Source organism: Lissotriton helveticus, chromosome 1_1, assembly GCF_964261635.1.
Source record: "Lissotriton helveticus chromosome 1_1, aLisHel1.1, whole genome shotgun sequence".
NCBI lineage: Eukaryota > Metazoa > Chordata > Amphibia > Caudata > Salamandridae > Lissotriton > Lissotriton helveticus.
In genome coordinates, this window is record NC_136057.1 from 950,493,019 (window position 1) to 950,565,107 (window position 72,089).

Here is a 72,089-nt window from a genome sequence, read left to right on the forward strand (position 1 = left end):
ATATACAAAATATTTTGTTACAAAAAACGGCTACCAACAACTTGAAAATCAAGTAACGCGGTGTGATCAGTAATACAATAAGTGAGTGATATGTACAAGTTGGTTAAAATATATACATGTTTGTAAGAGGCCAGGGTAAACACCAACACAATGACCCTGCTGCTCATATCAATTTCAATATTTTGCGAGCGGGCCTTGAACTGGACCAGGATATTGTCAACGTTTAAACCCTATATGTGCGATATTATAACATCAAGCGGGTCTTCGTCAGGACTGGAGTGGCGGAGTGGCAGCCAAACAATAACCGGCTAGGAGCCTTGTTAGGCTCAAGTCAGTGAAGATGGCCTATCTAGTTACATTTGAGGGAGATCTTTTGTTGAGCCAGATGTGATTTAAAAAATCGGGTGAAATTCTTCACGGATGCCTTAGGAATCGGTAGCTGAAGCAAGTTACAGATTACGAGCACACTGGCAGTAGAACCTCCAGCCACGTTACCACATCAAGTCGGTCAAGGAAGAGGATGGGTCAGGACACAGGGGAGTCGGCCGGGAGGTAAGTGATTACTTTTTTACCCGATTTACCATCCCCCCACCCCTTCGCCCCACCCGCCCCACTGCTGCTTCTAGGCAGCTTCCGCGAATGATCAGTCGAATCGGGTAAAAATATTGTAATCATTTACATTTTTATCGGCATTGACAGTCTTTTAGTCTAGCTTGCACAGTAGCTTTGCAATATTTTGGCCTATAAGTTACTCACATTGAATATATAAGACACATACAGGCATATGCATCAAAGTAAATACCAGTCGCAAATGGGCAGATTCTCATAATCTGCCCCTTTGCGACCGGTATTTTTGCATTTGGGATGCATCATCCCAAATGCAAAAATCGCAATTTAAGGAATCACTAAATTGAGATTCCCTAAATTGCGATTGCATTTAAGAAATCCCAAATTGAGATTCCTTAAATGCAATGCATGAAAGTAAAAAAAATAGCAAATTCGCTAATAGGAGTAGCAAATTACCATGAAGTTGAACTTCATGGTAATTTGCTAAAACCTTGAAAAAAGTACTTTTGTGCATTTTTCAAAGTTTCATGTTGCGCACACACATGACCTTATGGCATGTGTGTGTGCAACATATGTGCAGAGATCAAATTCAGGGGTGCAACAGGGTGTCATTTTGACATCCTTGCACCCTTGAAATTGCATGAGCAATTTGCGAGTACCTGCTGGTACTCGCAAATTGCTCATGCAATCTCCAATTCATTCCTATGGGCCTGTAGGCCCATAGGAATGATTGATACAGCATTCCTTAATTGCGACTAGCAATTTGCGTGTAGCAATTAAGGAATGTTTAGAAATCGCTATTTTAATAGCGATTCCTACATGCATAGGCTTTTGCTATTCCTAAATAGTGTTTCTTTAAAAATCGCTATTTTGGAATAGAAAAGGCTAAGTTGTTGCATCTGCCAGTTAGTTTTATTATTGCATAATTTCAATCTTATGCTGCTAAAATGTGGAATTAAATAAAATAATTCATGTGCATGCTTAAGAATTAGTGCCTTGCAGTGAAAAACCAGGAAAACAAAGGGTTTCCAAATGTAGTCATAGGGTCGGATCACAAAATATTTTCGAATGGACGCATTTCATGTCTCTGATGGCAATTTCAGGCAGTGCTTTTACCAGCATATTATCAAAACAGGATTGGGAGGTGGTAATATGTGACAAGAACGTTTGAACATGTTTATTGTGTGGCATCTTGTTGTGATGGTGTTGATTTCTAATGACGTTTGTGCTGCTGTGCTTTTGTGTTGCATTATTTCAGTGTGAATTTTATGTGTGTTTTGGTCTGTTTTGACTACTTTCTGATGATGTCCCATAAAAGTTCTTTATCTGGGTTTAGGTACTTACAATCATATTTTTCAAAGCTGCAGCAAAGTCGGTTCAGACCATAATGATAAGCAATAATTTATAAATACTGTGGCTACATTTGTAATGCACTAGCTGCTGGTGCCAAACGTTTTATCAGACGAACGCAGCTAGGACTGTCGAACGATTCCGCCTCATGCCTCTTTCAACCACCACCGACACTACCTGTCCCATTATCCTTTATTTTACTATGTATGGCAAGCTCTTTTTCACCCCTGCTTCCCCATTGGTCACTGTTTCTCTATCATTGGCTTCATTTTTCTTCTCGTGTTTCTGCCTTTCTCTCTCTGGTTCTGGGTCAAAGTCTGATGGTGATAAGTTTGTAGGCCCCCAACTGCAATTACCGGCTCGAATTAACACTGGTTGATTGAGAAAATACTCTAACTTTGCTGCAATACAGTATCACAGTCACCATAACGTTGGGAAACTATACTTAAATTGACTGTTAGTAAGTGCAGCACATCCATACATGAACATAAACAACACAACAGCACAATGTACATTGACAGATTTGGCAGGTAATGGGTCTTGTTGTGCATAAGTGTGCCATCTCCCACAGATGCACAGTGTTCATTGTGAACCTCAATGAGAGTAATTTGACCACCATGGCCGGAAGTGACGTTCAGGACCCTGTTAGGGTCGTGGAAACACTGGGCTGCCCCGTGTGCCATCTTGTGGCACTAAGGGGGCCGGCCTTTTATGTGTGTCCCCTGCGGGGGCGTGTCGGTCGGCCCACAAAGCACAAGGCACGGGATTATTTTCAGCAGTTTATCTGGCACGACTGCAGCAAACGTGTATTCCTTCATTGAAGTGCGAGAAAGGTGCTACACAGAAGTGAAAATGAGACCAGCTATACAGCATACACCACTCTACAGTAAAACATACATTCTGTGCCGATGTTTCTAGTTTACTGTGAAATTGCTATTACCAGTGCAGTAGGTATAGTACTAGCATGTTGAGAATACCTTAATGCAGTAATATGGGTTGGCACAATTATGGATTGATAGTATGGAATGTATTTTGCAGGAAAGCAACGGTTGTTAGGAATATTTTTGTGTTCTCTGGCGGGAGTACCACCCAATACTGGGTGATCTGCAACTAGGAACGGTCACTCTTTCTTCTCCCGTGTGTTCCCCTGGAACATGGGAGGAGGTGCAGATGTATATGTTAGACGTGAAGACGTGCACACGAGGGTCACCTAACATGAGCATGGGCGTGCTGCATTCAAAAACCACATTGTTGATCAGCAGCAAAGTTAAAGTGTGTTTGATCTGCATTACCTTGTCTGATGACTGCCATCTTTAATGAAGGAGCATTGGTGAATTATTTGCCTGTTATTTCAGACAAGATGCTCACTCGTTTCTAACACCGTTTATGACAGTAAAGCAAACATGCTACTCAATCAATTCAGTTTACTTACTAATGGTAAGAATTTAAGCTGGCGAGTCCAGGTCTCTGCTCCAAGGCAATGCGCGTGCTCCTAACTTCTCTAGTGCCCAGTGTTGGTACTGACGCTGAGCATGAACGGAAGACTGAGCAAGGGACAGAAATGGACAATCACTGCATTGTTTCAAAATAAAGCCATACATTGATTGGCTACATTCTGTGCCTCCCACCCCTGCGCTGCATCGTGTGACTAGAGGTCGGCCTACATACCGCATTTCCTGAGCCAATTCAGATGCTTCTCCAATCATATTCATAATAGTACACAGTATAAGAGCAGCACTAGGATTGGCTTGAACAAGTGATCCAAGAGCTCTTTTGGACACCGAGGGGTTGAGACTGTGATTCCTCTGGCTCCTAACATTGCACAGGTAGGAAAGGATTCAAGTGCGCATGTCGGGCTTGTCACAGGAAGACACCCAGCCAGTGACATGGCCACTTCACAACCAGAAAACCTTCTATCAATCAATTAAGCCCCACCCCTGCATGCAGAAAGCCACCCAGCTTGTGACTTAAAAGCAGCAAATAAATGTGATATACAATGTATATAAAATGGGTTGCCCTGTGTTGAAAAATACAGTGGATCACTGCCCCAAAGCTCAAATAAAGGAGCTGCTCCTGTGTAGATGATGACATTGAGCTGATTTCCCTACAGTTATGTCCTCCTATCGGGCAGTCCCAACATGTGTTTGATATCTACTTTCAAATCATGAGTTCTAGAACATTCAGAGTTGGTTTTTGCTTATATTTTGCTTAGTTGCTGAGGGGCAGATATGCGTGGTGCGAAATGTTGAACTTGATATTTTGGAATCTGACATTATGAGAGATTCTGTGATTGTAAGTTACTTCCATTTTTTTTGGGTCGGTGCCCTCCATACATCGATCTCCCATTTCTCTCTCAGTCGATCCAGTGTGCCTGTGGTCTGCAATTGAATTGATCTCATGATCCACGGGATGAGTCTCCTACGTACAACTTTGATGTATAATGTTTGGACCAGTGGATAGGTGTATGGGTCAGTGGCGGTTATCCTAATAATCAAGTGAAGTATAGTGGCAAAATGTCTAAGAGTTAAACATTACGCTGTGTGCAAGCCATACAGCTCAACCAAAGTTTTGCAAGGGATTATGGTATCCTCTTGAAATAAGTCACCTGTGAATTGAATTCCAAAGTTCCCCCAAATCTCCAAAGCTCATTTTATGAGACTGTTTCTGAAGTAGGCGATGCTCCTCAAGCACATCCCTGGTGCATATGGAATGGCATGCGGCATGATTTGCAGGGCCCATTTATAACTATTCTTATGTGGCTTTGTGTATGCATTGTGTAATGTTCTGTTCTTTACTTTAGAGATGCCAAGAAATGTGGATGCATTACCAGCTAAAAACAGCACATGCCTTGAAAGTTACTGTGTCAACTTTTTACCACTATAATAGTACTGCATTAGCTCTTTAACATTTAAAAAATGTGTCAGTTCAAAACTGTATCAGAAATTGTCTTAACTTAACACTCCTTGTGCTCACTTTATGTGATATGGTCAAACATTTTAGAATATCTGGGCTCCTAATTTCAATTAGCTGATGTGTGCTTATGTAATCCCCACTCCCAACTTCCCATGGGTGGCAAACCTCCCACCACACAAGGCCATCAGCCTTGCACAGCATGGGGCTTGCCACAGTGCTCAACTTGCAGCCAGGCTCTGCACCCAATCCATCAGGCACAGCCAAACTCCTTGCTGCTCACTGCCTTTGATGGAAGGCCATGTGCAGCACGTGATTGGATGCAGGGCCTGGCCTGTAACTTGGACTGTGCCGAACCCCCACAGGTAGGCAGGCTCCCACAGCACATGGCCTTCCAACATGGCTGTCAGGCCTGGCCTGCCCAAATAGACACCAACCACACTTATTATTTTGTTTAAATTGCTTCTCAATTCTGCAGGAGTAAGTGGGTCATGCTGGCAACCGCAAGAGTCCTGCAGGGTCCAACAACCCCATTTTTTTCTTTTTTTATTAACGGAGGTATCTCTAGGACCCCCCAAAAAAGTCCTTGGGGTCAGGAGGTCATACTCAAATCTTTTTTTTTTCAGGACACAGTGACCAAATCCCTTTGCACTTTAATGGCAGCTGCAACATTTCTCTTTATGTTGGGCTAGCCAATCAGAGTGAGAACGAGGCAGCCGAGGGGGAAAAAAATAAACCTTGGTTAATTTGATTGGTCTGTTATTTGAAGTTTCATATTCGTAAGAGTCCCAACCATCCTTATGAGTATACATTTTTATTCTTAATTTTTCAACTAAATCTATATAGAAAAGACCCCAATAAAGCCAGCACGGTCTCCCTTACCCCCACCTGGCCCAATCTTTGCACCAAGCATGAGGAAAACACCGTATCAGACGCTGCTGAAACCCCATTCTACCTGGCAGCGGATGCAGTCTGCTGCAGCGACTAAAGCCGATTTGGTGCTGTGATCATTACAGAAACCATTTTATAAGTGATCCAGAAAACTTGGCCATGGTCTAACTAATGTATTTTTCAAAGGTTTTCGCCGCTCAGCCAAAGTGAAATCGGGCGCAGATTTTTAAAACCAGCTAGCTCCTCAATCAGCCTCTTTTAAAGGGAAACTAACAATGGTCTCATTCCAGATTTGGGGATAGACTCCTGTGCAGATTATCTGGTTATAGACCCTTTCCAAAAAAGAAGTGATCAATGCAGGAACCCGCTGTAAAAACTCTGGGGTGACAGGGGTTCTCCGGCTGGCCTGATTTCATAAGCAGAGTTTTATTTTGCTTACATGATATGGGAGGAAAGGTGGATAGATGAGCAACAGCCTCCTTTTTTTTTTTTTTAAGTTTCAAAGAGATTTTATTAAGAAGAGATTCGAAGAAATAAGGATACAAATATGACAATATGATGAATAAGCAATCAGTACAAAATAGAAGCAAAAATATCTTACGAGAAAGAAAAAAGGGAAAAAGGGGGGGGAAAAAGGAAGAAAAAGAAAAAGAGGAGAAGGAAAAGAAAGGAAAGAGAAGAAAAAAGAAGTAAGAAAGGAAAAAAGGAGAAGGATATAGAAAAAGGCATTAATGAGGCGTATCAGGAATAGAGAGAATCAGATAACAGGAAATAAGTAATAATAAATAAATAAATAAGCAACAGCCTCCTTAACCGTGGAAGTCTCCGTGTCCTCTCCAAGAGAGAAACTGTCCTCATTGACCTTAAAATCAGAGCATATGTTCAAGATTTTCTCTTTAAAATAATCCGCGACCTAATTTCAAAAGCTTTGAGAGCTCTCTAAAGATGGTTGAGTCGGGGGTATAAAGCTCTTTCATAACTTTAAAAAGTTCATTTGGGCTAATACTAGCAGCACATAGTTTACAGGTGTAATACAAATATTTAGCATGCAAAATGGCGCGTTTATATATTCACCATGAGCTGTTTGTGTTCAATTTTGACTTTTGCAATGGAAAATGCCTTGCCCTTTATTATAGCACCACCCACAGGTGGGTAAAACATGTTAACCATTTATCAGGGGCTTGCTTCTAGAGTTTCTTCTGGGGGATCTTTGTCCTGTCCCACATTCCTGAATTTGAACATTTGTTTTCAAGGGGCTTTCCCACTTTTGGATGAGGATCCATCCCATGCAAATGAGGGAATTCTGCCCAAGAATGTCACCAAGAGAGCACATTCTATTTACCAGAAGTAAAAGAAGAGAGCCCTCTTCAATACAAGTGTAAGCTTACTGCCCTAAAACCAACACGATTCAGATATTCACGTACTTGTGTCACAAGTGGTATCTGGAAGGCACTTTTGTTTCATTTATTGCATTAGCCTCCACTAATGGAAAAGCCTATTTGCAAAATAGGCCTTCTAAAAAACGAATGACAGTTTAGACAGTTCACAGTCCCATAACTTAGTTAGCTACCGTTTTTCACTAAATATAGCAATATAAATTCACGTATTTAGGAAAATGCCTTGCATGTCCCATTTTTTAAAATTCCATAACTATCTTCAAATGATTTCAATGTGTAAGATGTATCAGTGGCTGGAATTCTTTGGAATCGACTCTAATTCAGCACTGTGCTTGTTCAGCAATAGGTTCTTTGACAATCAAGTTAGATTAAGCGTTCAAATGTCAACTTAAATTATTTGTAAGTACTCTTCTCTCAAGAGAGGAAAGTTATCTGCTATAAATATGTCTGAAACGAAGGACTGCGGCTATCAATTACTCCCTGAGTACAAGTGGGAGCGGAGTCCCGCCTGCTAATATTCCCTCCCGGGGCAGAAGGTTAACTAGTTAAATTGAGAGCTGATCCCAGAACAGACATTAACGTCTTAATGCATTTAGTGGCTCTGGGTCTTTCTGCCTGCAACCTCATGGGACCCTGCTTGGCTGGGCCCCTAATCACCAGGGCACTTGGCATGCTTCGAGGTCCTTTTATTAATTGAAACTTGGAGTCCATGCTCTGAAAAATGTTTACCCCACCATTCTGAAAAGGAACCAGAAGCAATAAAAATAAAACATTTAGTTTACAGTGTGTTTATAGGACAACCCGATTTAGCTGGTATAGATTAAATATATTTTTTTCTATGCAATGTAAAAAAAGCTTTTATAAATCTGTTTGCCCTTGAATGGGCACCTATATGAATGAGTTAAAACCTAGTGGCATTGCAATATAATGGTTTGTGTCCTAGATGGGACAGGGATGCAAAAGCAGTCAATTAATTTGGTCACCAATGGAGAAGGCCCACAGTGCAGAGGTCGTGGTGAGGGCAAAGATCTTGGCTGTAGAAGTTGCTTGAGGTTGGAGCTTCTTGGATCCCAGAGATCTCTGCAGGAGAGAGTCAACAAGCCTTTGCAATGGCAAGTCGACGCAGTGCACAGTGGTTCTGCTCCAGGGGTTCCGACAAGGGATACCTGTCCAAACTCAATATGAAGACAGTGCGGGCCTCGAGGGAGTTAGAGAACCACCACCTGTTTTGCTTAGTCTTTAGGAGATCTTGGGAACTCAGGATCAGCAAACTGGTCAGCTGCATTGTGGAGCTTGCAGATGCAGGGGAGAAATTCCTACCTTTGTCTTGGTTGTCCACAGGCCTGGTTATGGCCCTTTATGGAGCACGGGCACAGGCATTGCAGAAGACCAGCAGGACGATGAGACCAGGACCAGCAGGAATCTTCCCCACTGCAGTCTTGGTTCCCAAACCGAAGTCCAGAGTGATCTGACGGTAGAAGTTGAAGTGGTATGTGATCTGAATCTTGTCGCACAACAAATCCAGGGACCCAAGCCCTTAAGTACCCTTAGGGAAGGGTTCAGATGATTCAGGGGTTCTTCCCAGAGGAGGAACTGGACAGTGGAGAGGATACTCCCATGTCCTTTGTCCAGTTTTGTGCCAGAGCGGGAGCCAATGGCTCCCAGAACTGTTTTGAACTGGAGTATGCAAGGAGGGCACCAAATGTACCCTTCAAGCAGTCTCAGTGGCGCTGGCAAGTCCCCACCACCCTGCCACAATACACTAAACCCTGTCTGGGAGGTGGTCACACCTCCCTGTGACAGGATATCCTCTGTTCTTCCTTCCCCTTCTCGAGCCTGGCTCAGCAGCAGGCGGGCAGAAAGTTGTTTCTGGTCGGCAGTAGCCCTAGCCTGCTTTCCGGTTCTGGACGACTGGTACGGGTGCACTGAGGGCCTCCCGCAGGAGGTTTACAGATCATGGAATCATACCAGGTGTGAGGGTATGATTCCAACATGTTTGATACCAAACATGACAGGGTTTGTTACTGCCAGTTTAGAGATGGTCGTCGTGTGATTACTCATGGCTACTCTATATGTTATAATGGCTGATGCACTTACAACCCGGGAGAATTGACTCCGAAGGTTGTAGGAGCACCCTCATACTTAGGATTTAGCGCCCTGCCATCAGGATTGAAAAGCCTGCCTTAGGCGTGACTTATAGGTTTTAAGTGTGGTGACCTCAGATATAGGGAAACCTATATATGTCATAAGTGGGTCTCAGGCTCCCCGTCAGACCCGTGCCCACACCACATCTTCAACAAAACCAGCGCCACCATCACACCACCCCTCCGCAAGGCCATCAACATATCCTTTGAGACCGCGACCTTCCCGGAGAGCTGGAAGGACCCCGAGATCAACGCCTTGCTCAAGAAACCCAAGGCAGACCCGAGGGACCTCTAGAACTTCGGCCCATCTTTCTGCTCCCGTTCCCAGCTAAGGTCATCGAGAAAACCATAAATAAACAGCTGACCCACTACCTTGAGGACAACAACATCCTGGACCTGTCCCAGTCCGGGTTCCGCAGCAACTACACTACCGAAACGACCCTCATCGCCACCACCAATGACATCAGGACCCTGCTGGACAACTGCGCAACCGCGGCCCTCATCCTCCTGGACCTCTCAGCCACTTTTGACACGGTCTGCCACCGGACCCTGCGCACTCGCCTCCACGAAGCAGTAGTCCGTGACAAAGCACTGGACTGGACCACCTCCTTCCTTTCTGACAGAACACAGAACGTCAGCCCCTCTTCTTCTGATCTGAAGCCACCAAGATCATCTGCAGCGTTCACCAAGGATCATCCCTCAGCCCGACATTGTTCAACATCTACATGGCCCCGCTCGCCCGCGGCGCCAATCTACATGACCTCAACATCATCTCCTATGCCGACGACATACAACTGATCCTCTCCCTCACCAAAGACCCTCTCACCACCAAAACCAACCTCCACGAAGAAATGAAAGCCGTCGCTAAATGGATGAAGAACAGCCTTCTGAAGCTGAACTCGAACAAGACCGTGGTCCTCATCCTCGGCTCCACCCCCTCAGCCTGGGACGACTCCTGGTGGCCGACTGCCCTGGGAGGAGCACCGACACCCACCGACCTCGCACGCAACCTGGGATTCATACTCGACTCAACACTCTCCATGACCAAGCAAGTCAACGCCATCTCATCCTCCTGTTTCAACACCCTCCGCATGCTCCGAAAGATCTACTGGTGGATCCCCCCTGACACAAGAAGAATGGTCACCCAGGCCCTCGTCAGCAGCAGGCTGGACTACGGAAACACCCTCTACACAGGAGCCCCGGACAAACTGCTGAAACGACTGCAACGCATACAGTACACCTCCGCACGCCTGACCCTCGACATCCCTCGCTACATCAACATCACGTCCCACCTGAGGGACCTGCATTGGCTTCCTGTCAACAAGAGGATCACCTTCAAGCTCTTCACCCAGTCACACAAACCACTCCACAACACCGGAACAACATACCTCAACAGATGATAAAGAACCGGGTTATTTAAGACCCGGCGGCGCCAGGGGCACGCCCAAAGTCTTCGGGTATCACCTGTCTTAGAATACAGAGACACGGAAACTTCTTGGTGGCGTCAAAGATCGAGTTTATTGGCTGCAGCCAGTAACAGAAGTCCTAGAAGTCAACACGGTATGAGTTCTCAGGAGACTGCTCAATTTTACAAAGCAAGTCATCCCTTTTTATGCCAAAAATCACATTCCAGACAAATACCTTACATTTACAAACTGTCCAATCACATGTATCCACACCAGAGGTATCGCATGACGGTAAAACCCACTTTTCAGTTGCCCAGCCCATGATCAATCATTGGTCAAACCCAACATTCTTCTTCAGACAGGTCGAACGAACCCATAATAAAAAAGGGCACATTCCCATCGTAAATAGACCATAAAGAAAGGAGCAGAAACAGGTGAGAGTAGGATAAGGCATATTTGTGTAAAATAAAGTTTTACGATGTCCTGTGCTTTGATCCTCAATCTTGATCAGCTACTGGGAAAGGAACTGGCCTAACAAGTTTGGCTTCAGACAAGAGAGCCAGTTCGCTCAGGTCATTCAGTAGTCAGCTAAAGTGTACGTGTGCTAAAGACTCATCCGGCCGTAGTCATCGGCCTATGTGAGGGCAACCACAAAATGGCTGCCATACACAAAATGGAACACAAGGGTTCAGAACGAAATCCCTAAATACGTAGTGAATCCATCGGTCTAACATGACGAAAACACTCATACTTGCCGTACTAACTAGTTACGGTCCGCTAATATCAAATTCGTAACGAAACCATGACCTTTATGAAATGGGTTCATAATTCACGGAATCTCAGACCCTCCTTTTGCCCTTACATAGGCAAAAACCTACACTCACGTCAATCTGAGTCCAGGTCTATATTCATCAGATCATCAAGATGTTGCTGGAGAATAATCCTATTACTTAGTACCTCTCTTGGGACAGGTCTCCTTACACACGTGGTAGCACAGAGGCCACATATAGCAGGAGCGCACTGCACACAAAGACAGAACAGGAAAAGAATCGCTAAAGCCATCCCAATGATCATCAGAATCTTCCATCCCCAGGTCGATAACAGTTCCCAGAACAATCCAATCAACGACCAATCTCCTTTATCCACATGTATAGACTCAGAGATCTTATGTAACTTGGAAATGGCCTGCAATACCGTAGGAGCATTGTCTGGAATGAAAACGCAGCAGCTCGATTGAATCAGTTTACATACCCCTCCTCTATCTGCAAGTATGACGTCTAACGCAACTCTGTTCTGGAGAGTCATAAGACGATCCGACTGGAGCTCAGCAGTCAAGTTACTAAGGGCACCGGCAGTTTCAACTACGGTGGACTCAACCACTCTCGTCAGTTGCCGTATGTTCCAGCTGTTAACCATAGGTCCCCAAAACGGCAGAAAACCCTTCAAGAAATCTCCTAATTCTTATCCTGCAGTATCTTCCTCACTGAAGACACCTCTAACAACTCTTGTCTTGTGGTAATCTGCCGCAGCTGTATAGGTAGGAGGCAACAGGAACGAGACAAAACATGTGCCCGAGAAATCAGGGGGCAACCATGTGTACGCTCTATCGTAACAGACAAAATAGGTACCCTTAGCTGCTAGAAACGATGGGTAAGTCTGGGACGCAAAAACATACGTCTCAGTGCAGATACTCTTCCCTAACTGAGCTCTCGGATTCTTGCCATTACCTTGCAGACAAAGATGACCCTGATTGGGTACGATCCAAATCAGAGAGGATCTTTTCGCTCCCTGGTTCTCACTCAGACTAACTCCATATCCAGTCACGTTCCATCCAATATATGCTAGTGTCTCATCTCTCGGGATCGTCTCATAGGAACTAACTCCTCTAATCATATCGACTATACCCTTAACTAGAGCACTATTCTTTGGATTGTCCTTCACAGAACGTAGGGGGTAGACTTCACGAGCATAGATGAACATCGTTCTGTATGCCCACACAGAACCATTATAGCTGAATGACAGGACCAGGTAAGGAATACCTTTATGAGTAGTATGAGGCATAAGACCACACACCCAACAGTTAGTCGTGTTCACTACTAGCTGGTGTTGGTGCAGGAGCTGAACAAAGGAGTTATTAACAAATTCCAATCTTCTAATGGATTCATGTTCAGGCAGAGGATGAAAAGAATGCGAAGAAACAGTAGAAAAGGTATGGGTTGTGTAGTGGGTGCAAACGTCACTTGAAAAGAGAATATAATATATCCCATCAAAAACATCATCAAGCTAAGTAACATAAAAAGACATAGTATTAGGAAACACTTTCTACTCATAATTCGACACATTTTGCTCTTAAAACTAATTTCTTCAACAGGTCTCTCCATCTTGAAAAACTCCATCCTCTAACCGTGCTGTTCTCGGCGGTTGGATCTTCCGTGCTAAGGAATGCGTTTGTCAGTCCAGGGAACGCCCTAGGACCAACCAGAACCTCGACCTTGTGTCTTCGGCTTGCACTCCCAAGTCTTTACACCGCAACCTTACAGCTGAACCCGGATGGTGGTTCGAAAAACAAAAATCGGTCAAAACAGTTTCTCAGATGGGAGAGCTGTATTTAAAAAAATAGCAAAGAAAAGAATCTTTACTTTATTAGTCCCACGATTCTTGGTCGCAAATTATAACGGCCTTTATCAGGCAATGTCTGATCACGAAACAAAAGTTCAGGCTCAGTAGTGTCCAGTCGAACTGACGGTGGCACAGCTTCTTGCAGAAGATCGTCGCTTTCATGCTCAGAACTCGTCCCAATTAAACGTGCATCGCTAAAAGGCAGAAAACGAGGCACAGTGTCAGTTTCTGAATCAGGAATACCCTTCTGGACCCACCGGTCGTACGGCAGAGGCAAAGGAGCCTTTCTTACAATGTACGCCGTGGATCCAGTTTTTCTTTCCTTGCACTCGCACTGCAGATCGCGTAGACAATAGCACCAAATAGGGACCAATTCAGCGGGGCTGATCGTTCTTTGTCCGCTGGAAATTTTTCACTAGGACCCAGGTGCCAGGATCGATGGCGTGTCCTGAATCTTCAGAAGCCTGAGGCAATGTATCATGAACCTGTTGGGGTAACACACGCAATTTAGCCGTCAAATCATACAGATAGTCAAGCAATATAGGGTGTTCAATCTCGCTGAATTTTGTTGGCCTCGGCACTCCCCCAAATGTATGCCGGGCGACCAAAAACGATCTCGTATGGACTATGTCCCACTCGAGAATGTACAGTCATCCCAGTTGACAAAAGTGCTAATGGCAAAGCATCAGGCCATTTAAGACCAGAGCTCGCCTGTATCTTGGCAAGTTTTAACTTAAGAGTGCCATTATAGCACTCCACTAGACCAGCTGATTGGGGGTGATTTGCAGCGTGAAACTTTTGTCGAATTACTAAACCATCACACACTCTCTTCATCACTTGACCCACAAATTCACTCCCATTGTCACTCCAGACCATTTTCGGCAAACCATACCTAGGGAAAAACTCCTTAACAAGGGCTTTAGCTGTGGAGAAGGCAGTATTATCTTTTAGGGGATATGCCTCTACCCATCTCGAAAAGGCACAAACAACCACGAGTACGTATTTCAGGTTGTTGCATCTCTCCATATGGATAAAATCTAATTGCAAAACCTCAAACGGATACGTCGGAGGCGCAAAGTGACCAGCTGGAGTTGGAGTTCCCTTACCAGGATTGTACATCAGACAAACCATACAATTCTTGACCATATTCTCTGCACACTTAGGAATTCCAGCATTTTGCCATACTGGAGCCAACAACTTACAAATCCCTTTCGACTTATATGAGCCATTCCATGCGCCATCGTAACCACTGCAAGCACGTACGCATCGGGTAACAACCATCGCTGATGCTCTGACAACTCAACCCAACAACCATCCGCATCCAATTTACCCGTACTCTCTCTCCATACGCTCAACTCTTTCTCTGTAGCTTCAGCTTGAATAGACTTCACACTTTCTATCGTATCTTCACACATACTTCCATCTGGAACCCATCTCGCCGGACCTGCAACATACATTCGACTCATCACATCCCTCGCCACATCTTTCGCAACTTCATCCGCAAACGCATTACCGCAACCAACGTCATTGGTAACCTTCTTATGTGCACTGCATTTCACAATCGCAACTTGCAACGGCAAGGTAAGTGACTCGAGAAGCTCATTCACTAACTGACCATTCTGAATCTTCGTTCCATGAGACGTGAGGAACCCACGTTCCTTCCACAAGCGTCCAAAACTATGATCCACACCAAACGCATATTGGCTGTCGGTATATACAGTCACTCTCTTCCCTTTCGACAACACACACGCTCTCGTAAGTGCAATCAACTCTGCTGCTTGGGCTGAATTATGTGGGATACGTGCAGTTTCAACAATCGTATGCAAAGTCGTAACAGCATATGCCGCAGTCGTATCACCATTTGGAAGCTTGAAGCACGAACCATCCACCCATAAGGTACCATCACACTTCACAAGAGGAGTGTCCCTAAGGTCTATTCTTCCTTTCGTTTCCTCTTCTCTCCTAAGAAAACAATCATGCTGTTCAGAAACATCTGTCTCTACTGAAATCGGCAACAACGTAGCTGGATTCAACGTATTGCATCTCTTTATGTGCACATGACTCGCTAAAAGTGTCAACTCATAACCTGACAATCGAGCACTAGTTAAGTGCTGTGTCTTCGTCCTGTTTAACAAGGTATCCACTGCATTTGGAACCATCACAATCAGCGTATTATCCATCACCAAGCCAGCAGACTGTCGAATGGAAACAGCTGCTGCCGCTGTGGCTCTCAAACAACTCGGCAACGCTCTAGCTACCGGATCCAAAGTCGACGAGAAATACGCACATGGACGTTGCTTATCGCCGAACTGCTGTGTCAAAACTGACAATGCACATCCCTCGCTCTCGTGCACATACAACGTAAAAGGCTTGCTATAGTCTGGAGTACCCAACACAGGAGCCGAACACAATGCATCACGTAATTCCGAAAAACTTTTCTGACAATCGTCAGACCACGGGAGAGGATTACAAGTTTTCTCATCATCAGCGGCCACTAACAGATCATCCACAAACCTAATAAGAGCAGCACCAGCAGGCAACACAAGAGTATCAAGCTGAGTCTTCAAAGCCTGGCTATAAATAGAAGGACTTTCGCAATAGCCTTGAGGAGCTCTCTTAAACCGGAAGCTTCGGCCTACTAAAGAGAAGCCAAAAATATCTCTACTCTCCTCGGCAATTGGAATGCTGAAGAAAGCATTTTTCAAGTCGATGACTGAAAACCAAGCAGCTGAAGCAGGAATCAAAGTCAACAAAGCAGTAATATCCGGAACAACTGGAAACTGTGGCACAACGATCTTGTTAACCTCTCTAAGATCGATCACAAACCTGTAAACAGGTGGCTGAGAAGAGTCAGTGCATTTCAGGACAGGCAAAACAGGACTGTTACACACATTACCTCTCGTTTCTTCAATCACATCTTTCTCAATCAGATCATAGATGATTGCTAAAAGCGCTCTTTCACCATCGCTAGAAATCCTATATTGGGGAATACGTGGCAATTTAACATTTGCTTTATGCGTTACAACGTAAGGTGGAATCTGCAAAAGACCCACATCATTAGGACCAGTAGCCCAAAGAGTATCAGGGAGAGAACACAATTCCGGTGGAAGCCGATCTATAGACAAATACATCGGAGAGATCACTTTCTTACCCAACGTAAGCTGTACTCCCGAAGGAGAACAATGCAATGTCGCATTCAACCTTTTCAACAAATCCAAGCCCAACAAATTCTCGACACAACCTGTCGTTAAAATGAGGGGTGCTTCCAATTCACAAGGTCCTATAGAAAGGGAGAAGGGACTAGAAACTGGATTACGAACTGGGGCGCCAGAGAATCCTACCGAAACATTCGTTAAGCCAGACAAAGGTGCGCCAGGGAGTTTAGAGTGCATGATAGAACTCTTCGTCGCACCAGTATCCAAAAGAAAAGGCTCTACTACACCCGATGTGGCTACTGCAACATAAGGCCCACTCTGATCTACTGGAACCAACACTACTCCCTCTCTTTGTCTATGGCTGTCCTATCAATCATTATAGTCAGCATTCTCACTCTCAGCATAATAGTCATCAGCATAGTACTGAGTCGATCGACCAGATGTAGTCTTCTGTTGATAAAAGCAATTCATAGAATTTTGTGGAGGAAAGGAACGTTCGTTCTGAGGAAATGCACCTCGTCCTCTACCCCTTGACACTTGCTGAAAACCACCACGACCTCTCGGAGCCGGCATACCACTCGCACGTTGCCGTAAAACAGGGCACTCATTTTTATAATGACCTTCCTCCTTACAATACGCACACTGATTCAAACCCAAGGGGGGTCTTGGAGGAAAATACCCAGCGTTCTGTTGCGGTCTCTGAAACTGTGGAGGTTGCTGAAACTGTGGGCGTTGCTGTGATTCTTGCTGATTCGAGTGAGGCGGATACACCTGCTGCAAAAGAACCTTTGTCTTTAAGTCTTTGGTCTTTTTATCTACTCTTTCTTTCTCATCCTTGTCCCTATTCTCGTAGTACTGTGCAGTCGCTAATATCTGGGCCGACGAGGAAACAGCCCAAGAACTCTCAGAATCTTTCAACTTATTACACAGTTCAGGAAGTAAGTTAAAAACAAACTTATCTACGAACAATCTTTGCCCACCTTCCGTACTCATATCCTGACCACTATGATCTATAAATGTTTCTTCAAATCTAGTGAAGAATTCAGATACACTTTCGTCCTTCTTCTGCTTACATGCTGCTAACTTGTCCCAATTTACTTGTAACGCTGGCATCATCGTCTTCATTAAATTAATAATTCTACCTGGCAATTCCGTAACCAAAGGTTCAGGTTTAGCACCTCCCTGTTGTCTACCATCCGCAGCAATAATATTTGCCCAAGTATCTCCTAATTCTACCGCATGATTCTCATGACGAATCTTTGCCCATAGAGGTTGAGATACTACATTACCCAACAGCATATCTATGTCTGCCAAATTCATGATGCATGCGTCAACTGTCTGGGACAATTATTTGTAATAGCCAGCAGGATTCTTACGGGGATCAGGTAAGGTCTGCTTAAGAGCCAAGACCTCTGCTCTCTTCCAAGGGACATGTACCCATACTCGCTGAAAATGAGGCAGAATAGCTGGATTAGCGTTTGGGTCCCCTTCCTTCCAAACTGGGGGAACTTCTCTCATGGGATACTGTCTCGCTTTTCTCCTAACAGAGGAATCAGGTTCAAACAGTCGCTGAGAAGGGAAATCGCTCCGTAACGCAAGTACCATCGCAACTGCATTCTCAATTCCGGGACCCACTATCGTCCCTTTCGCAAACTCAGACTGGACATTTAGCAATTCTACAGGGACTGAACCCAAATCATTATCTTCCCATTCCTCACGAAGGAAAGTACACAGAACTTCAAAAACATATCTTTGCTTGGGTGCTTCCCACTGCTGGAAAACATCCATAACTGACTCGAAGTTATACCTCGAAACATTTGAAACCCATCTGCGAGCCAAGAGATCTAACACTGCCCGTTCTTTGGGACCAGGTAGCTGACTACGCATTTGTTTACGTGCAGAAACAGGGGTCATACTCAATGACCCAAAGAAAGGAGACAAAAGACCAGTAACAGTATCAGTCATTCGTTGTCGAGCAGAAGGAGAAGCTGTCATAAGGACAGGAGACAAAGTATTTTGAGGTGATAGAAGCGTAGGGTTAGTAGCAAGAGAAGTTGAAGGTACAGGAGAATAAGGCAAAGTAGTTCCAGAAAAAACTGATAGCAAAGTCGGCGGCCCCAGAGGAGGCTGCGCCGTAGGAGGAAGAACCAGCTGAGGAGGAGCCGGTGGTGGAACAGCAACAGGAGGTTGTGCAACTGGAGGTTGCGGAGGTGCCGTAGCACTCTGTGCATAAGGGGGTGGTAATCTCAACAAATGTGACATCAAAGGATCCTTCTCAGGGTCCTTCGTTGCATTCTCAAGAAGAGATGGCAAAGCTGGATAACATTTATCAATAGCCATATTATGTTGCCTATCTAACACCTCAATTGCTTTATCTTCTTCGTTTTCTTTAAACTGCCTAGCAGCTTGCATTATTGATACATCCTTTTCTCTTTTATCTCTTTTAGCTTGTTTCATTTCTCGTTGTCTGGATTCTTTACGCCAAAGGCGAAAGGAGTCATACATTGCCAGCCGGGCTTTCTTTTTAAACAATTTTGTTTCTAGATTATCTAAAATCTCAGTATCGAAACTACCATGTTGGGTCCATCGTAAAACCCCATCTTTCCTAGTGTAACGGACCCATACTTCATTAAATGAAATGGGGCCCACGCCGTGTTTAGAATAGAGCTCATAAGTCGGAGTTCCAACTGGAGGTATCGGACATGAATCCTCCAATCGGGAATCCCTGTTGCAACCACAACCAAACCAAGTACCAAATTTGCTACGATTAGGCATCTTCGCTCACTAATCGATCGTCAAACTTCAAGGGATTATCTCTACCGATACACTCGTAAATATACAAGACCCTCGGCTTTGGAAATTGCAATTTTCAAATCAAAACTAAGGGCCAAACAAACTAAGAACCAAAGGACCAAAAACTAAGGACTGGGAGCGACCCACTTATACTTAACTGAGGTATCAGTCACGCCACCAGAAGACCCGTCTATCATCTTGCCGTACAAAGCATCACAAATGGGTCCAAGACAGGGCGACAGTCAGGGCAGCAGTCCTTCGTAGCCGTCAGGAAAGCGGGAAGCCTCGCAGAAAAGACCTTCAGTCCACATTCGACATGCCGGGGTCGATGAAGTGGTGGCCGTCCTCCAGAATTTCCTCACGAAGCTCCTCACGATCTTCAGGCTTGGATCGGTACCGCTGAAGTAGCCCCACGTTGGAAGCGCCAACTGAAGAACCGGGTTATTTAAGACCCGGCGGCGCCAGGGGCACGCCCAAAGTCTTCGGGTATCACCTGTCTTAGAATACAGAGACACGGAAACTTCTTGGTGGCGTCAAAGATCGAGTTTATTGGCTGCAGCCAGTAACAGAAGTCCTAGAAGTCAACACGGTATGAGTTCTCAGGAGACTGCTCAATTTTACAAAGCAAGACATCGCTTTTTATGCCAAAAATCACATTCCAGACAAATACCTTACATTTACAAACTGTCCAATCACATGTATCCACACCAGAGGTATCGCATGACGGTAAAACCCACTTTTCAGTTGCCCAGCCCATGATCAATCATTGGTCAAACCCAACATTCTTCTTCAGACAGGTCGAACGAACCCATAATAAACAAGCATTAGAAATGCAATCGGGCTCGGATTTATTTGAGTTTGAGCTAATGGCATTGTAAATGCCAATGTCTTTTTGCCATGTGTTATGGAGTGTGTGCATGTGGTGTGTAGTGGAATTATCTTGGTTGAATTGTAATTTTACCAATGGTGGCATGCTGTGCTTTATATGAATATGTTTAAAAGTAAAGTGTACCATACTGCGATTGCTTGGTGGAAAAGTGCACTGCCGGCTGGAGGTGTGTGTGCCTGGTGGAAGGGTGCACTGACGGCTGGTGGGTGTGTGCTTGGTAAAAGCGTGCACAGATGGATGATGGTTGTTGGTGTTTGTGCATGGTGAAAGCATTCATTGACGGCTGGTGGTGTGTTGTTGTGTGTGTTGTTTTCTGTGTGCTGGTGAGTGTGTGGTGGTGAGTCTGTGGGGGTGAGCCTGGGGAGTGAGTGTGGTGGTGAGTGTGTTGTGTTGAGTGGTGACAAGTGTGTGGTGTTGAGAGACTGAGGTGTGTGGTTTGTGTGTGCGTTATGTGTGTGTGGTGTATGTGTGTGTGGTGTTTTCTGCACACTCACACACTGCCCCTACACATTCACACACTGCTCACCCGCACACTCCCAATGTCACCCTGCATAGTCACACACTGTTTACCCTGCACACTCATTCTGCACACTCACACAATGTGCACCCTGACACACTGCCTCTGCAGTCACTCTGCACTCACTGTCACTCTGCACTCACTGTCACTCTGCACTCACTGTCACTCTGCACTCACTGTCACTCACTGTCACTCTGCACTCACTGTCACTCTGCACTCACTGTCACTCTGCTGTCACTCTCCACTCACTGTCACTCTGCACTCACTGTCACTCTGCACTCACTCTGCACTCACTCTACTGTCACTCTGCACTCACTGTCACTCTGCACTCACTGTCACTCTGCACTCACTGTCACTCTGCACTCACTGTCACTCTGCACTCACTGTCACTCTGCACTCTACAGTCACTCTGCACTCACTGTCACTCTGCACTCTACAGTCACTCTGCACTCTACTGTCACTCTGCACTCACTGTCACTCTGCACTCACTGTCACTCTGCACTCACTGTCACTCTGCACTCACTGTGCCGCACTCTTGAACAATTCGACACGCTATTGAAAACGCTCCCCTCCCTGCCCACTGATAAATGGACTCTCCCGACCTGGTCAGTCGTGCACGCACTGGGACGGGGCAGGCACGTGCACACTCACGCGAGCGCACGCAAAGGCACCTAAACGTAAAGGCACTAATGCCGTCTAATCTTCACAAAAAGGCATGGCACACATTGTAAACGAACACAATATGTTTTCTCGGTCCACTTTTGTCTTTACTGTGCAGCAAACGTGAATTAAAGCTGTAGAAAGTGTGCAGATGCAGCTATTTTAAAAGGATTTCTAAAGTCCAATTAAAAGTAAGAATAATCAGAGATTTTCGCGATCACCCAGGATGAACAGGCGAGCGAAGAGGACAAATACGACTCGGAGAGGTGGACGGAGAAAGCAGAGGGGACACAATTCACTAAAATGGCTTTAATCCAGTCGGAACTCAGATGGGCGCAGCGTTCAAGCCCTTGGGCATTCTTAGTGAAAGGAAAAACCAAATGAGACATCACTGCGGTCTGAACTCTGAAGATATTTGCAGAATGGGAACAGGGAATAAAGTCTCATAAACGGCGCACGAGGGCATCTCATTTACACATTAGCAACCAGGCGCTAGATCGGGCAGGAATCTCAGGAGTACAGAGCAGTCAGTGCAGTGACACGGAAGGCCTCTGGGAAGCATCTCGAAGGGGCGCCCCGTATATTCCCGAGATATTAAACCCCCTCCCAAGCTTGCGGTCTGTCTTGAATTGTATCAGCCTCACCTAAAGTTTAAGTCGCCGTTAAGAAAACTAGCAAAGACAATGCGCGTTTTTTTGTTTAGACAATCTTATAATGGCAAATTCACGGGGAAACAAACACCCTTTGAGCGCTTGAGAACTTTCCGAGGGCTCGCAAAGCAGTGACGTGGTGAACGCGGCCGCACTCCGTGCAGTCGACGAGCTGACAGGGCAGTTACTCTCGGTTAATGCTCTCGCACGGCCACCAAGCCCATCAAAACCCTGGAAATATAAAGGGAATGCGGGGCGCAAACAAGCCGGTCCCTGTGCTCTCATGTGTGCTCACTGAGAGCATTCTATATGTGCACAGAAGCGCCCTGCTCGCATGTGTGCATACAAGCATCACCCTCTGTGTGCAGTCAGAGCATTCTCGGCAGGGCAGTGCGTGGCACGGGCTCACGCGCGAGAAGACAGGGCCGGGGAGTCAGTAGGTAGATTATTGACGGATACACCAGGAGATGTCAATTCTAATGACTCATTTCCCTTTTGACCAAAACTGTGTGATCCTGGGCAAATCACGTCCAGCCCAATGCCTAGGTTGATTTATGAATTAAGAGCGGCTGGAAACATGTTTCCTTCATTGATCGGTGCTATTTTAAACAGCAGGAGCTAGATCATGTTTTAAAAGGTCTGCCCCTGCAGCGCTACATCTGGGGTACCTCACATGACCCAGCTGCAGACCAAGAAGAGGGCGACCTTTCAAGTTGGGGGAGGTGGGTGGGGGCCGTCTTAATACCTCTTCTCCCTAAAGAAGGGGCTCCCTGATCCTCGAGCAGCCCGTGTGAGCGTTTAATATCCTGCACTCTTCTTGTCTGTTCCGAAAGGGTAGTTTACCAATTGAGGGTGCCATACGTGTGAACCCCAATATTTAACTTCTCGTAATCTGGCTTCCGCCTTCCAGTTGACTTTTTCACAGTCTCCTGCCAATATCTACGACGTCCCCTGTGTGCACACAGGGGTGTGGTTGCAGGCGACGACCTCCGGGACTGTGTGGCACAGGCAGCCCCCGGGGTCTGTATGGAGCAAGCAGCCTCCCCAGAAACTGATGGGAGCAGGCAGCCTGCCCGGATACTGCATGGAGCAGGCAGCCTCCCAAGATACTGCATGGAGCAGGCAGCCGACCCAGTTACTGCATGGAGCAGGCAGCCTCCCCAGTTACTACATTGCGCAGGCAGCCTCCCCGGATACTGCACGGAGCAGGCAGCTCCCAGGGTCTGCTTTAAACAGGAGCCCCCTGGGTCCCCATGGGATAGACAGATTTCCTGGGTCTGACTAGAACTGACAGCACCCCCCCCCTTCCCCGGGGTCTGCATGGAACAGGCAGCGTCCCCTGTGTCTGCATTGAACAGGTACCCTGCCCGGGGTGTACATGAAGCAGGCACCCTCCCCGGGGTCTGCATGGAACAAGCACCTCCCCTGTGTCTGCATGGGACAGCCACATGCACCCTCATAGAGGTGTCCATGGAAAAGGCATCCTTCCCTGTGTCTGCGTGGAACCAACAGGCAGCTCCCCTGTGTATGCATGGAACAGTCAGTCTCTTCAGGTCTGTTATCAGCCTCCCCAGGGTCTGCATGGAACAGGCAGCCCCCGAGGGGTGAATGGCACTCTCCCCGGGGTATGCACGGAATAGGCAGCGTACCCGGGGTGTGAATGAAGCAGGCAGCCTCCACGAGGTGTGCATGGAACAGGCTGCTCCCCTGTGTATGCATGAAGCAGGCAGACTTCCCGAGGTGTGCATGGAGCAGGCAGACTTCCCGAGGTGTGCATGGAGCAGGCAGACTTCCCGAGGTGTGCATGGAGCAGGCAGCCTCCCCGGGGTGTGAATGGAGCAGGCAGCCTCCCCGGGGTGTGCGTGGAGCAGGCAGCCTCCCCGAGGTGTGCATGAAGCAGGCAGCCTTCCCGAGGTGTGCATGGAGCAGGCAGCCTCCCCGGGGTGTGCATGGAGCAGGCAGCCTTCCCGAGGTGTGCATGGAGCAGGCAGCCTCCCCGGGGGGTGCATGGAGCAGGCAGCCTCCCCGGGGTGTGAATGGAGCAGGCAGCCCTCCCGAGGTGTGCATGGAGCAGGCAGCCTTCTCGAGGTGTGCATGGAGCAGGCAGCCTCCCAGGGCTTGCAGGCACCAGACCGTGAGCTGTTTGATAGAAGACTCGCAAGTACGAATAGGCATTTCCTTTCCTGTGTGCACATAGAAAGTTATCGAACTGACCCGGGCAGCGTCGTGTATGCACGAGTGTATGTTTGCACACCGGCCCCTTCCATGTGCGCAGGCATTACATTATTGGGTTCAAGCACCCCGCCCGCACCCCAGTCTACCAAGAGGCAATCGATTCGATCTGCTTGGATATGATCTGCTTTTTGTCCTCATAGTGCCTTAGAACAGCGCCTAGAGGCGGGTGGATCTACTGTCTGCACTAAAGCAAACATTCCCACACCCACACGTGTGGATTTAGGGAACCGGTCTCCCACCTGTACCCAACACAGTTAACTCAGTGTGCACACAATCAGCATCGGCTGAGCTCCCACCTGTGCTCTGTGCACAAACCTTCACAAAGATCGATTTGCACACATCCGCACACCCCTACACCCCGTCATCAGCGTTATAAAAAGACACATCCATCTACGTGCACATAGGTCCCATCCCTTTCATCTGTACTCAGGCAACACGTGCACCTCAAATACCAGCCGGCAATACCTCCGTGGACACGTGCACCACCTTGTGCACACGCAGAGTGACTGCTGTGTTCAAACATGTCACTTCTGGTATGCACACAAGCGGATCTTAAGCCATTCTCCAGAGACACATGCAACAACATCTATGTGCACAAAACTACAGGATTTCTTGAGCGCGCATCCAGGCACCACCAGCCATACTACACCGTCAGAGATCACCGTTGTGTGTAAACTTGTAGCACCATCTGTCCCATTACAAAAACGGCACCCTCACCCACGTGTGCGTACCAGCATCGAATGTGTTTAAAACCAGTATCTTCTGTGCACACAGACATAGAGTACACTGTAGTAGAACTTGGAAAGCACACAACTGCAGTACGTCAATGTGTGCATACACAACGTTCCGTGTACAAACTACCAGATTTCTGTTTGTACACAACTAGTATTCCTAAAGGTGCACAGTATCTTTGCATGATCCCCACGTGTGCACATTGAGTATCCTCCGTGATCATACAACCACAGCATCCCCTGTGCGCCTGTGTGCACACTAGTATTCTCAGCTCCTGTGCGGGTGTGTGCACACAGACAGCATCCTCCATGCGCTCTCTATCACAGCATCCTCTGCGCGCTCCCTAGTGCAGCGCTGCTGAATGGTGAACGCGCCCGGCCATCTGGATTCACTTACGGAGGCACCCTGACAGCTCCTAATTATAATTAATGTACTTCTTTGCGCGAGCACGAACGAAAAATGCCCAAGATGGCGGAAGAAAACTACATTTACCCTATCACTTCAAGCCTATTAAAACGACAACACTATGAAGACGAATCACTGGCCAGATGACAGAACACACTAAAGAATGTGTGGAATTTTTCTCGCCAAAGCCCTAGGAGATACTTCTTTTTTCTCTTCTTTAACATTAGGATCTCGAAACTCCTCCCACTTTCAGTGGGGAGGAGTCCGAGCCCTAAAAAGGGCACATCCCCATCGTAAATAGACCATAAAGAAAGGAGCAGAAACAGGTTAGAGTAGGATAAGGCATATTTGTGTGCAATAAAGTTTTACGATGTCCTGTGCTTTGATCCTCAATCTTGATCAGCTACTGGGAAAGGAACTGGCCTAACAAGTTTGGCTTCAGGCAAGAGAGCCAGTACGCTCAGGTCATTTAGAAGTCAGCTAAAGTGTACGTGTGCTAAAGACTCGTTCGGCCGTAGTCATCGGCCTATGTGAGGGCAACCACAAAATGGCTGCCATACACAAAATGGAACCCAAGGGTTCAGAACAAAATCCCTATATACGTAGTGAATCCATCGGTCTAACATGACGAAAACACTCATACTTGCCGTACTAACTAGTTACGGTTCGCTAATATAAAATTCGTAACGAAACCATGACCTTTATGAAACGGGTTCATAATTCACGGAACCTCAACGACTCACCTTCTATACCCCGAACTGCCAGCTCCGCTCACCGACCTCGCCCTCGCCACCGTCCCCCGCATCCGAAGAGCGACCGCCGGTGGCCTATCCTTCTCCTACCTTGCCGCCAAGTCCTGGAACACCCTCCCCATCCTCCTACGTCAGACTGAAGACCTTGATTGATTAATTGATAGCACTAGCATACACATGATTCAATGGCAGGCCTGTAGTCACAATTTGAGTGGTCTCTCATGAGTGGCATAATACATGCTTCAGCCCTTGGGAGACCTCTGGGTTACCTATGCCCTGGGTACCTTGGTACCAAATACTAGGAGCTTACAAGTGTACCCCAGTAGCCAATCTGGAGTGTACCTAAGTACTTACCATGTCCAATTTAGGGAAGAAGCACAGTGACTGGGGTCATGATTAGCAGGATTCCAGTCCGACTAGTCAGACAAACATAATGACACATGCAAAAAGTGGAGGTGACTATGAAAGCAGATCCTACTTTCCTACAATTTGTTAATGCTGATTCAGGTGCCCAATCCTATGTGTGCTGAAGTGATCATTGCCAAGCCACAAATGAGGTCCCTGTCTGCATATTTAGTTCACATTATGTCTCCATGTTCACAGAGCTTGATTGCAAAATTAGAACCATCAATATGATTGTACCACTGCAAGAAAAAAAAAGTACAATTTTTTAGTAGTTTTATATAGTGCAAACTAGTCCCGAAGTTAGCATACAATGTATCCTTTAAGTAACAAATGGCATTTTCACAACGTACAGTGGCTTGAACATCTTTTTCGTAGCTTTATACTCATATTTCCTTCTTTTTTAACTCTACTTTCTTTTCAACAAATTAGCAGTAGTCCTGTTGAAACGTAAACTAGGATTAGTCTGCTATTGGCATACAAAGTGAGTATTCACCGCATAAAGTAATTAACAGAGTAAACACAATTATCATCAAACGATTCACATGCATTGTGTGTCAGTGAAAAAGAAACTGCGCAGCTCGGCGGCACTGAACAAAGCGTGTTGAACTAATAACAGCACAAAGCAATTTTACACACAGTCCATTAAGTGTCTCATCTGATGTCAGTGCGTGGGCTATAATAATAATACAATGGCTAAATATTCCTTGCAATAACGTACCCGCTATCAATATGTAACAAGGTTTGAATTATAAAAGTTTCCATGAATTCTGAAGCAGACTTTTAGGAGGTCAGTTCTTTGGTGTGTGCGTAAATATACACGAATATATGAAGCCACTTTATTTGTTATTTGCGGTTAATGCAGCTTTAGAGTGAGATGATTAAATATTGACATCGCTATGCACATCCTTCACTATGTATAATTGAGCTTCGTGTATTTAGCAAATTATACCAGGCGAGCAGATATGTGTGTTTGAAATCAACCTATTGTTTTTTTTTTATCTTTTTACCCACCCCATAACACATTCAAGCTCAATTATACTTCTCTGTTATATTCTGTGATAATAATGAAATGCAGTGATCATGTTATCATATTTTACTGTTGCACGATTTAGTATTACAGAGCAGTAAATGAAGACGAGTACATAGAATACATTGGCCGTCACTTGAATGCGAATGTTCAGGTTGGTATAGCCAGATATTTGTTGGTGCTTATCTGAAATTGTAATTCTGCTGCAAAATTAGTCATATTAAATCAATTGAAATGTTCAGTTGTAGAGTTGCTTTACATTCCTCGGGGTTTCCCAAGATACTAGTTGCTAACATTACCTTGTGGCAATGTGAATTTAAACTGAAGGATGGATGCTGCTCACAAAAAACAGTGGGGTCAGACCCCTCCTCCTCCCACACAACCCATAACACACACACACAATTTTTTTAGGTCTCGGCTAAAGACATGCCGAGACATGGTGGGGCAGATTTACAAGCCCCCTGCGCCACCACTATGTCACTTTTCGTGACGTACTGGTGGCGCAGGGGGCTCCTCCATAATTACAAGGAGAGGAAAAGCCACCCTGCATGACTTTTTCTCTCCTCGTAAATATGGCCCCTTCACACGCAGCATTGTGTGTTGAAGGGGCGTTCCAAAGGTGTTGCTGTGGGTGTTACCAGCAACACCCATGGAACAAGACACATCTCCAGATTTACGAGGAATCGTAACTATTGAGATGAGTGTGAATGTTACGCCACCCTAGAGGTGGCGTAATGAGGCGCAACAAGGAGAAATGTTTTCACTTCTCCTCGTTTTTTCCTCTATCAATGCGTGCTGCATTCTACAGCACGAATTGAAAGAGGAAAAAGCCTCTTGTGATTGTTTTTGTGCAGGAAGGTGTCCCTTCCTGCACTAAAACAATCTCCCCATGACGCAGGCATCCTTGCACCATGGTGCAAGGATGCCTGTGTGGTGCATGGCTGCAGTTTGTGTGCCAACGCAGGGGAAGCACAGAGATGTGACATATTCTGGTAAATATGTTGCTTCTCTATGCGTTCCAAACTAATGCAGCACGGTGCAGCAAAATGACATGCTGCACAGTGCTGCATTACTTTATAGTAAATCTGCCCGGCTGTATCTATTGTTCTAGACTAAGAGGACACCCATTGCTTTTTTTACCCTTTTTTAGTTCTCGCCTTCGCAGCGCACATGCGCTGCAAAGGCAAAAAGACCTTTTCCCATCGGTTTGGCTTTTCAGCCAAGCACATAAATGCGTTCCATTGCCTTCAATGGCAACGCGTGCACATCAGGAGATTCACATGCAGGAGCGCGCGCTGCCATCTGGCAGCAATTATCGCTCCCGCAAGTGAATCGCGCCCGCCCCCCTCCACTCCCCCCCCCGCCGCGCGAGGCGCGTGTGTTTGTGCTTGTTTATTAGGGCTAGGCAGCTTCAATCTGCTGCGGGCTGTATCTTTCTCGAAATGCTTGTTTTTAAATCCCAGGTACGGGTTTTTTCATATCGGGTCATTAATTCTTCTGCAGCACCTTGATAACAGTAGACCATTTGAACCCAGTCCACCAGCCACCCACTCAGTAGTGCCAGTTTGTCAGTGCTTAGGGCTTTGAGTGGCAGGGTGCTGTCTTCATACATTAATTTGAGGAACTGTAGTACATAGGCGTGCTGTCTGTTTTATCCTGCTACCTTAATGTGATATGGATTATTTTCCTAAATAGCCATTTTTTTCTTGACTGGAGGTATCATATTTTCCTTCGCATGTCCGTTACTTTTTACAAGTAAGGTATTCCGGTTCCGTGATCCCATTTGATCCTCCGAGTGTTTGCAGAGAACACACAGCAGTTCACTTGCACTGACAGTCTTGAAGTCTCCGTGAGAGAGGGGTGCTGTAATTCAGCAATAAACTGGATTTTAGTGGTTCAGCATAAATTGCTTTGGGACTGAGGGAGGGGTTTGGGGGTCAGGAACACGTCCCCAAAAGTACCTCTCTAGGATGCTTGGCACAGATACTCTCCTGGCCAGGAATGTTATACATTCCAAGATCTGTCTGTAGGGGTTATAGCAGGCTGGTTCTGATCCACAAGGAGGCTTCACAGATTTTTCTTTTTTGCAAAATAAAGAGTTGTTACAGATGAGGCACTATTGGCAGAGCTGTGAAGGCTTTGGGTGGGTGGCATACGAAGGAGAAGACTGCGCGGGGTGTCACATAGCATTTGCATAGCCCGAAGGGGTAACATGCTTGGCGTATGGGTAACACATGTAACAAATGTTCTCACGGCATGCGGTCCTCAGCAGAGCAGGGCTGCCCCTGCAGCCTGGGTACCTTGGACTAGCGGGTGCTTGACCACCTCCCACCCAGCAGAACCCCCAGCCGTCAGACCTCATTACTCTAATGCCACAGAGCGCCTCACAGCCGTGGATTAAGTGCCTCATCTGTTAACCACGGTTCTGGCAATGTTGCCGTTTCAAGGTGAGCATTTCCAGCTCAGGTTCCCAGGAAAAGGCGCTCGTCAGCAGGAACCTGGTAGCTGGGCCATTCTGAATGCGTGCACAGATTCTGACTGGCTGCGGTAACCCTGAGGAATACCCAGACATGACACGTGGCAGGAGTCCCTTAGTAAATTCCTATTTTTTTTCGAATTATCATCGCCAAGTTGAAAACAGTATATAGAGTACCCCCAAAATCAAAATGCAAGCAACCTTCCATTATGCTTTGTGTTTCCAGATGATGACATACAGTATCTGTCACTGGGAACATCCCTATGACAGACATTTAAAGATGCGTCATCTCAAATGTTACACTGGCATCCGTGAGGAGCAGTTTGATTGGCAACGAAAGCGCTGCCATGTGCTATGCAAGGGAATTGTTAGAGTCAGTAGCTGGAGGTATATCAACTCCCATAATACATGGTATTGAATAAGTGTCAGGAGAAACAAGGGGATAGGTGTAAGTATTGTTTTCTCAAAATATACAACATTTTCACAAAAACTCAAACAAAATGAGTTACATTGTGATAAATGTACTTGGTTGGTATCTCGCAAGATATGTGAGATACTGGTAGAAGTGTGGCTCACAAAGTAAATGTCCCTAGGCTGCAGTTTTAGTGTTCCTGTGAGACTTATTTTTACATGAACCACTCTTACTGGGATGCAAGCATTGGCATAGTCAATAGGTCTTGCCTTTGGGACCTTATAAGTGTTTAGCCATGCAACAGTTGGTGTTGTTGCACCAAGGATATTGTGCTGGATAACTAAATTACTCAGGGGCACCACAACATCACTCAGCGCCACCACAACATCACTCATCGCAACTACAGCAACACTCATCACCACAATAGCATAAGTCAACACCACCACAGCATCACTCAAGGCCAGCACCACATCACTCAACTTCTCACCATGCTGCACAGCAGCCACACTTCTTTACAGCATAGCTTAGAAACATTGCCAAAGTCAATAGCTCTACCTAAACACTTATAAGGCCCCCAATGCATAGCCAATAGGTCTCGCCTTTGGGACATTATAAATGTTTAGTTATCCAGCACAAAATCCTAGGTTAGACAACATCAAGTGTTGCATGGCTATTCACTTATAAGGTCCGAAAAGCGAGACCTATTGGCTATGCCAATGCTTGTTTTATAGTGCCTCTCGTTAATTCATGATTTCTACTGGTCACTTAGTTGTATTTGTCAGGCCTTTTGTTGCTTTGTTTCCTCCCATGCAGACAGCCCCTGTAAAATGAACGCTTAATCTAATCTTTATTTATGTGTTTATTGGCGCACTTTTCTTTTTGTTCGGTTTGGCTCGTTGTGGATTGTTCATTTTTCTATCTTTCTGACTAAAACGCACGCTTTTTATGGCATCATCATTTGATATCCACTTGCAGTATATATTGTTGTAAATGCCAGTTTTGTTTCGTTTCCATCGACTTCAGTTTTTTTTAATTATAAAATGCTCTTTGCTGTTGGTTTGTGTTCATGGTAATATAGGTTTTTCCACATTTCAACCATGGGCAGTGAGTGGGCTTACTACATTTCTTTCTGTTCGCAGTGCAGCTCATACATCCTGAAATGTGTGTTCTCACGAGCAAGAAAGCACAATGTAATGCATATTATGCAATGTTTGCAAAAGCTGCATAGGAGGAGTCTTTGAATGAGAGGAAGGACTCTTCGGTGCCTGTCTTCTTCAATGGAATTGCAGTTCTCAGAGAGCACGCCGATGCACCGCTGAAGGGACATTTCTGGTAATGACCCCGGGCCTTAGCTAGGGATCCCGAGATCTCACTCTGTGTATGTGATCCTTTGGCTGCACTGGACTACAGCTCCCAGAATGCTTCTGTGTGCCTTTACTTTCTGGTAAAAGGGATATCGAGGCAGACAGCGTGACGGAGGCACTGGCACATCAGTGCGAGGATGGCAAAGTGGAGAGTATGAGCTTCAAGGAGCTGGTTGGCATATTTTCCATATTAAATACAGATAGTATTTACAGATAGTATCCCTCTTCACCTCTTGACTTGACTACGGGAATATACTGTACCTGGGATCTAACAAGGCAGTTACCCATAGACTGCAGCTGGTTCAAAACTCCGCGGCTTGGCTCCTCTGCAGGGTACCCAAATCCTCCTCCATATCTAAACATCTGCGTGGTCTACATTGGCTCAGGGTGGAGAACCGGATTTAGGTCAAAGACCTGAGCCATATGTTCAAAATCAAAACAGGTATCGCACCTCAGTATCTTCAGTCACTTGTTTTCCCCTATGTTCCCTCCCGCCGTCTGCGGTCCGAATCCAAATGTACCTTTGTGGTGCCCAGAGTCAAATTAGCCAGGATGGGGAGAAGATCTTTTTCTTATTTGGGTCTTTCCCTTTGGAACACTCTCCCCCTGGCTCTATGTAAGGAAACTGTCTACACTACGTTTCGACGAGCCTTAAATCTTGGTTATTCAATCTATAATTCTTAATCTGTTTGCTCTGTCATCTCTCAGCACAAAGTCTGTCTGGCGCCGGGAAACCCTTTTTGGGTAGTTGTCGTGCCCTACAAATTCAATATTAAATAAATAAATAGTTTCTCTTTTGCTGTTATTTTACATCACCTTCTCATTTTAGGCCCTCTAGAATTTTAGAAATAGTTTGACTAAATGTATAAGTAGTGTTAACTCAGACACTGCTATTTATTAGAAACAGCCACAGCCCCTCACCTTTACAGTGCAACTCTGGCCTTGCAGAGCCACAAGCCGATCTGTTATAGGACATTGACCTAACCGTGATTCACCGCCAATACAGTGCATATCTGAGAGTGCAGCCTTGGCCATTCAGTAACACTTACCCACCAATACAGTGCAGCACTGCATGCACAATGCTGCAGATCCAACCACTTTCCTCCAAGGCCTACATATGCTGTGCTCCTGCCCTCTCGTTAGTGGTTGTTGGCTTCCACTGCACGACCCCAAACCACCATATCCATGAGACCTCAAACTCACTACCGAAGCGCACATTTGGTTTGACAGTAGCACCACGTCCCCCAGCACCATAGTGCAGTAATTCAGTTCCTCACGGCTGTGCCACTAGCATGAATCACTGTTCAAATACACAAAAGTACAGTCCACTTCACGGGAACTTGCACTAGAAAATTTAAAGTGAGGGACTTTAAAGGGCACGATGCAAATTGTAATTGTCGAAAAACATCATCCACACTTCAAGAAAGACAATCAGGCATATGTGAGTGATGGTGGGGGAGGGGACGAAGGAGGGGCTTGGTCAGCAGTGCTCACAGCTGTCTTTTCTGTAGAATGTTTTAAAAGCATGATTCTGCTTGTGTAATCTGTATTGCATGTCATACAATAATTTGCTAGATACAAACCCTTCAATGAGGGATAGCCCAACAGGAGAGGCCAGCTGGAAGCGGGACGGGGGATTGGGATATAAGGCTGCTCCCCCAGGTAAGCTCCATGTTCACGGCTGGAGCGGGGGAGCAGCAACTCGTATACCGAACTTTTCCCACCCACCCACACCGGCAGAACAGCAATGTCGCAGGCTTATGTAGTTAAAGCGGTACAAAAGGGGGTGTTGATGGACGGAGTATGTGAATCAATCAAACACTCACACCCAGTCAGAAGATCTGGGTTTAATCCATCACCGTTCTTTAGCCCACTCTGCCACCCCAGTTCAGACATGGCTATATGCAAATCAGTCTGACCCTGTGCCTCATGGGAACAGTCCAGCCCGAACTGCCAAGCCATGTCTTCCCTGGACCGGAAACAAGCTTCCGAGGACCGGTTTCTGGTATTCCAGCCGTCTTCAGCCCGGCTTGCTTGAATCCAGTGGCAAAGTGAGCAAGGGACTCACGTCTGAGCATACCCTGCCACACTTATGGCGGCCAAAAGCGGTACAAAAGGGGGTGGAGAACTACGCAAAGAATGGTAGATAACAAGGCACACCGGAGGGCGGTGTGCTAAGATGGGACCGCTAACCTTGGGATGCCTCACGGCTGGGAGAGCTGGACTAAGGGCAGAGGGTAAGACCACCCACATTCAGATGCCTCACGGCTGGGTGAGTTGGCTTACCGAAGAATGGGGGAGTAGCAGACACGGAGACGGTGCTCGCAGCCCAGCCCCCGCCGGATGGCAGGGCACAACCAGAACCGGAAGGAAGCGAGTCGTGGCCTAACGCCTGGTACAGAAGCTACTCCATTCCCTCCCGAAAAGGGGGAGCCCAAAAAACCCAACCAACTGGAGGAAAACACCAAAAAGAGACTATACAGCAAAAGCAGAGAATTTATGCATGTTGTCACTGTATTCCTAATAAACTGAGGCCATCAAATGACCACCACAAGAATAAAACGTATGATGGTTTTTTTATTTCGCAGAGGGGGAAGGCAGTGGTTGTGGAAAGGTACAGACAGGGAGGTGGGGGAGAGTGCGAAGGTTAGTCTGAAGGTAGAACACATGACCATAATTAGATTGCCAGCTGTGAGGCCACAGCATTAGGATCATGTCTGGGTAAGGAAATAATTTGCCACTTGCTGTTTTTGTGGTGTTTGCATTCTTTTAACAATGAATTAGTTGACCATGCATGATATAATTTATATTATGGCTGTTTTCCTGTGGCTCCTAAAGATAACATTTAAATAAGTTGTCAGTTCACATTTTGTGCGCACTTATCCATTGCATTCATTTTACGTGTAGTTTGTTGGGTACACCACTTTTGTGGTGAAATTGCAGCAGTGGTATGGACCTGGCAATATAAACTCAGCGTAAATATGTCCTTTTAGAATTTGAAGCCTCTTGATCCAATATTTACACTTAACATTTTTGAAAAATAAGGTTCACGGATTGATGTGTATTTTCTAGGAATATAATAACTATTTGTACCATTGTATAATCAGCTGCCGCCTTTGGTACCACGACTCGCGTTGTTGATGTTTCAAAGGACTGAATGGGATTAGGTCTATTTTCTCTAGTTGAGTTTTGTATCATGTTTACTCATTTGTAGGTCTCGGTACAGGTGCAATTCAGTTATAGGTTTATATGGTGAATGCTTTCGAGACATGAGACCCGGCAGCTTCAGGTGTTCATTCTACATTGACAACGCCAATAACTCAGGCATTGCAGAGACCAATTGACTTTGCCAATGCTTGTCTTTTTATTCCACTGTGGTCTGTCTGGGTGATATACAACTCGTTTTTGAGCGTTACTTATCAGGTGGAACATAGGGCCCAATTTAGCATTTGGCAGGGTGAGAGGACTGCTGTAAATTGGCGGTCCTCCGGCCCCATCAAAGGGCTTGTAGCTCATTGTGAAGGTCACCACCCTCCCCTCCCTTATTAATTGGACGCTCATGACGAGCTCAGCTCGTCATGGAGTTTCCATTGATTTCAATGGAAATTCAATGAAGAATCTGAAAGTGCCTTAGCATCCAAGTGGTTAAGAACTTATTGTTCAGCATAGCAGATATGTGCAAGGAAATGCAGGATGGCCCCTACATATACGCAGGGAGAAATGTATTTAAGAATGTATTTTCTTAATCCAAATACAGTTTGTTAAGCTTGTGCCTTAAACAAAGTGCCAACTCAGCAAAGTTTCAGAGCACAGAGATTACTGTCAGGTGTCAATAGAAAAAGCAGTCCTCTGCCAAAGTGACAGAGGCCAGGGACTCCATTACCCAGGCCGGATTCTCTTTGCCAGGGTCGAAATGATCATACTAGTAACTTGGAACTGGTAAGTATGGTGGGAGCATGATAGACCTGTGCTGCCCTGCAAAATCCCAGACCAGGGTTTCAAACTTTCAAGATGAACAACAGCGATCGGCACTGGTCTGTTGCCCAACTACCATGAGCTATAAATATAGGGTGGAACTCCATTCTAACACTTTGAAAGCCTCACACGAACAGACCTGCAAGACCCCTTTAAAGACTGCTCTCAGGATGTTGGTGCTGAGAACGTACAGCCTACCTAAGAATTAGTCCTATACTTGATTCAACTCCATCTTTGCCTTTCCTCCTGAAGGTTTTGCCTGACATGTTTTGAAATCAATAGCAATATCCTATACAGTTACAGTAGAGGTGTCAGTATGTAGCACGAGCAGGTGAGTCTTCTTGGGAGCAGGGACACTGCCTGATGAGCTCACTCCCATGCACCGGTGTTTGCTTTCCTATGTCTAAGGACCTCTACATTGCGAAACACTGGCACCCCCTAGATCTTTCCAAGAGCAGTATGAGCGCGGGCTCATTACCTTTACAAACTATAACTGCAGTCATGTCTGTCTTCCTCTTCCTGGTGGAAATGTATATAGAGGAAGCTGCCAAACAACACTTCCTGCTTTTTATTTCTGCTTGTGCAGATGATGTGTATTTTTATCCAAGCAGGATACCTTACTTTTAATTTGTTTTTGGAGCCACGCTATAGTGGGCTCAAAGTGGCTGTTAATGAAAATGACCCAGTGGATATTGGTGCCCCAGAGTTTGCCAGACTGATGGGAATAGCGACTTGTGTCAGCCTGCTTCCTTCAGCAGGTGGACAGAAGGTATGCAGCATGAGTGGCCTATCTGAAGATAATTGCCTTTCTTGTCCCACACGAACATTCTGCTTCTGAGTTGGGCAAACTGTACCACTGCCTTGATTGCAGAGCAACAGTCGTACCAGATTAGCTAGGACGCACAAGACCTGGTTGCCTAGCAGTCCTTCACATGGAAGGATACCGGAAATGAGGGCTATTTAAATGCAGTATTTGAAGAACATCTGTGTGTTTGCTTCACTCTAGTGTTTCTATGTAGCAAGTCTTCTGGAGCGGAGTATTATGGAGGAAAAAGATTCTGCTAAGAGGCATCATATTGATCCTGAGCCAGTACCTGAGGCAGTCTCTAGTGATAAAACTACAATGGCATCAAACCAGTTAATGATTTAGAGTGCAGAGGAGGCTACTTTTGCAGAGAGTGGGTTCACCTCCAGTCACATTCCCAAAATGGTTATTCCTCATGATGGCTCCATGTTGGAGGAAAACAAGGATGAATAATGTCATGGCCATTTTGTGTAGGGACCTGAGTTTCAGAAGTCCTTCAACAGTTCAGAGAGAATCTTTCCCTACCTTTAACTTGAGAGCCTTCAGAGGAAGGAGGAAGACATTTATAGTCAATATCCAAGGGGAGAACCTTTGAATCTACAACTACATCATGTAGTCAGAAAGGCTTTGGTGCACAGGGGGAGAAATGCGGAGAAACTACATTTTCCAGGATTTCTCTCTAAGAGCTAACCCCTGCACAAGTTCTCAGATGAATTTCCACCTATGATAAAATACTTTGGATTGACTAATGGCATGGTTGCCTTCTGAGTGTGTTTTAATTTTGGAGATAGTAACCCCATTAGATCTTGTGTATAATAACGTTGATGCTGCAGTCAAGAAAACATATGCAGACTCATATTTTTCTATGAGGACCAGCATGTATTCAAACTATACTATTCAATCACTGCTGAAGGACATTGCTGAAGGATTTTCAAACTCTCGCTGACGAGATGCATCATAGAGTAGACTTTCCTGGCACTTTGTCTATAATGGAACAACAAGTAAGGTTCCTTTCAGAATATTTGGTGTTCTGGGAGATATAGCAGTCCCCTCTAGAGTGTCTAAAGCAGTCAGAAGACATCTTTACATATGCTCTTGCATATGTATCCTAAAAGAACATACTTTTATGCATCATTCTTGGGATCAAAGCTTTTTGGCCTTCAGCTAGCCGAGACAGTTAAGTGACTGACTGAATATAAGAAGATAACTGCACAACAAATAACTTGTTTGAGAGAAGGGAGATTTGGTATTAAGAAAGCTTTATATATCTAAAATTGTCCTTCCCTTTCAAACGAGGGGTCATGGCCAGGGAACACTCTGTATGAGAAAGCCCAGTTTCAACCATCCTCTCCTGCCAGTGCTCTACAACATCAAAACTATACCAGTCAATCCCCCAGTCAGGGAAGCAGATTGAGATACTTTGTAAAGCAAGCAAAAAGGGGACATATGGGACACTGGAGGTGGTACAATGAGGGTATTGAGTGAACATTTCCAATCTACCACACCCCTCTTCCAAGAGATTCAGTTTGTCAAGTAGCTCTGAAGGATGGCATTTAGAATTTGCTCAGCAAAGCATCAGTCGCCCAGTCACAGAGAACCAGAATGGTTAAAGTTGCTATTCCATCATCTTCCTCATGCAAAAGCTGTCCAGAGAGTACAGACCTGCAATCAAGCTTATGGAAGTGAACAAGTTAATTTTGTAGCAAAAACAAAAAATGTTTATCTTGCAATCCTTGCTATCACTGCTAAGAAATGGGGATTAACTACATGAATAGATCTGAAGGATTGATACCTCAATATTTCGGTACACAGACACTCCCAGGGTTTTTTTTGTTACAGGGGCCAAGACAAGCATTTCCGGGTTTCTCCCATTTGGTCTGGCATCAGCATTGAGGATTTTCACAAAGTTTCTGGCTCAAGTTGTGGGCAAAATTTATTTGGTCGGGATTAGGATTTTACCATATCTAAATGTTTGGTTTATTGCCTTTTTGTTTTTTCTTAAGGGAACAGACGTTTTTCCAAATGTTTCTAAAGTGTTCACTGAGTTTGTCTTCCTGATAAATGTGGAGACATCTAACAATGACTCATTGCAGATCATTGCAAATCTTTCAATTCATCAGGGAAAGTTTTTTCACCTCTCTGGAGAATATATTCTTCCCAGAGCACAGGAAGCTCAAACTGCAGACTCACATGAGGAAAACCTCTTCCATCAACAAAGAATTATCTGGTGGTCCAGGAGGACATTATGTCATCCTTTGCTATCATCCCTTAGGAACGTGTTCACATTTACCCTTTAGTCCATCATTTGTTGGGCTACTGGTTTCCATCATCTCAGGAATTCGATGACGTGGTGCGTGTTTAGTCCAGATTATGCAGGAGTTACAATGGGGGCTGCAACCAGCGTCATTGGGCAGGGGTTTGCCCAGTAGTGGCCTGTGGTGGGAGTGCTGCCGTGCGCTTACATGGCATGGGGGAGGGGCAGAGTGGATGGGTAGAAAATTATGGATTATGGCCGTTTAGAGGTAAGTAAACATATAAATAGATAAAACAAATTTCGTTGCGTGCTACATCGTGCGATGCAGCGCACGTAATAATTTTTTAAAATGTATTTATATGTTAACTTACCGCTAATCGTCCATAACCCGTAGTGTACTACCCCCACCCTGCCCCTCTGCCGCCCAACATCAGCGCCTGGCAGCACTCCTACCACGGGCTGCTACTCGGTTTGCCATTTTTTCTTCCCTCTCTAAAGCTGATCACAACCAATGCCAATGTTAAAGGTTGGATGCAGTGCTTGAGGACAAGCAGGTATGGGTTAAGTGGGAACTGCATGTTGTCTCAATGTCCTTCAATTGGAAAGGAGTTGAGGACTGTCATTTTTGGCCCTGCTGCACTTTACTTTGCAGTTATTCAATTAGGCGGTAGTGGTGCACTCAGACAATCAGCTGGTCAGTGCATACCTGAATAACCAGGGAGGGATGGTGTCTTCTTTCCTAGTCCTTATGGCACACAAGATTTGCAGTTGAGCAGAGGAACATCTCCTTGGTCTGTATGCTACGTATCTTCCAAGGGGGAGAGAATATGCTAGCAGATTAATCAAGTCATGTCTTCCCATCCTCAGCCTCTCTAGTTCTTCATCCCAGGGTGTTTCACCAGATAGTGAAAAGGTTCAGATCCTCATGGCGAGATCTCTTTGCCACCAAAAGAATGGAGAGCAACCAAGGTTTTGCAGCCGTATGCCATTTCCAGAAACTGTTGGTAGTTTATGCATGTGCACTAATCACTCTCATTCCAAGCGTTCTTCAGACAGAAGATCCCTGCAGATTGGACAGAATTCTTGCTGCTGGTTCCATGTTTGCTCAGATGGACTAGGTTTCTGATCCTTCTTCAGCTATCATTGGCCCCCATTGGGATTTCTCTCTATAATTGTTCTCTCTGTTAGTTCTGGTCCTCAGCAAGATATCACTAGCTCGCCCAGAGCTGGGGATCTGGAGCTTGAGAGGATTAACCCTTAAGCTTTGGGGTGTTCAACTGAGGAAACCACTTCAGTCCAGCAATTAAGACATATAACTACTTTAAAAGTATATGTGAGGCATTGGAAATATTGTTCCTCTTGGGGTAGGGCAACTTCATGTGATCCATCCACTTTTAAGTCAAGAAGGTCTTAGATTTTTTAAGGGATGGGTTTTTGTTTTTGGGTCTGGCATTTCCTACCCAATGGTATGCAATTCAGGCCAATTCCTACATGGGTTCTGTCTTCCGTTAATACTTAGAACTCCTCAACTGCTGTTGCTTGAACTTTTGAATTCTATTTTTGAGAAATTCGGTTTTTGGTTGAGAGAGGTGTGAACTTTTCTAAAGCTACAGCTACAAACCTTATCAGGGTGAACTACAAAAGTCACTATATCAACATGTGCTTACCCCTCTGGTATCTTGGCATAAAACAGTCAGTCTTAACTTAGAGGCAGTGTGTAAAGTATTAATGCAGAATACAAACAGTAATTAAGTCAAAACACAGCAAAGTAAAAATTCCACACCAACAGAGAAAAATAGAGTTACATTTAATAACAAAAAAACCAAAAATCCAATCAATAGAAACGAAGACTTGCAATTGTAAAGATTTTAGGTAAGTCTAGTATCTAAAAGCACAAAGCACCACTCGTGGTTATCCAATCGTGTGAGACCGAGTGAAAGTCACAAGTTCAGGCCAACCGTGATTGAGCACTGGCCAAATACAGGGACAGGGTTAGTCCCTCTGAAAAAGTTACCTTCCAGTTGCAGGTAAAGGCAGGTCCAGCTGCAGCAAGTCTGCAGTGCAGTTGCAGGGAGGCCTCTGTAGCTTGCTGTGTCCCTGAAGATCGGAAAAGGAGGTCAGTCAGGGGATCCTTGAAGTCACTTCCGGTAGCCTGGGATGAAAGGAGCAGGTCCAGTCTTCCTTGTCAGACAGCAGGGCAGACTTCATGCACCAGGGCAGGCCTCTGGCAATAGGGCAGTCCTTCTTCTGGAGTATCAACAGTTCCAGGAGTGTTCTTATGAGTGGGTCTCAGGAAACAATATTTATACCTGGTACCAGCTTTGAAGTGAGCGAAACTTCTAGTGCCATCTAGCAAGAGGATTCCTTTAGCATCAAGGGCAGGAGGCACGCTCTTCAATGTAAGAAAGAGCAAACATTTATTCCCTACAGCAGAGGCTTCTAGATTCGGTCACAGTTAACAGAATTTCATGAAGATTCAAGAAGGTGCATGGGTGATAGAGCAAGACCAGTTGCAGAGATCCCCTCAGAATATCACAATATAAATAAGCAATTGTGACTGAGCCAGCAAAACAAAATGTACTCACCTCGGGTGACACTGTTGGTTCATATCTTGAGTCGGAGATGGGAACTTCCGCTTATCTGAGTTAGTGTAAGTGAAAAAATGGCAGTTACGCTGTCCTTAATCAAGCTGGTACATAAACTATTGTTCTAAATTTCACAACTTTTTTCACTTTTGTCTGCTGCGGAGAGTGCTTGGGCACCGATGTAATGCATGACATCTGTTGTGTTTTGGTCTCGGGGTCAAAGGAGTATGTTGTCATAAGAGAATATGATATGTTCATTTGTGAGTGCTTATGGTGAAGATCATTGCAATTGTTTCTGCAGCCACTGCTTTGTCATGCACATCTCTAATGGACTTCCCCCACCTTTTCTCGGACACTCCCTGGATATGCCCACCGTACAAATTGAAATCAAAATTTACATAAGCATAATGTACGCCTCCAGTGCATAAAGCAGAAGTATGTTGATCTCATGGGCACATGTGACATTCCTGTTTCCATTTTGTGAATTAAACTCAATAATTATTTGTGCCACTCACGTGGAATGTATCTGTGAAAACCTTTATGAACTGGGCAATTAAAAGTCAACCCAATTAATAGTCAATTCAAGCAAAAGCATTTGTACTCATTTTATTTCTTAGTGCAAGCGAGTGGACAAACATTGTCAATATCCTCACTTCTCAGACTGTGTTTTTCCATAGCACTTTTAGAGTAAGGTGCCAAGGGGCATATGAAGGAAGGTGTTTGTAAATCGCAAACAGCCTTTTGGTATGTAGGTGCCACATATCAAAATAAGGAATCGCAAAAATTGCGATTCCTTATTTTGCTCAAGCATTTAAGGAATCGCAATTTTGCGATTCCTTAAATGCTATGTAGGAGTGCCTTTGACATTGCGAATATGTCTTAAGGAATCGCAAAATAACACCTACTCCAAGTAGATGGTATTTTGCGATTTCCTTTCAAAATTATTATTTTTTTAAAATTCAAAGTGCCATGTGGCGCATAGACATGCCCTTAGGGCATGTATGTGCGCCACATGTACTTACAGGCACATTCCAGGGGTGCAACAGGTGTCCTTTGGACACCCTGGCACCCTTGGAATTGCGATTCTCAAATTGGGATTTACTCATAGAAAATCGCAATTTGAGAATGTATCCCCATTCATTCCCATGGACCTCTTGGTCCATAGGAATGAATGGGCACTCATTCCTTAATTGCGATTCAAAATTTGCTAATCGCAATTAAGGAATTTTAGAGATTCACAATAAAATTGCAAATTATTACCTACATTCCATTTTGCAATTCTTAAATAGCGATTCCTTAAAAATCACTATTTGAGAATCCCAAATTGTGATTTACCTACATATGCCCCCAAATTCTTTGGTAAAAAGCCAGAACAGTTCTTATTTTATTTCGCACAAGTGCTTATGACTCGCGATTTGGGGAAATATTTTTGCACATTACTGGGTACATTCTATTAATATACATTTTCATTTTTTAATATAATAATAGAATAATGGTATTTGGTTTATTGATTATATTTGACTAAAAATTAATAAGCATTGTCATTAGCAGATATGACATAATGAAGCTAGCTGCGCTTGTATTTATATTGCATGTTGTTAAAATGATTGGTGCTTCACATCCTAGTTATTTCTTAGAAATCGACACCGAAAATATAAAGTTTGACAAGGAAAATCTTTGACATGAAAAATCTTTAACATGCTTTGCAGCTATTGTCAGCTATTTTGAAATCCGCATTTTGAGCATGATCAAGTTTGGTTATCTGAATTAAACAGCTATTATAATGAAATATTCAGTATAATTAAAAATATTTATTATTAATTGCTATTTCTTGTAGTATTATCAGGAAGTATTTTAATTTCAACACGAAAGCAATTACATTAAATCATCATTTACATGCCATGAGACACCTATTTTTAAATTAATGATTTGGTAACTGAGCATTCAATCATATTTGTTTGAAACCAGGTAGCGCTTATCACAAAACATTAAACATAACTGTACGCTCCAAGACCAGCCTGTAAATTAATTGCCTAAGGTATTTACTCAAACCTAGGTTTGTAACATAATTTTTATGTTCATCCTTTGAACGTTTAGAGCCAAATATGATTGTTTTGTATTATTAATTGCCACTGTTGTCGCTTTGTTTTGGCTTTAATGTGAAATCAAGTAATAGAAAATAATTTTAAAAATGAGCATCTCGTTCAGTTTATAGTATCAATTATAAGTAATGTGAAAGTAGAACTTTAAGTCAAAAGTTATAAATGTGATTTTTGCTGGCTGCAAGAAATTCACAAATGCGACTGCATAATCCTTTTAATGAATATTATTACTAATCTTGTCCTACAAACAAAATATGAAAAATATATTACACATATATACAGCTACAAATCAATCTTTTTAAATTAGTTGCTACATTTTAGTAGTAGAAGTTAAAGGATCATTTTCGGCTATTTTTCTGAAACAAATTTGTGCTCATAAACAAATAATCACTATTGTTATTATCAATATTATTATTGTCAGTAGTGTAGCAGTTTAAACAAAATATTGCACTAGTACATAAATCAGACCGAACAAGGAGGAATAGCGCAAAAGTCTTGCATACATTTCAACCTCTATAAACTCCAATTCTGTGGTCCTTATCATAAGGTCAAAAAGGGGCTAATGTTCCTAAGGAAAGGGAGGCAGGGTCTGTCAAGTGGTGGAGAGTGCCTGGACCAGAGTTATGGATGGGGACAATCAGCTGGACTGTTTATGTTGCCCTCACACATCCCCTACAAGATGTCATCCTTCATCATAGGGTAGTGCTCCTCGTCAGGACGGCTCTGCAATACCCTAAGGTTCCCCCGAAGGGTCACTTTAGCGGGGATCTTTTTAGAGGCTGCCATATGATGAGTGCAAGTAATGTGATTTTTGAAGTGAAGTGGTGGGTTGTGAATAAAGGTTAAAACTGGTTAGGGAGATCCTACGCTATACTTTAACAAGGGGATTGCCCTCCAAGGGATAAAAACCTATAGTAGGTGAGTGCTACCTCAGGGTTGAAAGGAGCCTTGGTAGTCTGAGTGTTGCGACTGAGTAGGGACTTGACTCTGATCACCCCTTCACAAGTGTGCCAACATGCTTCATGACTATTCTGGGCATAGGGATCCATGGCACTTCATCAGGAAAAAAACATATAGAGGACAAACTACCCCACACTGAGTTGGTACCCCTAGGTGCTACCTACAGTGTGTGTGTTGGTCTGGGTCTGACCTGCAGGGGGGAAAGAACAAAATGAAAACAAAAAGGGCTAAAAACCAAGGTAGAGCAGACCGTGATCCGCCAGCGGTGTCCCTAAGTCATAGACCCATAGATTGGTCCCCAACCATACCAAATAATGAAAAAAGGGGTGAAGAAAGTGCATAATTGGTTAAAAACTCTATAAGACACAAGGTAAGCTATGTGGGGTGCCCCTGGATAGGGCTAACAGAGTGATGTCCGCAGGAGACGTTGTCACTGCGAAGCCGGTACACAAAAATACACCACACTTGTTTGTATCAGGGATAGGTATCTTAGGCATGGCGTCATAAAAATTAGTAGTCACTGGATTTAAGGATTATCCCAAGACTTCACCAGTGCTAGCCAGAGCATTGCTCAGGTTTCATATAATGCAGTATATATGGTATAAAGCAGCTTACTGTCATTGGACATCATGTCCCATATGCGAGCTGTGAGGAGAAAAGGAAAAGAAACATCTTATTCATGAATATGTGACAGACAACATAAAAACATAAAAGCAAACTGCATACACGAACATATAAAACACGTAATGGTGCCCATGATTTATCGTGCCTTGGAGTGCTCACTGCAATTGACATGAAGACAATTTAAACACCATTGAACAGAAAAGATATAGGCCCAATTCCCCTGACACCGTGCTCGCACAACAAACGTAGTTTCATCATGTCTAGTGCTGAATTGTATAGAGTCAGAAACTTGTTGGAGTTGAGTTGAAGGTAGTTGTGACAATGGTTATGGCGCTCGCCTAAGATATGAAGGACTATAGCTACATCGAGTGGTGTGGATGTGCTGTGTTCATCTAGAAATGATAATCCAGCATGTATCATGACTGTATAGACACCAGAATGGGCGGGTAGGGAAAATTAGAAAGAAGTAAAAAGAACTCTGCCAGGCAAGGGGGCCGGCTTCCTGGGCACTTACAACTTTGTTGCACGGACAGTGTGTCTGCACCTACCTGTGGTACTGCGCAGCACTGGGGGACATATTGAAGTGGCCTGGAGTATAGACCAAGTTATGAGGCATTCCAATTACGACTCAGAGAGGTTAATGGAAAACAAAGGAAGGGCACTTGGATGGTACCAGTATCATAGGGGTACCTAAAGAGGGTCCCTATAGGTGTGTGGAGAGACACTGATGTTTTAATGAAGAGGTCATTAATGGTATGTGGGGATTCATGGTACTATATTCCCATATTGTGTGGAACAAAATATGGTTATTCGATATAGATGGACACAGTACTGACAGGGTCACAGACAGGAGTAGGGGGTTTTCACCCTCCTTTTGAGATAAAAGATCAGTAACTATACTGGTTAGACATGTGGGTAAGTCTATAGAGTAAACTTACAGAGGGAGGTTAAGGGGTGGTGGTTGGGGTAGGGTTCCCCCTGGGTGGACTCAAGACCACTAGGAACTCGGTCCCAAGCCTCAATGAGGGGGTACACATGACACCGTGTAAACTCTCCCTATCAAGAGTGTATGGTCACTGTAGCCAGAGGGCTCTGCTCAGGAGTGCAAGTTCCTAAACGTACCCCGGGAAGGATGCACTGGGACAGGTGTTGTGTCTGTCACATCACGGATGGATGCAGGTGCGTTCCTGTTACTATGTATGAAGGATCGTCCACAGGTGGATATGGGTACTTAGACCTCAGCGCAAGGGATCTTATCATTGAGCCCACGTTTATTGGTGTATAGGCGAAAGACCCAGTGTTGTGTACTGTCTGAATCGAGTGCTAGCATTCCAGGATGGGTCTGCTTCCAGGACAGTCCATCTCAGGTCTTCGGTGGAGTGGTTTGCCTCCTTGTAGTGGTACTCATTTTGGGTGCGTTACGGCCGCATATGATGGTACTCCTGTATTCTCCCATTCCTGATTTTCACTGGTCTCATAATCATGCCAATGTAGTACATGGTGCAGGGGCAAGTAATCAGATAAATACAGTATTTTGTGTTGCAGTTTGGTGCTGCCTTTGCGTCCAGCGGAAAGTACCACACTGCATTACAGTCAAATGGATGGTAGAGTTGCATGCTGTTAGTGTCCTGTGATATGTTGGAGATTCCAGAGGGTGGCCTGTCTGTTAGGTTTTCTTGCATTTGATGTGGTTTGTACCAGCTGAACCCTCAGATTAGACATTCTTTTTAATGCAAAGCAAGGGTGTTCCGGACCCAGGTTCCCAGAGTTTAAGATCCTCCAATGTTTTAAGGTGATGGATTTCACCTTGTTGGAAAGTGGAGTAAATGGGGTGACACACGTCATAACATCATCCTTGATATGTGTTTTGTTCCAGGAGTGCCTCCCTATTATTGTTCCGTTCCCTTTTTCTGCCAGTCTCACTACCTTCGATGGATATTTTTTTCGAGGAGGTTGTTACTGAGTTCTTTGGCTTGGGTGCGGTAGCTGATCAGATCACTGCAGTTGCGTCATGGAGACAGGTAGGTGCAGACGCGTTGTCCACATGAGGAAGTTGTAAGTACCCAGGAAGCCGGCCACCTTGACTGACCAACTTCTTTTTACTTTTGGACCTCTTAATAAAGCTCCCTGTCCCTGTTCCCCCTGTACCACTTCCTCTCTTAGAAGAGGGGTCTTCTTGAGACATCAACAACTTAACCTTAACTTGGCATAAGTTAAGCCTTCATTTTACAAAAAAAATGCTTATATGGCTATGCATATTAAAAACACAGATTTACTGGTTGAAATCGTAGTCTTCTAAATGAACCATTATTATTTTGTGACCTTCTGATGATAATTCTCTAAAAATTAGAATCTTCTCTAGGTTGTTTATTTGCATGAGAGAATAGCGATACAGTCAACTATTCTCACTAAACTTGAACACTCTGATTATGAGTGGACTGGAGATTTCTGACAGCTGAGCAAACCCCTATTTGTACATGAGTTAACACACTGGTATTGGCCTTGTGCAATAAGATCAATAAACCGTGTTACATTTTTGGAGGTTAATCCTCCCACTGTTGAAAAGGGGAAGAGGCCATGTAAATTTGCAAAGCAACAATGAATGTGATGCCCCCTTTCAAATAGCAGATCCTGAAATAGCTGATGATTATTGTATTTCTTAAGAATGTTATTGGGCGCAATGATGATCACACCCCTTATCAATCAATCAATTAACAGCATTTGTAAAGCGCAACACTGTCTGCCCTAGTGGTACCTAGGCGCTGGGGCTAAGTCAAAGAGCCAGGTCTTGAGTCTTTTTCTGAAGTCTGCGGGCAAGGAGTCTGGACAGAGCAGGAGGGGAAGGTCATTCCAGGTCTTGGCAGCGATATAAGAGTAGGAGTAGCCACCTCTGCAGCTGCAATAGATGCGGGGTGTATGTAAGGGCAAGAGAGGAGGAGTGACTAGAGGGTTGGGTTTGTGAAAGTTCAGTCGATGATTGATGTAGCCAGGTCATAGTTCGTATAAGGCTTTGTAGGCATGTGTGAGGATCTTGAACTGGCATCTCTTCTGGATAAGGAGCCAGTGAGAGTCTCTCGGGTGGGGGTCGATGTGGGTTTGTTTGGGGAGGTCCATGAAGCATCTCATTGCGGCATTCTGTATGGCCTGGAGTCTTCTGAGGAGGTTGTTGGAGATGTCAGCATAGAGAGCTTTGCTGTAGTCGAGGTTATTGGAGTTTTTCTGGTGCTGGTTAGGATCCATATGAAGATCCTGCCGAGCATGCAAAGTATGTGGAAGCAGGAGGTGGTGACTACGTTGAACTTTTCATTTAATAGTCAGTTGGCTGTCAAGGATGATGCTGAGGTTGTACGTATGGTCGGTCAGTGTGGGTTTAGGTCTGAGTTCTGCAGGCCATCTTTTGTCCCAGGCCGCGGTGTTATTCCCGAAGATCAGTACATCAGTTTTGTTGGAGTTGGGTTGAAGGTAGTTGTCTCTCATTCATTTGGCTTAGCTGGTCATGGCATTGCAAAGGTTGGTTTTGGCATTGGAGGGATCCTCCGTCAGTCAGAGAATCAGTTGAGTGTTGGGTGCCTATGAAATTATTTTGAGTCCATGGAATATGATGACTTCTGCAAGGGGGTCATGTAGACGTTGAACAGGGTGTGGCTGAGGGATGGTCCTTGTAGTATGCCGCATATGATATCTTTGGGGATGGAGGTGAAGAGAGGCACTTGGATGCGCTGTGTGCATCCTGTAAGGAAGGAAGCGATCCGCTTGAGGGCGTCTTGCTGTATGCCTTTATTGTAGAGTCTGTTGATGAGGGTGCATTGGGAGACAGTGTTGACTGTCTCAGAGAGTTTGAGGAGGATAAGGGCCACATGTTTCTCTGCAATAAAAAAGTGTTGTGATGTCGTCCATGGTGACAATCAATGCAGTCTCAGTGCTGTGGTTGGCACGAAATCATGATAGTGAGGCATCCAGGTCGTTTGGTTCCAGAAATACTATGAGCTGCTGGTTGATGGATTTCTAAAGAACTTTGACCAGTTAGGGAAGAAGGGAGATCGGATAATAATTTTTGAGATCCCTGGGGTCGATGAAGGCTTTCCTTAGGAGGGGTCTGACATCTGCGTGTTTCCATCTGTTGGGGGTAGGTTGCTGTGGAGATGGAGGTGTTGAGGCTGTTGGTGAGTTGTGTGCTGATGTGTTTGTTGCAAGGTTGCAGAGGTGAATGAGGGTCGGTGGGCACCCTGGAGTGGATGGAAGACATGATGACTGAGGTGGTCAGGGCAGCGAGCGGAGACCAGATGGTAATGGTTTGGCTATTGTTTCCTGGTTGGTTGAGGTCTTTAGGGTTGAGGGTGGTGGTTTGGAGGGTGAAATAGTTGTAGATGTTGGTGATCTTGCTCTGAAAGTAGTCTGAGAGGGTGTTGCATAGTTCTTGGGAGGGTGGATGACATTCTCTATGGCTCTATTGCTGAGGGCTGTTTTGTGGGCTGCTCTGTCAGCTGGGTTCTTAGTGGTATGCCATTGTTTCTCTATTTGGTGGCAGTTGCGCTTGGGGGTCCTAAGGTCTGGGGTGTATCAGCTGGCATGTTTGGAGGTCCGGTTGGATATTGTATGTTTCAGTGGGCCGACTCTTATGGAACTGTCGGTGATTCAGGTGGCAAAGTTCTGGATGGTCTGGTCTAGGTCTGTTGAGGCCTTGGGTTGGGAGGTGGTGGGGGCTGGTAACCACTGGGTTTCTGTGTCCTTGTTTCAGCTTCTGTAGGGGGGATATGACGGCTGGTGATGGTGTCCTGGGCATTGGTGATGGTGAAGTGTACAATGGTGTGGTCAGTCCAGGTGAGTTCTGTCGTGTAGCTGAAATTGATCCAGTTGCTAGAGGTGAAAATGGGGCCAAGAGTGTGTCTATCTTTGCGCATGGGTTTGTTGACCAGTTGGGTGAGGCCGTAGTTTTTCAAGTTCTCCAGGAGGGCAACGGAATTGATACTGTTGGAGTAATTGATGTGGAAGTTGAGTTGCCGAGTAGGATGTAGTGGTGAGAGTCGATTGCTGGGTGGTGCAATGAGGTTGAGGATGGTGTTGTAGAATGTTGCTCAGAGTTCCAGGGGTCTGTAGACGAGGGTGCCTCTTATTATGGTCTTCGCGTCAATTTGTAGTAGGAAGTTGAGGTGTTCCATGAGGGCATGGGATCGTCGTTGGTAAAAGTGCATCTAATGGTTTCCTCGAAGATAATGGAGATGCCTCCCCCCTATTAGCCAACTACTAATATTCATGGCCCAAATATTTTGTCTCTACACTACCTCTTTAAACCTTATCTTCTTCAATCCTTGTGTATTATTTGACATGGGACATACTATTACATTTCCCCAATTACATGTTTCCTTCTCTTATCCAGACAGCTGCGCTTGCTTCCAGTAATATCAATACTACATCTGTGATGATGGAACCTCTGCAACTGCTTTTCTTCACAGAGTTTCATATGGGACCCATGCACCAAATATGATTAGATTTCTGTATCATACTAGTATTCTTTATCTAATTTTCAAAACACATATAAATAAATTGTGCATGTTTATTTTCCTTTTCTTCAAGCAACTTGTTTAAATAATTACTATTTTTAGTATCATCAGGAATAATAAGGCATATTAGTAGCTACATATATTGTCCCCCTGCCACCACTCACACACTTTTAGTATTGGTAGAATGAATTTGATTCAGAGCAATAAATGATCATGAATAAACCAATATAACAATATTTGTTTCTATGAAACTGTTATTACAACTAATCAGCCACTCCCATATATATGTCGCTTTCCATTTTGCATGATAACTTCGTACTGTCAGTTGGTTTCACACAAGTCCATTGTGATCAACATCATACATTACCCTTTTCATAATATATTTATTTATTTGTGATTTTTTTGACAATCTCTGACATGAAAGGCAAGTCATCTCTGTCAGCTCTCAATTTTAATATACAAGACTTCTATCTAATGGCATTGTTTGTACATAAGACATTTACTTTAAGATCCAGGTTACCCTCTTAGGAATTATGCCTAGTCCCTCCATCTGTATGTCTCAAAGCCCAAAACTCTGAACTGCATTCTCAGGGCATTTTGTTATACAAGATTACTTGACCCAAGAGAGTTCTGGTAATATTTCACCAGCTTACAAATTAGATTAGGTGTTGATTCCCTAATATTCAGTAGCTGCTGTAGATATACCAAATATTATTGCCACCGCTAATGTACTTGGCACCTATTTCCCAGAGAACAACATTATTAGAGATAATAGTTACTACTCCAAAACTATCCTTGGAGACTTTTTTTTATAAATGGTTGGCACTCATATTTAATAGCACAAAATGTTCACCCTATGTCAGGCTACTGGGACTAATTTCACTGTATTTGCCCCAAACTGAAACACCACACAGCTTATCCCAATATCTCACGTAAGGAGAGGAGTTTCTAATTTTCCTGTTCTCCTGCATATTTCATATTTTTAGAATTGTTATTCCAGATCAGAGTTCATGAGGTCATTAAGCTCCGGGCTGGTACCAGAATTTCACTGCCAGATTATCCTGTGACTGTTAGACCCGACTTCCTGGGCACCAGAGCACTCAGGGGTTACTGCGCTCCAATTGCATAACCTGGAGTGATCCCCACTGGTGTCCTGGTGCCTCAGTACTAGTGGACCCAAAACTGGATAACCAAGTACTCCTCTCCAGCACTTGACTCTTTCAGGGTAGCGAGACAGAGCAGTTTAAAGCTTACTCAAGGAGGTGAGGTGGGGTTAGACATTCAGAATTCAATTCACACCTTACTACCAGCTGATAAAATCAATGTCCAGTCAGTGCTTTACTTTTTATTAAAGAAAAGTACTTTAACAAACCCAAGAGAATTATACAACACATAAAACTAGGATAAACTGTAAAAAACAGATGTCTCTATAATCCTCTGGGCCAGAGTGCTGACCCCAAACAGTATTATAGCGCTTAGATTCCAAGCACTATAAAAACATGAAAACACACAATTAGCATTGCTGAGCAGTCCTTGGCATACTCATGGGAGGTGTTGTGTGCTATAATGCCAGTCCACAGGAATGCAACAACCAATCCCAATAAATCATTGTCCAGTCACCGTTTTACTTATAAAAAGGAAAAATTATTTAAACACCACTTGAAATGCATGCATGATGGCAGGTGAAAATACATATAGTGATACCATCCTAACAGTTTACATCCCCAGCAAGCCCTAAACCGTATAAACACAATACCCCTAACAAATGCTAGATACAATGTTATGGGGTGTAGGTGTCAGTAGACAAGCCTACTAGCTTTGTCAGGATGCAACCACATTAATAAAAGCAGACATAGGTCCTAGTTAGTCACATTTAAAATCATATGGATGACCATCTTACAATGACACTCACTAGAACGTGTAATGACTCACTTTCAAGTTTGTGATTGCCAATGCAGCATATTAAACTTATCATTTCAATTACCTTTATTAAAACAGGTCATAAGTCAATCTTAACTTAAATACTCATGACAAGCAGGGTAGTTTACTCTATGGGCATTAGGGACATTTCTGCTATTTGCCTGGCATGACACCCCCGTGCAGGAAAAGTGAGGGGTTTGTGCTCTTCATTATCTAGCTGCCCTTTTGCAGATGGTTCACCAGTGAGGGAGCCTGTTCACAGTCACCAGCATAGGGGCCTATTCATTATTCCTTTTGGCGTATATACAAATGTACTTCCGTGATACTCTGTTATATATTCTAACATTACCTACAGAAACTGTTTATAAGCAAAGTATGTGTCATATATTTTCCGTAATTGTCTTGCAATCAATCTGTTTTGCACTGCTTAACCACATAGGCCTCCACTAATGACCACACATAACTGGTATCATTTAGTCTATCACAAAGAAACTGGAATAAATGCATTAATTTTTTTCTGAAGCGCACATGACCAATGATAATAACCAGCAATAATCACTTGATTATCCAGTGGCTTTGGGTTCCGGAGTAGGTTGCTGCTCGCAATCTCTTCAACACCTTGTCTGGGTTAGTAAGGGCCATACAAATACAATTACAATTACTTTGTCCTTATGCAAAACCATGGACAGTTGTGAAATGGTCTTGCTTCATTGCGTGTTATGCATGAACAACTGATTCATGTTTGCACCATTCTCAGGCTCCCATCTGACGTCTTGTGTATGGATCACAACAAGTCGGAGCTGCATACTGTGCGCTGCGCTTTATCATTAAAACCTTGCTGTTTTAAAAAACAGCAGAGCTTGCATTTCATCTTTCTGAAGGATGGGAAAAAACTCTTTCTATCCAGCCAACATAGTAAAAAAAGTGCAAATCAGAATACTTTACCCGCGAAAATACTATCCTTGGAAGAAAATTAAATATGTGGCCTGTCTAACTGAACTCAAACACGGTTTCAGATTTAGCTCATGTTGCTTATTTAGATGCACAGTGCAGGTTTGCTGTTAACATTATCACTTGTGAGCGTCCCCTGGAGCTCTGCATTTTATGGTTGCATAGACAAAAACAACACAAGATGCTAAATTAGATAAGAGCATTAGCTTTTAAGATAAACTTTCCTTTCTTTGTAAAGATAAACTCTAATTATTTAAAATATATTTTCATCCTCTGGATTTTGTATCCAAGACACTTCTACAAGCTAAATGCCAATGATAATTAACGCTTAGTTTTTCAGGGAAAGCAGCACTAATTGCCACGGGCTCTATTTATAGTGAATCTTCTGTAAGGATTACAGAGCTGAAAGAATGTAGATTAAAGTAAATGAGGACTGCTAAGCATGCGGTGCAATTCGACTATGGAGCCCTGTCAAACTTGCTATGCAGACCCTGAGTGCAGCGAGTGATAAGGCCTTGACTGCTCTCCTCTATTAGTGCACTATCTGTAGACCTTCAGGTCTGATGACAAGATTAACTACACAATTACCAACCTCCACGTCCTAGTGCAAGTATATCTTTGAAACGAAAACCTGGCAAGCGCCCAGATGAGGAACGAAAACCCTGACCGCTCAGGTCTAAGACGCAACTATATGCTAATGCAAGGGATGTATGACGTTATAACGCATACTATTACTCCGCAGACCATTACAACGCGACTTTTACTCCGCATACCGTTACAACGCATAGCGCCTTGGGGCGCTGGATAGTGGTAAGTATAATTTTCTATTCCAACACCAGTCCCCGTGGACACTAGGGAAGGTGTTGGATAGAAAATTAAACTTATTCCCTATCCTACAGCGCCCCCCAGCGCAATGCGTTGTAACGGTATGCGGAGTAAAAGTCGCGTTGTAATGGTAGTGCGGAGTTAAAAATGCGTTGTAACAGGTGTATACCAATGCAAGACCCTGTCAGAAGCCAGTGTGACAAAGGCTACCCTTTTTTGCAATCTCAAAAACAGTGGAACACGTTGTTAAATGGGAGTGCAGTGGCGACAGGTTTATAAAATGAATTACCAAATAAATAAGCATTCATAGATTCATGGGGATAAAAGAAGGACTGATAAAAAAAAAAAGACGCTGCTATTACTTCATATCATTTTTCTAAAACAAGACCAACTCTTACAATTGAACCATTCAAGCAGTATGTCTTTGAGTGCACCAGTATGTGTTTGTCCTTAGTGAACAGTAGCTTGGCATCCTGGAAGGTTGTGAAGTGTCTCCCAATCTGACGCTGACACGGTATCCATATATTGAGTCCGCTGTTTAACTTGTATCAAGGAGGTCAATACAATTTACACCTAAGAATCACTACCATTAGCTGGCAAGATCTTCTAGATGACTATGGTGAGTCAACCCATTTTTTGCACCTCATTTTTAGGTCTCGCCTCCTTGTCAACTTTTAATGGTCTGGCCGAGAATGCACACCTGTGAGTATACCAAAACCATTCAGTAGGCATAGAGCCTATCTATTGCTTAAAATTGGTTGGCTTTATTGTCATTCATTTCCTTTTTTTTTATTTAAGGCTTTGCATTCTTCTTCTTGTGTTTGTTCCATAGCCTTTTTTAAATCAATTTGATCTGGTTGGCTTGTTTTCTTCCACTGCTCACATGTAGGGAACAGTTTTTTCCTGTTCTTTAAGCACTCCACAACAGTGCATTTGTTCTCAGGATCTCTTCCTTGTGTGCTGCTTCCACCCCCCCTAATCCAACACGCTCCTCTCTGAATGCTCCAAGTTGCTCCCTCCTTCCCCATTTGCCCTCTTTTTCCGGTGGTTCTTTTTGTCCTATACACATGCCCCACCCCAACCACTTCATGTTGTACCCTACTTCTGCATCGTGTCTATTTCTGCCTTCCCCTTGACTTTGCTTAAATTGTTTTAATTATTCTTTCCCCTGTCCATTGTTTCCCCACCCACTCTTTACCTGCCTTCCTTCCACCAGCTCCCTCATTGCTCTCCCACCCCTTAAAGCCGTTAAAAATCATATATTATTTTTTCCTTGAATTGCCCAGCAGCTGCCATTTGCTGCCAACCTGCTCTGCTTTTAAAAAAGCACTTTCGCACAGAAATGTATTTTTCTTTTTATCCCTCCAAGTGGCACCCACTATCTTTGATTGTGCAATAAAATAATTAAAGAAAAAGGAACCCACGCCATCCGTTAGGTTACCCATGAACATGCATTGGCAAAAATCACTGACAAAGCCACTAAGACGCAAAGGTGCAACCTATTGGCGTTACCAATGCTTATTATCCTAAGCAGCCCATGCTCTGCAAATGAACATGGGAGTATGATAGTCCTTAGATTGTGATCCCCACAAACAAGCCATAGGTAGAAATTAGGGGAAAATGTATTGGATGGTTCAGAACAAAATTAAAAAAACAAGGGCAAACTGGTAAAACAGGTGTAGATTATTCATCTATACCAATTGCAGCAGACATTTAAAATGTTATGTTTTAAATGTTTTATTGAGTTTCACAATAATATTAAGATGCTCATAAGAATGAAATTGGATACTAAGACCATAGTCGTTTAAATTACATTAAAGCAGCTGTTTGGTTCTAAAGATATTCTTTAAAGAAAGTTAGGAGAGGGTATAGTGATAATAAGTTGTGATATTCATTGTACTTCATTTGTTTCCGCTAAATGTGGATGTGTTTGCGTATCTAGAGGATGTTTTTACATGTTATGCAAAAGTCGCAGTCCTAGATAATATCGTTCGTAATGATGAGCTAGGGTATTCTATTAGATGTCACTTATGTTTTCTTTCTCTTCTTCTTTCGGGCGGTTACAACTTTAGGTATCTTTAGGTTAGTATATTATAACGATCAGTTATGCTGAGCTTCATATTATTATTCCAGTTGCTTATGTGAGCCATCTGGTACTAGGTGATGCATTTGCTGTGTATTTATTGTTGTCTTAGTTATCTCATAATACTGAGTAATCAGGGACACTGAAAAGGTGTCTAATGACATTTTAGTGAGAGATGAAGATAGTCACCAACATTACTGAGAATTTTCTCAAAATCCACATTTATTTCCAAGAGGGAATTTCTCAGTGTGGCTGAGTATTGTGTATGTATTGAGGGCACGTCGTTCTCTGGAGATGCTGTTGGGAGATGGATGGGAACATTAAGCAGAAGTCCCCATTAGATCCAGTAGCACAGGATGAAACTCATGTGAAGTTTCAGGAAGATATGCAGTACAGAAATGTGATTGTGTGATAGAAAATAGCTTCAAATTAGGGAAGGCAAACTTATGGAACTAACTTGGTTGAAAAGGGATGGATTGTAAATAATACACAATTCTTTAATAACTGGGAATCCACAATAGAGCTGTCTGCCGAATTCTGTGTCCTCAAATGAAGTCAAACAAAATTATTTTAATGTGACTGTAATATCCTGCTAGTATAATAGAAACTTGTTCTCTCACCTCGCTGTTATTTTGCTATTTGTCTTTCATAAGACTACTATATGATTGATTGCATATTTGGAACTGTTAATTCACTGCCTTTGGTTTGCACTTATACTTGCTTTGTAACATTCTGCTTATTCTGCTTGTTCTTCAGTACTGTGATTATCAACTTGGACAAATTACCTCTTGCACTGACGGAGAGTTTATGTTATTCTCTTTTTCCAGTATCATCTGAATTTTATAGTTGATCAGTCCTCTTTTCAGATTATTAGTTATTCCTTTGGCACCTGATGCTATGCTTGGATTATAGTAATCAACTATCTTCTACAGTTTCCCTGTATCCATCTTTAGGCCCTAAGCTTTAGGAACAGGGTGCTGTTTGTAGGTTGTTTGTGTGAACTATGGACTACTTATTCAATTTATTAATTGTGAACTGTACATATGCCTCTAGACTTCATCGCAGAAGGACAACGCCTGAGGACCAGGCGACATAGAAAAAGTAGAGGACTCAGAGGTAACTGATTGAATAATTAGCTGTTAAGAACTTCTAGAAAAGAAGGGAGTTTGAAGCAGAAGTGTATATTTTGTGCTAAGAAAATAGCTCTAAAGGCGTAAATAGTGGGGGAAATCCTACCCCAAGTGTACATTTAGTGAGTTGCTTCTTGCTGTTCATGTTCTCTTGCATTTAGCACAATTTCTTAGCTGAAAACGCAGTGCATTTTCAAGGCAAAGAGTAAGGGGCATATGTAGGTAATTTCCATTTTGCGATTCTCAAATACCGATTTTTAAGGAGTCGCTATATGAGAATTGCAAAATGGAATGTAGGTAATAATACGCAATTGTTTTGCGAATCTCTAACATTCCTTAATTGCGATTAGCAAATTGCGAATTGCAATTAAGGAATGAGTGTCCCATTCATTCCTATGGGCCAAGAGGCCCATAGGAATGAATGGGGATACATTCTCAAATTGTGATTTTCTATAAGAAAATCGCAATTTGAAAATCGCAATTCCAAGGGTGGCAGGGTGTCCAAAGGACACCTGTTGCACCCCTGGAATGTGCCTGTAACTACATGTGGCACACATACATGCCCTAAGGGCATGTCTGTGCGCCACATGGCACTTTGAATTTAAAAAGAAAGCATTTTGACAGGAAATCGCAAATTACCATCTACTTGAAGTAGGTGGTATTTTGCGATTCCTTAAGCCAAAATCGCAATTTTAAAGGCACCCCTACATAGCATTTAAGGAATCGCAAAATTGCGATTCCTTAAATGCTTGAGCAAAATAAGGAATCGCAACTTTTGCGATTCCTTATTTTGATAAGTGCCACCTGCATACCAAAAGGCCGTTTGTGAATCGCAAACGCCTACCTACATATGCCCCAATATCTTTGAGCTAAGAAATCCCGCTAAATGCAGAATTACTTTTGTTGTGTAATATCCCATAATGTCGCCAAATTTTTCAGTAATTCTGCATGATTACACAATACAGAATTATACTAGTTACACCCAACTCTAGTTCTAGCCTCCTCACACCTAGGGCATGTGCTCATTGAAGCCTCAGTTTCCTTCTTTACGGAGTTGGTCATTGTAGCAGTATTCCTGTTTGACTGATTCCTTGTTTTGCTACTTTCTGAGCTTTTGTCATCCTTGTTTTCAGAGTTGTCCTGAGCTTCACCTTATCCTTTTTCCTTGAACTAGCTACCTTGATTCTCGATTCCTGAGCCAGCACTATTTTAGTGCTTCCTTGATCCTTGAACATTATCTCTTTCTGCAGATACCTTTTTCCAGTTTCTAGTGTGCTACCTTCCTTTTCCTACTGCCTTAGCTTTCACTTTCCTAATGTGGTTGTGTACTTGCTTTCTGCTTAGTGTTCCCCTTTATTTTAATGTCTTTCCTATTAAACTCTGCTCTTCTCCAGCTCCTGTCTATTGGGGCTGTTTGATTTAGTTTTCTACTGTTACTGTTAATTCCTTATGTGTTCTTGTGTTATTACCAGAATGAGTAGGTACAGCTGATAACTTCTCTTTCACTGTATTATCTTTATATTATTGTTATACGTCGCTTAAGGTATCAGCCCCACATAACCTGCCCTTACATGTATATCCTACAGGTAAGTGGTTGTTGGCAGTTATTATTTGTAACAGCAGTTGTGGTTGAAGAACTTAATGGGTTTCAATCTAACCATGTGGGACTCCCAAGTTCTTACTCACATTCCCTTTATTGTAAATGTTGTTATATACCAATTTTACAAATCCATTCTTTTAGCTATTCTGAGTGCTGAATAGCCTTTTGAGTGCATGTTCTTAATGAGCTTTGACTTCTTGTTACCTTCTGCATGGTTATCCACTGCATCTCTGTTCTCCACTGAATTCCTGTATGATTTCAAGCAGCTTTGTAACCAATATTCTGTCAATCAATCTGCCCTGCCACCAGTACTTGCCAGAGTTTCTGACAGATTGGGTTGTCATGCAGTTGCTAGTAGATGCACAAGATCATAAATTGATTTTTTAACAAATTGTTTCCATCCCTCTCACTGCACGCTGTCATTTCTCACCTGTCAGTTGGCACCATATGATCTTTGTCCATCTAATTGAAGGTGGTAGCAAGTGAATGTTTTATGACAATTGTGATCCCTTTTGTGCAGACCTCAAATACTCATTCTTAGTTGGTTCTTCCATTTACCTAAGAGTATTTTCTTGTACATTTTAATTAAGGATCTTTTTTTGCATTATATAAATATTGTTATATGACCCCAAAGCATCAGCTGCAGACATGATATTATTATAAGGACATGGTTTTAATTCGAACAATCTGAAACCAGAGTAACTTGACCTAAACTGTCAGGTTTGAAGTTTCTTCAAAAGCAGCTATGTTTTTATGATAGGACTGGTGGCTATCATTATTGCAATTTCCCTTTAATTGCTACCACTCAGCAGCCTCTTTCAAGAACTCAGAACACTTCATGACAAAAAATTACAACCTAACATCCAGGATAATGGATTTCACTGGATAATGGCTTGGCTCTTCGGGCTGGACTGAACAGGGGTGGCGGAGTGAGCTAAAGAATAATGATGGATTAAACCCAGATCAGTTGACTGGGAGTGAGTGCTTGCAATGTTCAACACCCCGTACATCATCCCCTTTGGTTTTGCTTGGTTCGCCCTAAGTTGGCAGGGTATGCCCAGATGTGGGTTCCTTGCTCACTTTGCCACTGGATTGAAGCTAGCCTAGCTGATGACGGCTAATTAGACAGAACCCGGTCCCAGGTTGCTTGTTTCCTGTCCACGGAAGACATGGCTTGGAAGTTCGGGCTGGACTGTTCCCATGAGGCTCAGAGTCAGACTGATTTGCATATGGCAATGTCTGAACTGGTGCGGCAGAGTGAGCTACAGAATGATGATGGATTAAACCCAGATCAGTTGACTGGGGTTGAGTGCTTGCAATGTTCAACACTCCGTCCATCATCCCCTTTGGTTTTGTTTTGTTCACCCTAAGTTGGCAGGGTATGCCCAAACATGGGTCCCTTGCTCACTTTGCCACTGGATTTAAGCTAGCCTGGCTGATGACGGCTTATTAGCCAGAAACCAGTCCCATGATGCTTGTTTCCGCTCCAGGGAAGACATGGCTTGGCAGTTCAGGCTGGACTGTTCCCATGAGGCACAGGGTCAGACTGATTTGCATATGGCCATGACTGAACTGGGGTGGCGGAGTGAGCTAAAGAATGATAATGGCTTAAACCCAGATAAGTTGACTGGGGGTGAGTGCTTGCAATATTTAACACTCCGTTCATCATCCCTTTTAGTTTTGCTTGGTTCACCCTAAGTTGGCAGGGTATGCCCAGACGTGGGTCCCTTGCTCACTTTGCCACTGGGTTGAAGCTAGCCTGGCTGATGACGGCTAATTAGACAGAAACTCGTCCCAGGATGCTTGTTTCCGGTCCAAGGAAGACATGGCTTGGCAGTTCGGGCTAGAGTGTTCCCATGAGGCACAGTGTCAGACTGATTTGCATATGGCCATGTCTGAACTGGTGTGGTGGAGTGAGCTAAAGAATGATGATGGATTAAACCCATATTAGTTGACTGGGGGTGAGTGCTTGCAATGTTCAATACTCTGTCCATTATCCCCTTTAGTTTTGCTTTGTTCTCCCTAAGTTGGCAGTTTATGCCCAGACGTGGGTCCCTTGCTCACTTTGCCACCTAATTCAAGCTAGCCTGGCTGATGACAGTTGATTAGCCAGAAACTGGTCCCAGGATGCTTGTTTCTGCTCCAGGGAAGACATGGCTTGGCACTTCGGGCTGGACTGTACCCATGAGGCACAGTGTTAGACTGATTTGCATATGGCCATGTCTGAACTGAGTTGGCAGAGTGAGCTAAACAATGATGATGGATTAAACCCAGATCAGTTGACTGGGGGTGAGTGCTTGCAATGTTCAACACTCCGTCCATCATCCCCTTTGGTTTTGCTAAGGAGATTGAAGACCAAACATCTGAGACAGGGTTTGAGATACTCTGAGTAGATTGTGTGGGTGAAGAAATATGGATGCATGGAATTTGAGAGGTATTTATGGAACTCTGCCAGATTTGATTATAGTGTCAGATGCAAGTTTGATATGATGTGGAGCAACTTGTGGTTCACCTTCTACAGGAGGTTTTTGGTCAGAAGAGGAAACCAATTGGTAAATAAATTGTTGGGAACTTCTGGCAGGCTCTTTTGCGATAAAGTGTTTTACAAAGGACAATGCAAGATGTTGGATCCTACCTGCAGATGGACAATGTGTCTGCTGTAAGGTATGGGAACAAGTTTGGGGGACTGAAATTGAAAGATCTGGCAGATTTGGCCGAGGTGTTTTGGGAGTATTGTTTGAAACAGAACATCGTAGTACAGGCGGAACATATTCCAGGTTTGAGCAATGTGGAGCCAGATTGGTTTTCAAGGACTCTTAGGGATTCAACCAATTGGAACCTGAGCAGATCGATTTTCATGAAATTGATTAATCTTTTGGGACCTTTTCAGATGGATTTGTTTGTGGAAAGATTAAATACCAAGTTGAAAGAGTTTTGCAGTTGGCATCCAGAACCAGAGTATGCTGGGATCGATGCTTTCAGACAGGATTGAGGTCTGAAGGATTATGTTTCCCATAATTTCCAATGATAACTCGAGTAGCTCTGATGGTTCGCAGGTGCAGGGAGACGGTGGTATTGGTAACACCTCTATGGAAATCACATGTGTGGTATCCAATATTGTTGGAAATTTTGTTGGATTATCCGATTCTGTTGCCAGTTTTTCCAGAGATCTTGAGGGGCCAGTAGGGGAAGTACACAATTTGATTCTAGAGCAGGCTACTCCAACGAGTAGCTTGTGATCTACTGTTAGCTCTTCAGCTGCCTAAAAGTAACTTGTAGCTCTCCTGGGTCCAGTTCAGCCTACTAAATTAAAAGCTTTTGCTTGATCAAATTAATATATGTATACCAAAATTGAAAAATGTGTTTTCAAAATGAGAATGTGTGTATTTTCAGAACTGATAAGCTGAGGGTTGAATTTATAAAATATATTTAAAGCTAATATTTGAGCGATAAATAATGTGCCGTTAGGTAGGTTGATTACTAATATTAGGACCTTGGTGCCAAGGGCAGTTACGCTAAGGCTGTTATGTATTACCTATGTAAAGGCATTCCAAATTGATAAAGCCTTTTTCTACATTACAGCTGGTTACCCTACCTGATTCAGACGTGATCACTGAGGTTAGTTTTTCATAGGGTGGCCAATAACAATCTTTTCTGATGTGATCACTAATACAATACAAATTATTTTGTAGCTCAGGACGATTTTTATTGATCATACGTAGTAGCTCTCATAACAGAGAAGGTTGGAGAACCCTGTTCTAGAGTGTCAATTGAGGATCATGACAAGGAAAATGTCAGGTGAGTTTGGTAGTGCCAGGACTTTCACAAGGGGGTTCAAAACGTATCAATGAATCGTGGGCCCTGGAACACAGAAGGTGTATAGATTGGCATGGCAAAAATGAGTTTGCTGGTGTGGGGAGAGGGGTTTTGATCCTGTTTCAGTAGATATCGCGGAAGTAATAAATTACCTATCTGAGCTGTTTGCAAAGGGATTGTCTTATAGGACAATTAATGTTCATCGATCAGCTATTGCATCCAGTCATGTTCTTATAAATGGCATTTCAGTGGGTCAGGATGTCCTAGTGAGGAGACTTATGAGAAGTATAAGAATGTCAAAACCGCCAGTTTCGAGATATAATTCAGTTTGGGTAGTGACCAAATTGGTGAAGTATTTGGATGGTCTGGGGGCTAATTAATTTCTAGATATTGCATCTTTATCTTTGAAATTAACTATTTTATTATGTTTAATATCTTTTAGAACAGCATAAGATGTTAGCTCGTTAGAAGTTTCAAACAGGATTTTTTCACCAGAGGGTGTGTGTTTTTATTTAAACAAAAATACAAAGGCAATCTTGCACCCTTATTTTGATGACCATGAAAACTGGTGTGTAGTACGTTGTGTGAGAGAGTATGAGAAGAGAACATTGCATTTGAGACCGGCGACTGTGAGTCAGTTGTTGATCTCCTTCAGGTATCCTCATAAAGGTGTGTGGTTCCGTGAATTCTGAACCCGTTTTATAAATAACATGGTTTTGTTACGAATTTGATAGTAGCAAACCGTAACTAGTGAGTTCGGCAAGTACGAGTGATCTCGTCATGCTAGACGTACAGATTCACTATGTATTTGGGGATTTCGTTGCGGACCATGGGTTCCATTTTGTGCATGGCAGCCATTCTTTGGTTGCCCTCACATAGGCCGTCGACTGCTGCCGAACGAGTCCTCGGTACACGTACACGTCGGCTCGAGTTCGTGCTGCCTTTTGGATGAACCAAGTGAACTGACCTCGTTGCCTGAAGCTGACCTTACTGAACCAGTTCCTTGCCCTATAGCTGATCAAGATTAAGGATCAGAGCACAGGACATTGTAAAGTTTGATATACACACTCATCCCTTATCTTGCTCTGTATCTGTTTCTGTTTCTTCCTTTATGGCCTCTTTTATGACATGGGTTGTGGTCCTTTTATTATGGGTACTGTCCATCTTATGTAAGAAGGAATGTTGGGCTTTTCTGTATAATTGATGGTGGGCTGGACAACCGAAAAGTGGGTTTGTCGTTATGCGATACCTTCTGTAATAATGCCTATGATTGGACAAATTGTAAATAATGGGTGTTTGTCCAGAATGTGGGTTTTTGGCATAAAAGGGATGACTTGTTTTTGCAAATTTGAGCAGTCTTCTACGAATATACGCGGTGTTGTACTTCGTGGACCTCTGTTTCTGGTTGCAGCCAATAAATTCGATCTTTGACGCCACCAAGAAGTACCTCGTGTCTCTGTATTCTAAGACAGGTGAACCCGAAGACTTTGGGCGGGCCCCTGGCGCCGCTGGGTACTAAAAAGCCCGGTTCTTCAGTTGGCACCCAACGCGAGGCGACTTCAGTGGTACCGGTCCATGCCCGAAGATTGCGAGGAGCTTTGTTAGGAAAATCCGGAAGAGGGCCCCCACTTCATCGACCCCGGTATGTCAAACGTGGACTGAAGGTTTTTGCTGCAAAGCTTCCCGCTTTTTCCTGACGGCTACGAAGGACTGCTGCCCTGGCTGTCGCCCTGTCTTGGACACCCCCCTTGTGATGATTTGTACGGCGAGACGATAGACGGGTCTTCTGGTGGCGTGACTGATACCTTAGCTAAGTATAAGTGGGTCGCTCCCAGTCCTTTGTTTTGGGTTTCTTTGAGTATTTGATTTGGTTCTTGCAATTACCAAAGCCGAGGGTCTCGTACATTTACGAGACTATCGTTTGTGATAAATCCCTTGAAGTTTGAAGCTAGATTAGTGAGCGAAGATGCCTGGTCTTAGCAAAATTAGGAAGATATTTTGTTGTTGTCATAACACGGATTCCCGGTTGGAGGACTCATGTCCGATACCTCCGGTTGGAACTCCGACTTATGAGCTCTATTCTAAACATGGCGTGGGTCCCATTACGTTTAATGAAGTATGGGTCCGCTACACTAGGAAAGATGGTGTCTTACGATGGCCTCAACATGGTAGTTTCAATAATGAGATTTTAAATAATTTGGAAGCTGTATTATTTAGGAAGAAAGTCAGGCCGGCAATGTTTGACTCTTTCCGCCTTTGGCGAAAGGAAGCCAAACAACAAGAGATTAAACAAGCTAAAAGAGATAAAAGAGAAAAGGGTGTATCGATAATGCAAGCTGCTAAGCAGTTTAAAGAAAATGAAGAAGATCAAGCGATTGAGGAGTTGCATAGGCAACATAATATGGCCATTGATAAATGTTATCCAGCTTTGCCATCTCTTCTACAAAGTGCAACTAAGGACCCTGAAAAGGATCCTTTGATGTCACATTTGTTGAGATTACCACCCCCTTATGTGCAGAGTGCTACAGCACCTCCGCAACCTCCTGCTGTTGCTCAGCCGCCTGCTCCTCCTCAGCTGGTTTCTCCTCCTACGGCACAGCCTCCTCTGGGGCCGCCGACTTTGTTATCAGTTCTGCCTTACACTTCTTTGTCTCACTCTCCTGTACCTTCGACTTCTCTTACTACTACTGCTACGTTTCTATCACCTCAAAATACTTTGTCTCCTGTCCTTATGACAGCTTCTCCTTCTGCCCGACAAAGAATGACTGATACTGTTAATGGCCTTTTGTCTCTTTTCTTTGGGTCATTGAGTATGACCCCTGTTTCTACACGTAAACAATTACGTAGCCAGCTTCCTGGTCCCGAAGAACGGGCAGTGTTAGATCTTTTGGCTCGTAGATGGATTTCGAATATCTTGAGATATGATCTAGAGTCAGTTATGGATGTCTTCCAGCAGTGGAAGGCACCGAAGCAAAGGTACGTTTTTGATGTTATGTGTACTTTCCTCCGTGAGGAATGGAAAGATAATGAATCGGGTCAGGTCCCGTTGGAGTTACTTAATGTACAGTCCGAGTTTGCGAAGGGGACGATAGTGGGTCCTGGCGTTGAGAAAGCAGTTGCGACGATACTCGCGTTTAGGAGCGAGCTTCCTTCTCAGCCACTGTTTGAGTCTGATCCTTCTGTTAGGAGGAAAGTGAGACAGTATCCGATGAGAGAAGTTCCTCCAGTATAGCGCGATGCGGTAGCTGCTGGTGCGAATAATGTTCCCCCAGCTATACCAGCACATTTTCAAAGAGTATGTGTACATGTTCCGTGGAAGAGAGTTGAGGTTTTGGCTCTTAAACAGTCTTTACCTGATACCCGTAAGAATCCAGCTGGATATTACAAGGAGTTGTCCCAGACAGTTGACGCATGCATCATGAATTTGGCTTACATTGACATGTTGTTGGGTAATGTGGTTCCTCAACCTTTGCGGGCGAAGATTCATCATGAGGATCATGCGCCAGAGTTAGGTGATACATGGGTGAATATCGCTGCTGCGGATGGTAGACAGGTTGGTGGAGCTAAGCCTGAGCCTTTAGTTGCCGATTTACCTGGCAGAATTATCAACCTTATGAAGACAATGATGCCGGCTTTACGAGTGAATTGGGATAAATTAGCAGCATGTAAGCAAAAGAAAGATGAAAGTGTGTCTGATTTCTTCACTAGGTTTGAGGAGACATTTATAGATCATAGTGGTCAGGATATGAGTACGGAAGGTGGTCAGAGGTTGTTTGTGGACAAGTTTGTCTTTAATTTGTTACCCGAGCTTTGTAATAAGTTGAAAGATTCTGAGAGTTCATGGGCTGTTTCTTCATCGGCCCAGATATTGGCGACTGCACAGTACTACGAGAATAGGGACAAGGATGAGAAAGATAGAGTAGAGAAAAAGCGTAAAGATTTAAAGACAAAGGTTCTGTTGCAGCAGGCGTACCCGCCTCGACCGAATCAACAAGAGTCACAGCAACGTTCGCAGTTTCACTAACAGCCACAGTTTTAGAGGATATCACAGAAGCCTGGGTATTTTTCTCCAAGGCCGCCGTTAGGTCCGAATCAGTGTGCATATTGTAGGGAGGACGGGCATTTCAAGAGTGATTGTCCTGTTTTACGACAACGTGCGAGTGGTAGGTCGGGTCCAAGAGGTCGTGGTGGTTTCCAGCAAGTATTGAGGGGTAGAGGGCGTGGCGCGTGTCCTCAGAACGAGCGTTCCTTTCCCCCACAGAATTCTATGAATTATTTTGATCAGCAGAATGCTCCGACTGGCAGATCTGCTCAATATTATGCTGATGATTATTATGTTGAGAGCAAGAGTACTGGTTATGATGATTGCTAGGATAGCCGAGGACAAAGGTAGGGAGTAGTGTCAGTTCCAGTAGACCAGAGTGGACCTTATGTTGCAGTGGTCACATTGGGTGTAGTAGAGCCTTTTCTTTTGGACACTGGTGCAGCGAAGAGTTCTATCATGCACTCTAAACTCCCTGGCGCAGCTTTGTCTGGCTTAATGAATGTTTCGGTAGGATTCTCTGGCGCCACAGTTCGTAATCCAGTTTCTAGTCCTTTGTCTCTTTCTATCGGGCCTTGTGAATTGGAAGCACCCCTTATTTTAATGACAGGTTGTGGTGAGAATTTGTTGGGTTTGTATTTGTTGAAAATGTTGAATGCGACATTGCATTGTTCTCCTTCGGGAGTGCAGCTTACATTGGGTAAGAAAGTGATCTCTCCGATGTATTTGTCTAAAGATCAGCTTCCACCGGAATTAAGTTCTCTCCCTGATACTCTTTGGGCTACTGGTCCTAATGACGTTGGTCTTTTGGAGATTCCACCTTATGTTGTAATGCTTAAAGCGAATATTAAATTGCCACGTATTCCCCAATATAGGATTTCTAGTGATGATGAAAGAGCGCTTTTAGCGATCATCTATGATTTGATTGAGAAAGATGTGATTGAAGAAACGAGAGGTAATGTGTGTAATAGCACTGTGTTGCCTGTTCTGAAGCGTACTGACTCTTCTCAGCCGCCTGTTTACAGGTTTGTGATCGACCTTCGAGAGGTCAATAAGATTGTCGTGCCACAGTTTCCTGTTGTTCCGGACATTACTGCTTTGCTGACTATGATTCCTACTTCAGCTGCCTGGTTTTCGGTTATAGATCTGAAGAATGCTTTCTTCAGTATTCCAATTGCCGAGGAGAGTAGAGATATTTTTGGCTTCTCTTTAGGAGGCTGAAGCTTCTGGTTTAAGCGCGCTCCCCAAGGTTATTGTGAAAGTCCCTCCATCTATAGTCAGGCTTTGAAAACACAGCTTGATGCGATTGTCTTGCCTACTGGTGTTGCCCTTATTCAATATGTGGACGATCTGTTAGTTGCTGCTGATGATGAGGAAACTTGTAAAGAAGCTACTCTTTCTTTGTTGCGACATTTGTCTGACCTTCACCATAAAGTGTCACCTTCAAAGTTGCAGTATTGTCGACAAGAAGTGATCTACTTAGGTCATCTCTTGTCAAAGGAGGGAAGAAGGTTGACCCCAGAACGAATTCAAGCGATTGCGCAAATGACTATGCCATCCACACAGAGAGAAGTGCGTGCCTTCTTGGGTATTACCTCGTACTGTCGGCAGTGGATTCCGAATTTTTCATTACTTGCGAAACCTCTGTTGGCACTTACTCTTAAGGATACTCCGAATCCTCTTCCTTGGTCTGACGAATGTCAGAAAAGTTTTTCTGGATTACGTGATGCATTGTGTTCTGCTCCAGTGTTGGGTACTCCCGACTACAGTAAGCCTTTTACACTCTATGTTCACGAGAGAGAGGGTTGTGCATTGTCAGTTTTGAAGCAACAGTTTGGTGACAAGCAGTGTCCATGTGCGTATTTCTCGTCAACTTTGGATCCGGTAGCTAAAGCATTGCCGAGTTGCTTGAGAGCTACAGCGGCAGCGGCTGTTTCTATTCGACAGTCTGCTGGTTTGGTGATGACAATACGATGGTGGTGATGGTTCCACATGCGGTGGATACTTTATTAAACAGAACGAAGACTCAGCATTTGACTAGTGCGCGGTTGTCAGGTTATGAGCTGACACTTTTGGAGAGTCATGTGCACATAAAGCGATGCAACACGTTGAATTCAGCCACGTTGTTGCCGATTTCTGTAGAGACAGATGTTCAAGAGCAACATGATTGCTTTCTCAGGACAGAGGAAGAGACGAAGGGTAGAATTGACCTGAAAGATACTCCTCTTTTGAATCCTGATGGTACCTTATGGGTAGATGGTTCATGCTTTAAGCTTCCGAATGGCGACACGACTGCAGCATATGCGGTTACGACTTTGCATACGATCGTTGAAGCTTCACGTATTCCACAGAATTCGGCTCAAGCAGCAGAATTGATTGCACTGACAAGAGCGTGTGTGTTGTCCAAAGGAAGAAGAGTGACTGTGTATACCGATAGTCAATATGCGTTTGGTGTCGCCCATAGCTTTGGACGATTGTGGAAGGAACGTGGATTCCTCACTTCCCATGGTACGAAGATTCAGCATGGACAGTTGGTGAATGAACTTCTTGAGTCGCTTACGTTGCCGACGCAAGTTGCGATTGTGAAATGCAGTGCACATAAGAAAGTTACAGATGACGTTAGACGTGGTAATGCGTTTGCGGATGAAGTAGCGAGAGAAACGGCGAAAGATGTGACGTGTCGAATGTATGTTGCAGGTCCAGCGAGATGGGTTCCGGATAGAGGAATATTTTAAGACACAATAGAAAGTGTGAAACTGATTCAGGCTGAAGCTACTAAGAAAGAATTGAGTGTGTGGAGAGAGAGTACGGGAATGTTGGATTTGACTGGTTGTTGGATTGAATTGTCGGAACACCAGTGATGGTTGTTGCCTGATGCGTATGTGCTTGCAGTGGTTACGATGGCACATGGAATGGCTCACATTAGTGCGAAAGGGATTTGTAAGTTGTTGGCTCCAGTGTGGCAGAATGGTGGAATTCCTAAGTGTGCGGAGATTCTGGTCAAGAACTGCATGGTTTGTCTGATGCATAATCCTGGCAAGGGAACCCTAACTCCAGCTGGTCACTTCGCGCCTCCGGCGTATCCGTTCGAGGTGTTGCAATTGGATTTTATCCACATGGAGAGATGTAACAATCTGAAATACGTCCTATTGGTTGGCTGTGCCTTTTCAAGATGGGTAGAGGCTTATCCCCTAAAGGATAACACTGCTGTATCCACAGCTAAAGTTCTGCTCAAGGAATTCTTCCTTAGGTTTGGTTTGCCAAGAATGGTATGGAGTGATAATGGAAGTGAGTTTGTGGGCCAGATCATGAAGAGAGTGTGTGAGGGTTTGGGCATAAGGCAGAAATGTCATGCTGCGAATCACCCCCAATCAGCTGGTCTAGTCGAGTGCTATAATGGTACTCTGAAGCTTAAGTTAGCCAAGATCCAGGCAAGTTCTGGTCTTCAATGGCCCGATGCGTTGCCGTTGGCACTTTTGTCAACCAGAACTACAGTGCATTCCCGAATAGGACTTAGTCCATACGAAATTGTGTTTGGTCGCCCGACAAAGGTGTGGGGAGTGCCGAGACCAACAAAGCTCAGCGACATCGAATATCCTGTGTTGGTTGATTACTTGTATGATTTGACGGTGAATGAACTTCTTGAGTCGCTTACGTTGCCGACGCAAGTTGCGATTGTGAAATGCAGTGCACATAAGAAAGTTACAGATGACGTTAGACGTGGTAATGCGTTTGCGGATGAAGTAGCGAGAGAAACGGCGAAAGATGTGACGTGTCGAATGTATGTTGCAGGTCCAGCGAGATGGGTTCCGGATAGAGTAATAATAATAATAGATTGACGGCTAAATTACGCGTTTTACATCAACAGGTTCATGATAACCTTCCACAAGCATCTGAAGATCCAGGTCACACCATTAATCCTGGAGAGTGGATATTAGTGCGCAATTTCCAGCGGACCAAGAACATTCAGCCCCGTTGGACCGGCCCATACCAAGTACTTTTATCGACACGAACAGCAGTAAGAGTCCATGGCAAGAAAAATTGGATCCACGGTGTACACTGTAAGAAGGTACCTTTACCTCTACCGTACGACCAGTGGATCCGTGAGGGTATTGGTGATTCAGAAACAGAAAGAGTGCCGAAATTTATGCCATTTAGCGACGCACATTTGGTAGGGACCAGGTCTGAGTGAGAGGATGACGATATCTTGCAAGCAGCTGTGCCTCCGCCTTTGAGATTGGACACCACTAAGCCTGAGTTGTTGTTCCGAGATCAGACGGTGCCTGGTAAATGCCGTTATAATTTGCGACCAAGAAACAATGGACTAATAAAAAAATAATCTCTTTCTGCCCTTCCTGCACTCTCTCATCCAAGAAGCTGTTTCGTTTTGTTCTGTCTTGTTTTTTTTTTCCCTCCTTTTTCGAACCACCATCCGGGTTCAGCTGTAGGGTCGCGGTATCAAAACTTGGAGTGGCAAACCGTGTAGACGCAAGGTCGACGGTTCTGGTTTGATCTAGGGCGTTCCCTAGACTTACAGACGCACACCTGAGCGAAGAAAACCAACTGCCGCGAACAGCAAGGTTAGAGGATGGAGTTTTTTGAGATTGAGAGAGCTGTTGCAAAAATGAACTTTAAGACAGAACTGTGTAAATTGATTCGTAGCAAATGTTTTTTAATAACGTGTCTTATAGTGTTTTTTAGCATGATGTTGTCTCTGATGGGTGGGAATGTTTATGCTAACCAATTGACATTTGCACCTACCTCCCAACCTATGTCTTTCCCTACTACTATTTCTTTGCATTCGTTCCACACTTTACCTGAACATGAACTGATTAGAAGGTCAGAATTTATTAATAATTCCTTTCTACAACTTCTCCATCAACACCAGTTGGTAGTGAACACCACTAATTGTTGGGTGTGTGGTCTAATGCCACATACTACGGATAGAGGTATTCCCTATTTGGTTCTGCCATTCAGTTACAATGGGTCTGTATGGGCATATCAGACGATGTTTATCTATGCCAACGAAGTCTATCCCCTGCGTTCCATGAAAGATAATTCGAGTAATAGTGCCTTGGTGAAGGGAATAACAGATATGATCAGAGATATCGATACATATGAGACTATTCCTAAGGATGAGGCATTAGCTTATATCGGATG